General features: G+C 44.3%; 4 protein-coding genes across 4 annotated transcripts; all 4 read left to right on the forward strand.

The window, feature by feature from the left end:
- Nucleotides 1-22379: 22379 nt before the first annotated feature.
- Nucleotides 22380-24201, forward strand: LOC309702692 (tripartite motif-containing protein 16-like). The gene has a single exon (XM_082527306.1). The coding sequence runs from the start codon at nt 22403-22405 to the stop codon at nt 24077-24079; it is 1677 nt and encodes a 558-aa protein (XP_082383432.1). The 5' UTR covers nt 22380-22402; the 3' UTR covers nt 24080-24201.
- A 3350-nt stretch (nt 24202-27551) lies between these two features.
- Nucleotides 27552-29026, forward strand: LOC309702751 (uncharacterized protein). The gene is made up of 2 exons (XM_082527387.1): nt 27552-27577; nt 27703-29026. Exons 1-2 carry the CDS (start codon nt 27562-27564, stop codon nt 28092-28094), a joined length of 408 nt encoding a protein of 135 aa, XP_082383513.1. The 5' UTR covers nt 27552-27561; the 3' UTR covers nt 28095-29026.
- Nucleotides 29027-43147: 14121 nt separating this feature from the next.
- Nucleotides 43148-45180, forward strand: LOC309702693 (tripartite motif-containing protein 16-like). The gene has a single exon (XM_082527307.1). The coding sequence runs from the start codon at nt 43222-43224 to the stop codon at nt 44893-44895; it is 1674 nt and encodes a 557-aa protein (XP_082383433.1). The 5' UTR covers nt 43148-43221; the 3' UTR covers nt 44896-45180.
- A 24-nt stretch (nt 45181-45204) lies between these two features.
- LOC309698468 (uncharacterized protein) lies at nt 45205-50619 on the forward strand (the record flags this gene model as incomplete). Its single annotated transcript, XM_082520920.1, has 4 exons — nt 45205-46404; nt 46435-47706; nt 47797-48027; nt 49795-50619. The coding sequence occupies exons 1-4, from the start codon at nt 45934-45936 to the stop codon at nt 50617-50619; spliced, it is 2799 nt and encodes a 932-aa protein (XP_082377046.1). The 5' UTR covers nt 45205-45933.
- Nucleotides 50620-72089: the final 21470 nt, after the last annotated feature.

A 72089-nucleotide genomic window follows, 5' to 3' on the forward strand; every position in this document is an offset into this window, starting at 1 on the left:
ATGTTCCTGTACACTATGCCGGCCACTTGGTTATGGCGTTCCATGCATGCCTTGCCTGCTAGCATCTTGCACCCTGCTGTTATGTGCTGGATTGTCTCTGGGGCATCTTTACACAGCCTGCACCTGGGGTCTTGCCTGGTGTGATAGACCCCAGCCTCTATGGATCTTGTACTCAGAGCTTGTTCTTGTGCTGCCATGATTAGTGCCTCTGTGCTGTCTTTCAGTCCAGCTTTGTCCAGCCACTGGTAGGATTTCTGGATATCAGCCACCTCCTCTATCTGCCGGTGGTACATACCGTGCAGGGGCCTGTCCTTCCATGATGGTTCCTCGTCCTCCTCCTCTTTCTTGGGTTTCTGCTGCCTGAGGTATTCACTGAGCACTCGGTCAGTTGGGGCCGAGTGCTCATATATATATATATATATATATATATATATATATATATATATATATATATATATATATATATATATATATGCCCTCCGATGCTTTGCTACCCACGCGATGCAGATGGCAGGTCTGTCCAGCACTAGAAACGGCTGCAGGACAAGATGCCCGCTGACTACATAAGATCATTCCTTACCTCATATTCATGTGCCTTTTTGTGCTGAGGTGGTTTTTTTTTACTATCCTCAAACTGGTATCCAAGTTAGGGGCCCAGTTTGAGTAGAGCTCTTTTTCTCTCCTCTTGTCCCTGATGTGAGCACTTTCACTGTTTTCTTTTTGGCACGGCCACATCTGCAGCTTGTCCCCCTCCCTCTCTTGGACACAAGCATTTCACTGCATGTTGTACTTGTATGACTGTTTATGTGATGAATAAAAAATTGAACGTGAACTTGAACTTTTTCGTTTAAGTCACCTTTAGTAAAAACTCACCATTTGAAACTCTGACCTCAAAGTCATAGTATGCGTCTGGAGCAGATCTTCCCAAACCACACCTGTACATTCCTGAGTCAGACGTGATCATGTGTGTGAAGGTCAAAAACACAATTCCTCTTCCTGAAGCTCCATCTTTATATTCAATGCTGTATCTCCCACTCTGAGCTGTGCTTCCATCTGTTTTGATGAGGATATCTTCTGCTCGCTCACATTTTTCTTTACAGAAGAACTTTGTGCTTCCGGACAAAGTTAAGTTGCAGTTAAGTGTGCCATTTGCTCCTTCAGCTGCAGACCAAATATTGTGTTTTGCCTTGACGAGCACAGCTGTGTCTATCAGATGAAAACAGATGAAAATTTTTTAAAATTAGAAAGCAGCATTAAAGACAAAATCAGATCAACAGTTCTCACCTGACAAGAAGCAGAAGAAGAGAAAATGAAAGATTTTCATTCTGACTTTGATCCTGATGCAGAAAAGTTGTTAAACTTCAGAAGAACAGCGTCTGACTCTTCACTGTGTCTGTGTCTATCATCAGAAAACAGAAGTTACTTAGTGAGTTGTTTCCTTTTTAGCACTTCCTTCAACTTTTTTAAAGATACATTCATCACATTCTCATGAGGAGTTTCAGACCAAATTTGACCTTTAAATCCTGATGCCAGCTCAGGCAATGTCTGAGAGGAACACATGATTGCCTGAGCTTAAGAGATAGAAAAAAAATGGAAATGACATTTCCAGTGTGTCATTTCCTCTCACACTCTCAACTACACTCCTGTCTACTGTGCTATCTAAAACACACACAAAAAAACACCACATGTCAAAGCTGACTCATTTCTTAGGAATTAGAATAGAGTAATATTAATTAATTTATTATTAATATATTTATTTATATATTATTTATAAATCAACATCATTTTTTTGCTGTTGCATTTTGAGATTATTTCATATTAAATATTGAAAATAAATGGCAAAGTTGACCAAATAGCATTAAGTCTAAAATGGATTTAAAGGATTGCTTGAACATGAACCTGTTTGTAATGTCTAAAGAGGAAAACACATATCCATGTCTGTCAGTGAGGGCTGCAGTCTAAACAGAGATACCCAGAAATATTTTATTCCTCTACCTGATTGCCAATAATAATGGATTGGATTTATATAGCGCTTTTCAAGACACCCAAAGTGCTTTACAATGCCACTATTCATTCACTCTCACATTCACACACTGGTGGAGCCAAGCTACGGTTATAGCCACAGCTGCCCTGGGCTGACAGGGCTGACAGAAGCGAGGCTGCCATATCGCGCCATCGGCCCCTCTGGCCAACACCAGTAGGCAAGTAGGGTAAAGTGTCTTGCCCAAGGACACAATGACCAGGACAGAGAGCCCGGGGATCAAACCGGCGACCTTCTGGTTACAAATACACTTCCCAACCCCCTGAGCCACGGTCGCCCCAAATAGTAAAATATTTAAAATATAAAAATAAAAATATCCACATCATCCCGTGCAGGAGTTTTGCAAACAATGACCTCTGACCAGCAATAGAACACATATCATTGAAGGTAAAAATAAATAGTTGTTGTCTCCTTCACTTTGGCTTGAGAGTTGTTTTGGACTTCTTCAGAGGCCTGGTAATGAACTCATCATTTGAATTAAGTGTATTAACCCAGGGTGGTATCTAAAACCTGCAGGAAACTGGCACTTGAGGCCTGGAGATGCCTATCACTGCTCTAGTTACAGGAACAGGATTTCCTTTTTACGTGTTTCAAATCAAATCAAATCAAATCAAATCAAATCAAATCAAATATATATGTTTCTGTTAAGGTTAAAATGAGTTTGATCTAACGTGAAGAAAAAATAACTCCCCTCAAGTGTGTTAGAGCAAAAGTCTGTTTTGATAAGGTAAGAAGTAGAAATTACAGATATTTGTTTAAAAATGTAAATGTAAAAGTAAAAAAGTAGTCAGAAAAAATACTCAAGTAAAGTACATACGTGAACTGAAATTTGTACTGAAGTACAGTAACAAAGTATCTGTATTTCTACCTCTGTAAACATCCATGCACACAGTATTGAGACCACTGCACGTGCTGAGGAAATACAGAAGAAAAATCTTACAAGAAATATATTTTTTATTTTAGTGCATTCATGTGTGTGTGTCACATATCTCCGAAAATGTTTAGAGCACTTGTGCAAATATGTGATGTCTTGATGAATCGAGCAGATATTTGAAGTTTACACAGCTACATTCTCACATGAAATTATTTTAAAAGTTTATTTTGTGACCCAGAAAGAGTAATTTTTCAAACTCTGCCACTCTGTGTTCCTCCGCCACTGCCTCATTTGAGTTTTGGACGAAATGGATTCTGGGATATTGCATTTCGTCATTTCGAGCTGATTGGAGACCAGAACAGCCAATCAGATTTTTTTGCATCCAAGTCTGTGATTGGCTGGTTTGGTCTATTTGGTCAGAGTAGAAGTAGGAACCCGACACTGCAATGGTCCCTTAATCCACAGGGCAAGTAATTTACGTACAATACCCAAGCAAATTAAATGCATATAGTCTAAGGGAAAGGCTGAAACCATGCCAATGCCTATCTCATGAAGAGGTGATTTGGAGTTATGGTCATCTTCATCTAACATTTCTTCAAACTGAGAATCTGATCTGAGACTTGAATCCATATCTGGAAAGCCTGGTCCACGGCCTTCTCTGCAAGTTCCACAGCATCTAAAGCAAGGCTATTTAAATGCTGCTGAACTCTAGCTTTAATTCTCCTTCTCCTCATCTGTGATTTGGCAAGAAGGTAATCCATTTCACTAAAATACACAGAAGATTGTGTGCAGAATAGAAGTGTGAGCCATTTTCACACATATGGCAATCCAAAAAATTTATTTAGTCATTAGCACTCATCAGGCAATGTCTATGGGCAACTGACTGCACTCAGACCAAAGGGGGCTGAATAATTACGCACACCCCACTTTGCAGTTATCTATTTGTAAAAAAATGTTTGGAATCATGTGTGATTTTCATTCCACTTCTCACGTGTATGGACATGGAAAGCAGGAGGCAAAGATAGATTAAAGACACTGAGCATGAAGGTGGAAGTGGGATTGCAAAGGGGCTTGCCTGTATGCAGGTTGATGAGGCTTAAATAGCATTAATCATTTTATATTTACCATATCAGCTAATGTTGGCTGGCACTGACATCAGCTGATCTGCGGGGATTGCTGGCTGAGCTCAACTCTGCAGCTTGCATAAATTATCACTGTTGCTGGTATTTTCTCAAAGAGTTGTATGTGATAGAAATTGCTGTTTGTAGTCCTCCTGTACATCTGCATGTTGCTTCCCAATTAAAATCTATAATTGTGGAGATTCATATTCATGTGATACTTTGTTAAGAAATAGAGAGATATTTTTTAATGCGTATCTGCTCATTAGATTGTTTTATGCATAAAAGAAGGCCAGCTTTGAGACAAGGTCACAGGCTGACAGGAAACTGCAGGTTTTTGCAGAAGTATGAGCAACAGACAGAGTGAAACTAAGTTCAGACAGGTTGCCCTGGCAACAGACCTTAGGAAGGGGAAGTTATTGCAAGCTGCACAGGAAGTTTTAGTTCACAGGCATATTAATAACTCAGACACAGAAAAGAGGAACTGAATAGTGATGGGTCAGTCGCGAACGAAATGGCTCTTAGAGCCGGATCTTTGAAGTGAACGATGCGAGCCGGTGTTGTGCCAAAAAGTGATTGTCTGCCAGAAACTGATTGCCGTCCGCGGGAGCGCGCGCAGCTGCTTAAAGCTGCAGCGCCCGGATTACTTGCGTTGCCAGCTACTTCCGTGCAACTGATATAACGTGGGGGGGAAAAAACCCAAACACATTTATGCCTTTGTTATTAGGCAAAGGTATGCATTCATGGAGCTTTAACGTTTCTTGTAACCGAATTATGACGCTTATCAGAAGGTTGCTTTCAGTGTGTAGCGCAGTCACGAATGACTACACGCATCACGATGGAATAATTAATGACTACAGGTTTAGTATGTCTACTCTCGTTGTTCATATTTGTTATAAGACTGTCGAATAGTAGTTAAAACAATAAAGACCTATTGTGCCAGTATCACCATGACTCTTTCTTGTTTGTTCAGAATAACGACTGAGAACATTTTAGCGCTACCAAAATGTGATTGTGGCCTATAACTTGTCACTGAAACAATATTTCGGCTTCAAACTTGTTGGATATATTCCAGAAGGGTTACATGTGATACATTATATCCCAAACACTCTCCAAGAGCTGCTGAATAACTTTTAAAAGAACATTAATACCGATAATATGCCATTTTCGACCTGCCAAAAAGTGATTGTGGACTATATCTTGTCACTGAAACAATGTTTCTGCTTCAAACTTGGTGGATGTCATTCAGAAGGGTCCTATGTGACATATTATATCTCAAACACTCTCCAAGAACTGCTGAAAAACTTTTAAAATAACATTAATACCGATAATATGTCATTTTCAACCTGCCAAAAAGTGATTGTGGCCTATATCTTGTTAATGAAATACTATTTCTGCTTCAAACTTGCTGCATGTCATTCTGAAGGGTCCTATGTGACATATTATATCTCAAACAGTCCCTTAGAACTGCTGAATAACCATTAAGGGAACGATAAAACTGATAATATGCAATTTCCAACCTGCCAAAAAGTGATTGCCGCCTATATCTTGTCACTGAAACAATATTTCTGCTTCAAAATTGTTGGATATCCTCCAGAAGGGTTACATGTGATATATTATATCCCAAACACTCTCCAAGAACAGCTGAATAACTTTTAAAAGAACATTAATACCGATAATATGCCATTTTCGACCTGCCAAAAAGTGATTGTGGACTATATCTTGTCACTGAAACAATGTTTCTGCTTCAAACGTGTTGGGTATCATCCAAAAGGATGATATGTGGCTCATCATATCCCAAACAGTCTCTAAGAAATGCTGAATAACTTTTAAAGGATCATTAATACCCATAATATGCCATTTTAAGCCTGCCAAAAAGTGATTGCCACCTAAATCTTGTCACTGAAACAATGTTTCTGCTTCAAAATTTTTGGATATCATCCAGAAGGGTTACATGTGACATATTATATCCCAAACACTCTCCAAGAGCTGCTGAATAACTTTTAAAAGAACATTAATACCAATAATATGTCATTTTCAACCTGTGCATAAAACGTCAAATTTCAAAAATGTTGTAATTCAAAAATAATACAAAAAAAGGATAATGGCCAAATGGAAACAGGTGGAAGGAGATCTGCTTAAACACATTAGGAACACCAAGTAATAGGAAAGACAAAACAAACGGTAATAAAAATGTCATTCCAATACAGCAATTATTAATTGAAACGAAAACCAAAAACAAATAACAGAGGGTCGCTGTCAATTTTTCAATGTTTTTGAAATGTTTCTTGCTTTGTATCGTCGTCTCCTATAATATTTATTGGTTGTTTATTTGTTTATTAATTCATTAATTTATGTTCGTGTTGCTGTGTGTGTTTCTGTGTTGTTCACAACATTAGAGTTCAGCTTTGATTGCAATTTGTTTGTAGGATGATTCAATTATTTTGTGTTTCCTAACATGTTACCATAGTTACTGTATGCAAAGAATTAATATATATGTTGTTCCATGGTTTACTGGTGTTGAGCTTCCGCTATACACCCTGTTTCTGGTCTATTTGTTAGTTTATTTTAACTGGTGGTTTCTTCTTTAATTGGATGTAATTGTTATTTGTTTTTGGTTTTTGTAACCCTTCTGGATGATATCCAAAAATTTTGAAGCAGAAATATTGTTTCAGTGACAAGTTATAGTCCACAATCACTTTTTGGCAGGTCGAAAATGGCATATTATGGATATTAATGGTCCTTTAATAGTTATTCAACAGTCCTTAGAGACTGTTTGAGATATAATGTGTCACATGTAACCCTTTTGGATGATACCCAACAAGTTTGATGCAGAAATATTGTTTCAGTGACAAGATATAGGCCACAATCACTTTTTGGCAGGCTGAAAATGGCATATTATCAATGTTAATGTTCCTTTACAGGTTATCCAGCAGTTCTAAGGGACTGTTTGAGATGTAATATTTGACATATGACCCTTCTAAATGACATCCGCCAAGTTTGAAGCAGAAATATTGTTTCAGTGACAAGATATAGGCCACAATCACTTTTTGGCAGCTTGAAAATGGCATATTGTCAGTTTTTTTGTTCCTGTACAAGTTATTCAGCAGTTCTTGGAGAGTTTTTGGGATATATCACATGTAACCCTTCTGGAATATATCCAACAAGTTTGAAGCCGAAATATTGTTTCAGTGACAAGTTATAGGCCACAATCACTTTTTGGTAGCGCTAAAATGTTCTCAGTCGTTATTCTGAACAAACAAGAAAGAGTCATGGTGATACTGGCACAATAGGTCTTTATTGTTTTAACTACTATTCGACAGTCTTATAACAAATATGAACAACGAGAGTAGACATACTAAACCTGTAGGCATTAATTATTCCATCGTGATGCGTGTAGTCATTCGTGACTGCGCTACACACTGAAAGCAACCTTCTGATAAGCGTCATAATTCGGTTACAAGAAACGTTAAAGCTCCATGAATGCATACCTTTGCCTAATAACAAAGGCATAAATGTGTTTGGGTTCCCCCCCCCCCCCCACGTTATATCAGTTGCACGGAAGTAGCTGGCAACGCAAGTAATCCGGGCGCTGCAGCTTTAAGCAGCTGCGCGCGCTCCCGCGGACGGCAATCAGTTTCTGGCAGACAATCACTTTTTGGCACAACACCGGCTCCTTATTGGGAGCCGTGGTTTTTTTTTTTTTCCTTTCTCCTGCCCTCCTTTTCACTTTTTTCACTTCATGCTGCAAGTCACCCTGGTGTTTGCGCTGAGCAGAGACGGCAAACAGAGCCTTGCATTTGCGCCCCTCCCCCCTCTCCTCAGCGCTGAGCTGAGGGGGCGGGGACAGTAGTTACACTCGCAACAGCAGTAGCACACAATAGTGATGGGATTTCCGGCTCTTTTTAGAGATCCGGCTCTTTCGGTTCGGCTCACTAAAAAGAGCCAGTTCTTTCGGCTCCGAACCGGCTCTTCAGGTTGTTTTGTTGCTTTAATTAATTTATTATTAACAATAATATAAAATTATGCACAAAAAGAATTACTAACGTAAAACAAAGTGGTTTTATTTATATACCGGTATGTTTATATATAAATATATGCGGTGGCCCCTAGAGACAAAACACGTACAAACTCCGAAAAACATTTCTAGCATGAACTGAACTTCCAAAGCAGAGCTACTAGATCACTTAAATTACACAATTGAAAGCATGTGTGTATTGTTTGTGTATTTATACACAGCCACTCATATATATTCAAATAATTTTAAAAAAAGTTCATTTACCTGTTACTACCACACACCAAATCCGGTTGTTGGTACTTGCTGGCTTGTGTAGCCACAAGATACCAAAAGCTCCACACTGCGCCCAGCATCCTGGAGCACTTCTGTTGTCTTTTGTACGTGTTTTGAGTTTTTATGTGCTTCTGAGTTTTTACATGCTTCGGAGTTTGTACGTGTTTTGGAGTTTGCACATGCATCAGAGTTCGTACGTGATTTGAAGTTTGTATGTGCTTTGTCTGTAGGGGCCACCGTAAATATACTTTTATTTATTCACTCCACATAAAATGTAATAAATAAATCATATAATACAAAAATCAACTATTCACATTTCAACTTTTAACTATTTAAATTTTCAGCTTTTTCCTTTTACAAATTTAAAGTGAAAACAACACAAAACACTGCAAACCACAACCCAATTAAATATAAATTAAAATATCAAAACAAAAAGAACATGCATATTCTCTGTCATATGGGCCTGGATGAATAAACTTTCTGAATCCTTTATCATCTGCAACCGAAAATAGTTGTGGATGATTACTATACCTTTCTAATGTCACGTTTTTGTCCCTGGCTCTCTTTGTCTCTCTCTCTCTCTCCCTCTGGCTCTGTTCCTGCTACTGAGTGTAACTACCGCCCCTCCCCCCTCTGCCCAGCGTAAAGCACAAGGCTCACGTGCAGGCGAGAGAGAGAGGGTGAGAGAAAGAAAAAGAAAAAAAACCCCACGTGACGGCTCGCGATAAGGAGCCGGCTCGCGTCGTTCACGTCAAAGAGTCGGCTCTAAGAGCCATTTCGTTCGCGAACGACCCATCACTAGCACACAACAAGAGCAGGAGGGAGAGGGAAAGAAAGAGAGCCGGGAGCAACAAGAGACAACACCGTCACATTGGAAAGGTACAGTAAAGAAAATGAGTGATACCAAGAAAAGAAGCAAAGTCTGGAACCATTTCAATCTTATTGACAAAACAAAGGCAAAGTGTAGAGTCTACAAGAAAAGGATATCATATAGAGCCGGCTCCACAAACAACATGCACAGGCACCTAAGAACTGTCCACCCATCAGTGCAATGGGAAGATAAAACGCAGTCAGTTGAGTGTGAGGACTCTCTTCCAGACACTAAACCAAGGAACAATGTACATTTCAAATTCCTTTAATTTTAAACATGTTTATATTGTCTATCCTGTAAAATAGTCAGATGTCTATTCATATTAATGTACAGAATTCACCTGCTTGCTGCTACTACTGCACAATCACCCAATGTATATACTATATATATATATAATGTTCCTCCTCTACAGCCCCCCCCCCCCAATTTTTGCACATGTCGAGGAGTGTGTCAGGCTACATTTCACTGTGTGTTATACTTGTATAACTATGCATGTGACAAATAAAGAACCTTGAACCTTGATATTAATATTTCTAAATGCCAACCTTTCCCTTAATTAAAGATCTGGGCGTTCTCTCCCCCCCCCCCCCCCCCCCCCCCCCCCTCCCCCATATGTTAGTTTATATTTTATTGTGTTGTGGTTTGCAGTGTTTTGTGTTGTTTCACTTTAAATTTGTTTAAAAGGAAAAAGCTGAAAATTTAAGTAGTTAAAAGTTGAAATGTATGAAATGTAAATAGTTGGTTTTTGTATTTTATAAGTTATTTATTACATTTTATGTGGAATGAATAAATAAACGTATATTTACAGTGGCCCCTAGAGACAAAGCATGTACACACTCCAAAACACAACGGAATAGCTCCAGGATGCTAGGGGCCGTGTTGAGCTTTCGTTACCTAGTGGCTACACAAGCCAGGAAGTACCAACAATCGGATTGGGTGTGTGGTAATAACAGGTAAATGAATTTATTTATTATTTGAATATATACATATTTAAATATATATGTATATATATATATGTATGAGTGTTTGTGTATTAATACAAAAACAATAGACATATGAATTCGATTGTGTAATTTAAGTGATCTACGTAGCTCTGTTTTGGAAGTTCAGTTAACGCTAGAAATGTGTTTTGGAGTTTGTACATGCTTTGTCTCTAGGGGCCCCTATAAATATTTATATATAAACATAAATAAAGAAAACCACGTTTTTTTACATTACTAATTCCTTTTGTTCATAATTTTGTATTGTTGTTGATAATTAATTAATTAAAGCAAGAAAACAACCTGAAGAGCCGGTTCGAAGCCGAAACAGCTGGCTCTTTTTAGTGAGCCGAGCCGAAAGAGCCGGTTCTCTAAAAAGAGCCGGAAATCCCATCACTAGAACTGAATAGAAGGAGTTTTGTTTGTAATGAAACTGCGTGTGACGTGTGTGACGTCTGAAGTACAGAAATAACACCATATAAGACACATGTGGAGCTTCAAATGTTAGAGATCCTGCAACTAGCGTTTGGGCTGTGCAGGGGTCTCTCTCTTCCAGAAGATGATTGAATAAAAAGAAATATAAAATGTTTTGACCACTATGAGTCGGTTTTCTCTGTTCTATCATGGTGACAAAAGAATCGGGGTTAATAACTTATAACAACAGTTATCAAGTATACCAATTTAACTTTGCTGATGTGCTTGAAGGAAAATTGTTATTTCCATGTATTTCCCTGTTCTTTCTTTAATTTTGAGGAGTTCCATCTAGCTGTTACAGTGCACCTAAAACAAAAAATCTGATTTACATTTGTTGAATGAGCAATTTTGTAAAATAACAGTCTATTTTTGTGTGCACAGCTTACAAAACTGTACTGTAAGGTATGCTCTGATTGCATGCTAAAATGTTGTTGCTTAAAAATAAAATCTGTAATGCATGATAATTAATAACATTAGCAGAAAGACTTATTAAAAAGTAGATACACAATTTCTATAGAATGGAAAACAACTTAGTTAATTTTTGTTCCTATGAATACCAGCATCCTAAACAACTCCAACAACCATGACGAAAAGTGCTTTCCTGCTCCCCTCACCATCAGCTGATTAACACTGAGCTGCTGCTGTCAACACCATCAAACTTATTTAATGTTTAATGTTATGTTATTTTTAAATCTTTACCAAAGCTTAACGACTGTGGATCCTCACACCTGCTGTTAAAAAACTGTTAGAGATTACAGGAGTAATTTCTTTTTTTTAAAGCAGCAAGCTTGCATTTTTATTGGTTACCATGTTTATTACCACTTTTATCAGTAAAAACCTTCCTATAAAGTATAGATTTCAATTCAATTCACCTTAATGAGCTGCACTACTTACAGTCATGTGAGCTCTGGTTACTGACAGCAGGTGTGAATGTTTGGAGTCCTAAACTCAGATAGAGATTAGAATAACAAGGGAATGTAAAATGGTTTGATGCACCTGACAGCAGCAGCTCAGAGAGAACTCCAATATGAGGGGAGGAGCAAAACTGTCAGAGTTGTGGCACAAGTGAAGAGAGCACTGTTGGCATTATTGTTAGCACAAAACATTGAAATTTCAATAGATGTCTAATTATGAAATTGGTCATTGACTCCTGCAGCTAAATAAACATTTTATACCGATTACCAGAAGAAAAAAAATAGTAATGCACTTCTTTCACAGATGTCCCATTAACCATCACTTTTCAAAATAATCTGTGCAAGCTATTGAATATGGCCAATAAGTAATACAAATAATATGAAAATGACTTACATATCTTTATGTCAAAGATGGTGTTTGAGATCCCAAAGAATTTAAATGTCAGAAGGAAATAAAAGAAAGTACATGAGAAAGAAAAAGTTGCAAACATTTCCATTTTTTCCAGGATAATTCACAAAATGAACAGTGTAATTATAAGTTTGAAATGCACTGCAAGTGTTTATATGGTAAACTGATCAACTCCAGCAACAAACACTGGCAGTGCAAAAATGTACCTAACTAGCTGACAGACTTTAAAGTCACAGGAAGATATATATAAATGGTGACATATCCCAGAACAAATCTGAACATAAAAATATTTTTAATTGTCTGTCTTCAGCAACTGTGTGCTGTACAAGCAGTATAAAATTTTAACATGTTTCATTTGCAGTTGAATGACACAAAATCACTTAGAGGAGCACATATGACCTGCAGGCTGCACTTTGGACATCCTGCAGTAGACTGCTACATAGACTACTTAACTATGCATAGGGGGATATTCAGTGAAAGACTTAATTTTATTAAATAGTTAATTAAGCCATCAATGGGAGTTAGATTTAATACTAGTGTTTTACACAGCATTCAGCTATAGTAACATGTTCTGCATTTTCCTACATCACCATCTGATCTGAACAGCTGCACTTACTTATTAAATTAATAACTGCCCTGGCCAAACATTTTTCAGTAACCAATAACTAGATGGAACAGCACAGTATCTAAGGCTACGTCCACACGTACATGGGTATTTTTGGAAACGCAGATTTTTCTGTGCGTTTGCACCTTTCGTCCACACATAAATGCATTTTCGGTCACTGAAAACGAAGAATTTTTTGAAACTCATGCCAGGGTGGAGATTTTCGAAAACTCAGTTTTTGCGTTTACTGTGGACGAGGGAAACAGAGGAAACGCAGCATCAAAGGTCTGTGCCTTTTTTGACGTCACACTGTGCGCCAGGTTATTGCTTCGGTGAAATGAATTTCTACAATGGCGGACTTGGACAAAATACCATTACTGTTAATTTTACTCTATGCAGTGTTTCAATGCTTACATATACACACAGTTACTGTTCCTCCACACATAGATTGACAGACCACGTGACTTTCGCGCATTGCATGCTGGGAACTCGCGGCAAAACAATCCAAGTACCGCATCAAACGCAAGCATTTGCAGCACCGCAAAACGTTCATTCTCCGGTTCCAATACCTTCTTGCTTTTTCTTTGTCCCCCAAAAAAGTTATGTACAAAACAAAGGAGAACAATGCCGGTCTGTACAAAGACAGACTTGTTGAAAAGTCAAAGAAAAGATACGAGGAAAAAATCAAAGAGTGAAAGGGTAAGACCCTTACGAGCACACAGAGTGGACAAATGACGTTAGCGTGCCGCCCACTTTCACCACGCTCATATTTATAATTATACGGTTCTTGGAGTGAGTGCATACACTCATGAAGTTTAGTAACTTCAGGTCACTGCAACAAGCCCAGGTACAGTTTACCGACGGATGGGTGCAGGACCTTGAAATGCACCGTGTAGAATGAAAGACCATCGTACGAACAAAGGTAAGTTTACCAGTCTCACAAATCGTCTTCATAAATACACATTCGTTAACCGTTTATTAATAGGACCTTTGAGCTCAACGGTAATTAATTAGTAGTGGAAATAATTTCTGGTACGCGTTACAGAAATGTAGCAGTGACAATAATATTGTATGCTGTAATCGTACTGGGCAATTAGTGATACAAAAAACCTGTTTTATCCTGTGAATAAAAGTATATGTTTTTGTCAATGTACCATAATAACAGAAGCGAAACGCAATATTGTTTCAGGACAATTCACTATTTATGCACAATAAACAAAGGAGCATAGCGCGACAATTTCTGTTCAGCGCCAGACTTCCTTGTAACCTATATCACCAATTATGTTAAGAAAAATGACGCATTAACTACAACAGCAGACTGACCTTTGTGGGAATGCTTGGAGCAGACTAACATGTGAGCTGGAGTGTTCTGGGATGTTATATTTGGTCTTCGAATGGCTGCAATCCAGGCCATCCGTCGGCTCTTTGTTACTGGCTTAAACAATTTCTCTTCAACGACGTAATCCACAACCGATCTCTTTACCCGTCGGCTTCCTGTGGCTGTCATGCGACCGGCTATTGCAGTTAATAATACAACAGCTTCTTGCCATTTTTTGTGTTTCTTTTTATCGCTGTGTAACTGATTTCAATTGAAAGCCTGTGTGCCCTAGTACCTCTTGCCACGAGTTCCCAGAATCCTTTGCGGTTTTACCCCTGAATGACGTCACATTTTCAAGCTCTATAGGACTCAGTTCTGCTTGTCACTACCCGATCCGTACCGGAAACCCGATCGGTATCCCGCATGCGCGAAAGGTGTCTGCTTCCGGTCGTAGCGTTTTACGATAGTTATGGGTCAGAGTATCTGTTAAGATGTTAAGAATAATAAGTATATCTTAAAATGTTTGCAATAATGAAGCATTTCAGTACAATGTAGACAAAAACGAAAAATAAAAAGATAGTTTCGGATCAGGACTCTCCGATCCTTACTGCGCATGTGTAAAATTTAAAGTAAGATTTGCGCATGCGGGGTACCGATCGGGTTTTCTTTTTTTTTTTTCTTTTTTTTGCCTGTCCCATTTGGTTCTTTAGCCGTCAGAATTGTTGTCTGAAGACCAACAAGGATACCCAATGGATTTATTTTGCCAAATGGATCATCATGGCATTGCCGTATTGGTCCATTTGAGCGACCTTTGTTTTTATTATTTATTTTATTTTATTTTCAGTTGTTACAGATGGGACAGACATGAGTGAGGGATAGGAAAGGGAGAAAGAAAGAGGAAGGAAAAGAAAAACAGAAGGGGAGAGGGACAGTGAGAAAGGGTAAAAAATAAAATAAAATAAGATAAAATCTCCTGGATCACCTGTTGAGAGAGAAAGAATAGAAAACAAGCAAAAAAAAAAAACCAAAGCAACATACTAAACACAACACCATCGCATTAATCTAGCTAAGTGTAAACAGCAGTAAATACTAAATATTCAATGTTGTTGTGCAGTATGCAGGACAGACAGCGCACAATGTGCTTTGAAGTAGCAGCCAAGAAAGGTGTAATTTGGGTCTACGAACAGTGAACACCCGTGTGCACACCTGTGTGGATCAGTGTGCTTGTATTCAAATGGTTTCCACATGTAATGGTCTGCAAGAGGATGTAGAGAGCCATAGCCCCATCGCCCAGGGCATGAAGCAGGCATGGAGGAGATCCAGGCCCCAGACATCCAGAGGCCCCAGAGTGCGAGAGCCCAAGGAGGACCACCGGAGGGGCATCCGTGCCACCCTCATGGGAAGGGCTGAGGATCCCCAGACGAGGCGTCACCCAGTAGCCACCGAGCAGAAGCTAGAGGGGGCTGCACCGGCGTGCCCGCCGGCTCTGCCGGCAGCCAGCTGTGCCAGAGTGAACCGAGCCGCAGGCCCAGAGGCCAGAGGCCCCGCCAAGTAGCCACCGGGAGTGAGCTGGTACATACCTCAGCGCCCAGCCCCGGACACCAAGAACCACCAATGCACCGACCCCTGAGGGCATCAGTCACCGGCAGGGAGTGTGGTGAGGGGAGATAGGCCTCCATACTTTGGAGGGCCTGGGAGTTCCCAGAGAGGTGGAGTCTAAGACCCGACCTGAGATATAGACACAGACAAACAGGCACACACAGACACAAACATGCGTTCCCACCCTCATGCACACATATACAAACACTCAGCACTCACCCAACGTAAGGATTGACATAAATGGACATGTACACACAATCACACTCCCCAAACATACTCTATACCCCGGGTCCAGGTACCCTCGCCCCCAGAGGGGGAAACAGAACCCAGACCCAAGAGATGTTGCCCTCCCCCCCTGGGGTGGAGGCAAGCAGACCGTCCCAGGCTCCGCAGCAGCAGGGAGGCCAATCGGACAGCCAACATCTCCTCCCAGCCCCCCCGCCCCGATGGCTAGCAGAGAATGGGTGTGTGTGAAGACCCCATACCTCCCTCCTCCCGCTCATGTGTAGTGTTGCTGCGTGTTGTTCTAAAGTGCATTTAAAACAAGGGAGAGCATGGTACTGCAGCCAGAGAGCAGTAGGTGTTAGCACGGCCCCTCCTGAGAACCCTCAATGTCTACATGGATTTAAAATTGAGGGGTGGGCACCAGCGCCAGAGGTAGGTTTGAGTACACAGACTGTCCACTGGACGCCGTTAACGTGCCCACCCTCAAGGCCCTATATATATGTGTGTGTTATGAGAGTGTAAGTAATGTGGATGTCTAAGTTGTGTGTTAGGTTTTGTATTGTTGATTGTCATTTATGCTTAGAAATATTTACCCACATATGCTTAGAAGTGTATAATCATTTGTAGGTTGAAAGAACGTCTCATCCTAGGAGGTCTGTAACGGCTCTGAGTAGCATGAAGGGGGAGTGCGTTCACTCCCTCTACAGAGTGTTCTGGTATAGATCACACACCTCCTAGGAGAGGTCGTACCTTCTCTTGCTGATATATGGTATAGCAAACACACGTATATCTGTTTAAGTATAAGAGCCTTTTGTTCAGATGGACCCGCTCCTGGCACCAGCGTTTGGGGAGTCTTCACAGGGTCACATCTGGACCTCACACACACACACACACAGACACAAACACACATACACAGTATTCTTTATTCACATGTATACCTATGTAAGATGTCATATGTTAATGACCCTATGCATATTCATGTAACCACAATAAAAGGAGTGCTATGGGGAGCCTGGCTGAGAGTCTGACGGAGGCTAGGTGGTGGGACGACACTCGGCCCCAGCCAGATTTCCCTCATGCATGAGTAAACCAGCCTGCTTGTGTCTTGCTTTGCAGTGTAGTTATATTGTCTTCAACGTTCCAGCGGATAGGTACAAGCTACAAACCTATCATTGTGAGATAAAGTTGAGGCACAGGTGGCCAGAAGGGGACAGAGGGGGGGGAATGTCTCCCCTGCACCCTGGTGACACACCCGCACCCCAAGGCCCTACCTGTGTGGGTGAGTGTGGTGGAGCGGGAAGAGGGAGGTAGCCGGGGATGGGGAGGAAAAGGAGGGAGGGAAGGATGCCCCTCCCTAGGGCCAGCTCCCCCGCTGACCGATCGGGTTTCCGGTACGGATTGGGTAGTGACACTGCTTCTATGCGCCATCTTTGTTTACTCTTTCCCACCGAGGCTTCTAGACTTCTGATTGGCAAACATTTCTACACGGTTAGTAATATATCGCCACCTGCTGCTTTGGCATGTTCCTAGCAGCGTTTTCCTTCGTTTTTGGCTTTTACGCGTGGACGGAATTTTTTTTTGTTTTTTAAACGAAAACAGAAAATGTCAGTTTTCAAAATTACCCATGTGCGTGGGGACGTAGCCTAAGAGAGTGATCCAGGCAGTGTTTAAGCTGAAAAAGCTGTGTGTTTCTTCCCCCCCTTTCTTTTTGCACACCATAAATGCATATCTGGTAACATTACTGTAGACGTGACCGGTAGGTTCACGTTCAGATCATGAAACCATTTAAGCTACAGGCATCTACTGCAATAATTTAAGGATAGCAGAAGTGATAGACTGAGGTTGTGCCAAATATTTTAAAGTTAGGGTGATTTGTTAGAGAATGGTACCCCATGGGTGCCGTCTGCAGGTTATACAGGGAGTGCAGAATTATTAGGCAAATGAGTATTTTGTCCACATCACCCTCTTCATGCATGTTGTCTTACTCCAAGCTGTATAGGCTCGAAAGCCTACTACCAATTAAGCATATTAGGTAATGTGCATCTCTGTAATGAGAAGGGGTGTGGTCTAATGACATCAACACCCTATATCAGGTGTGCATAATTATTAGGCAACGTCCTTTCCTTTGGCAAAATGGGTCAAAAGAAGGACTTGACAGGCTCAGAAAAGTCAAAAAATAGTGAGATATCTTGCAGAGGGATGCAGCAGTCTCAAAATTGCAAAGCTTCTGAAGCGTGATCATCGAACAATCAAGCGTTTCATTCAAAATAGTCAACAGGGTCGCAAGAAGCGTGTGGAAAAACCAAGGCACAAAATAACTGCCCATGAACTGAGAAAAGTCAAGCGTGCAGCTGCCAAGATGCCACTTGCCACCAGTTTGGCCATATTTCAGAGCTGCAACATCACTGGAGTGCCCAAAAGCACAAGGTGTGCAATACTCAGAGACATGGCCAAGGTAAGAAAGGCTGAAAGACGACCACCACTGAACAAGACACACAAGCTGAAACGTCAAGACTGGGCCAAGAAATATCTCAAGACTGGTTTTTCTAAGGTTTTATGGACTGATGAAATGAGAGTGAGTCTTGATGGGCCAGATGGATGGGCCTGTGGCTGGATTGGTAAAGGGCAGAGAGCTCCAGTCCGACTCAGACGCCAGCAAGGTGGAGTACTGGTTTGGGCTGGTATCATCAAAGATGAGCTTGTGGGGCCTTTTCGGGTTGAGGATGGAGTCAAGCTCAACTCCCAGTCCTACTGCCAGTTTCTGGAAGACACCTTCTTCAAGCAGTGGTACAGGAAGAAGTCTGCATCCTTCAAGAAAAACATGATTTTCATGCAGGACAATGCTCCATCACACGTGTCCAAGTACTCCACAGCGTGGCTGGCAAGAAAGGGTATAAAAGAAGAAAAACTAATGACATGGCCACCTTGTTCACCTGATCTGAACCCCATTGAGAACCTGTGGTCCATCATCAAATGTGAGATTTACAAGGAGGGAAAACAGTACACCTCTCTGAACAGTGTCTGGGAGGCTGTGGTTGCTGCTGCACGCAATGTTGATGGTGAACGGATCAAAACACTGACAGAATCCATGGATGGCAGGCTTTTGAGTGTCCTTGCAAAGAAAGGTGGCTATATTGGTCGCTGATTTGTTTTTCTTTTGTTTTTGAATGTCAGAAATGTATATTTGTGAATGTGGAGATGTTATATTGGTGTCACTGGTGAAAATAAATAATTGAAATGGGTATATATTTGTTTTTTGTTAAGTTGCCTAATAATTATGCACAGTAATAGTCACCTGCACACACAGATATCCCCCTAAAATAGCTAAAACTAAAAACAAACTAAAAACTACTTCCAAAAACATTCAGCTTTGATATTAATGAGTTTTTTGGGTTCATTGAGAACATGGTTGTTGTTCAATAATAAAATTATTCTTCAAAAATACAACTTGCCTAATAATTCTGCACTCCCTGTATAAGGCTTACATGATTTACTCATGAAAGTGGCCACTTTCTCATTACTTTCATATATTGTTTTAGTAAGTATCCAAAACATACAAGTTTCATTAAATAATTTTTCAAGGGATCTTATATCTGTTCTCACTCTTATATGCTTTTCATACAAGTTTCACGCAAGACAGATACAAACTTTATAAGATTTATATATATCTTTTCCATGTGGGATGTCATGACAGTCCAAGTTGATGAACACTTCACATGCATCCACCACAGCCAAGCTGGAAGTGTCATTACAAAGTAGGGACTGGTCTCTCGGTCCGCTGCCGCTCGCTCGTGTGTGAAGCTCGAAGAGATCGATGGACAAACTGCCAATCGATCGTTTATGTCCTCCAAGGGGAGATATCTGCACATGACAAACACAGAACAACTGTGGTTTCTTTGAGGGGAAATGTGCACCAACTGCTCAGATCTCTGTGTATTTCCTTGAGGATAATGAGACACCAAGGCTGCAAGTACTCACATCTACCAGCTAACAAATTTCATATGATCAGAGTCAAAGAGCTGCAGACGATCACTGGTTCGCACAACGCCCATGAGGTGGAGCTGTTTCTGGAAAAAAAAAATAGTCCGCGTGCACAGATTACCTGTTCCCACTTGCGAGCTGGTGTGTACCCATAACTTTTCCAATCAGCACCATGAAAATGTCCATGTGACAAATACGAGTCCAACTGCTCACTGAGCCTGCTAACTGCTGTGTATTTTATTGTGAGTAGAATAAAACAACAATTAGACTAGAATGTGCTTAGATAACAGGAGGTGGCTGTAGATCAGAAGAACGGGAAATGATTCCTAAGTGTGTGTTTTGCTAGAATGACTTGGGTCAACCCTTGTTTAAAGGACAATTGTGGACCTTTATTCTCAAAGCATTTCATGTGACCTTAAAACTCTCACAAATGAGATTAAGTTGCTGAACCCTGAGGAATTTATTGACAGTGGGGGTCTGCCTGGGCAACCCCCCAGACTGAACAATAGAATTAGTGGAAAACTACTGAAGGGGGGTGACACAGGGCAGCCGCCCCACTGACTCTATATAGGTGTGTGTATCAGGAATGATCCTCGGATCTACTCGATGCTTGCTGTGACTCCATGTAGTGGGATCTCCCAACGCACATTGGTAATAAAGATGAAAAATACTCCAGCCTCATCTGACCCTTCTTCCCCAGCTGGGATATCAAACGGATCGGTGAGGTCAAGAAGAAGTGAACCTCAACAGAAAAAATTCACTCATGTGAATGTGAAGAGTGAAGGTAACAGTGGTCCAGGTGGCAATCAGATCACTCGGTATCTAAATTGCTTCAATTTGTTTGATCAACATTATCAGTGTAGACACGTATTGAGGGGAAGTTGGGGTGACGATGAACTTGGTAGATCAGTCGACTGTTGAGAAGGAGGTAGGGATTAATAACTATTAATAAGCCTTTGTACTGGCATAACAGCTCCTGAGCCAGTTACTAAGCAGACCAATCAATTCTGTGGAGAACACTATCATCCTTCCTGGACGTTCCCTCAGATCTCTGTGCATGCATCATACAGGAGGGTCTGAAGTATTTTAAGCCAATCTTATTGCTCTTGTTGTCTGGATATTACTTTTATTCTGTTTTCACACAGATTCCTGGATTCCTTTCCCCCAGTGTGTGGTGACCCTACCCTGAGTAATGAGAGAGTGTCTCTTTGGATAAATGGATGTTTGGCTTCTCCACCTCTCTGGACCTCAGAGCACCATTTCCCCTTTTGCAGTGTGTTGTTCTAATATTAACGTCACTGTAAAACAAGTGCACTGGACATCAGCTTTATTTAACAATTTCAGGGACGTAATCAGATATCAAAGGGTCAGTCCCAACCCAGGTCCCCATTTAGTGACAATTTCAAGATGATTTGTCGAGTTGATTACAGCTTCTTGTCACGGCGAGTGAGATGAGCCGTGTGGAAAATAAAGGAGGATCCAAACGCAGGCACTTGTATGGGTGTGAGGGTGGTTTATTAAACACAAAAAGGAAATGGACAAACGGCGAACGGAGCAATGACTAAACTAAACTGGGAACAAACTAACTATAGAACACGAACCTGGACATGAATGAGAGCGGGCGGAAACAGATGATGGTAGACTGCAGGGAAACACACAGATGAAGCAGGGTGGAAACACAGACGGACCAGCAACTACAATGACGGCAGACATGACTTAAATACACAGAGAATCACAGGGGAATTACACACAGGTGGTGGACACAGCTGGGAATAATCAACAAGACGAGACAAAGGTAAAACTGAACACACTCACATGACACGCAGACCATCACAATAAAACAGGAACAAGCAACCATCACACTAAGACACAAACTCGACATAGAGAGACAGACAGAAAATGGCACATGGAGCTAGACAAATACTAAGCAGACACAACTGAAGAACAAATCCTAAACACCACAGAAACATGAAACTCAAATAATAAACATCATCATAATCAACACTACAAGAGAACAAGAAAACAATCCCTGATGCAAACTAAAACCAAAACATAATAAAACTCAAACTACTGGGTCCGACGGACCCAGAACCGTGACACTTCTACATAACAAAATAAATGAAATTTAAAAAGTTGATGAGTATGTTTTCTTTGAAATTAACAGGAATTTTTCTTCATTCCTATCGAACATTTCCCTGAAATACCAACTATTCCACTTGCTGCACCCTTAAATGCAACATAAGCTTCATGTCATCATGCAGTGGCTGCCTTATCTGTATGTCTAGGGTCATTATCATCCTGCATTGAATAAAACTGAAGGATAACTTCAGTGAGAACTGTGACAAGTGAAGTTTATTATATAGAAGAAAGTGTTAACAGGCTTAAAAGGTGAGCAGTAAATAAAAAAAGGGTTAAACACACAGTATCACTCTCAAACTGCTCCTCTTCCTGGAGTGAAGCACAGCCTGATAACCCTCCCTCTTCTTCCTGCTCTTAAACACAGCACCTCCTCTCTGTCCACGTGTTTCCTCGTTCCCTCCCCTTCAGACCTGCACTTTGACAATGGGCGTAAACAACATGTGGTGACGTGTAAGAGCTGACAGGCTCCATTCACTACAGAAACACGTTGTTGAGATCAGAGCTCAGACTAGTTTCAGTTTTAAGGAAGAGACACTCACACAGTCACTGACACTGAGAGGAGAAATGGCGCAGAAAGGAGTTCAGCTGGACCGAGAAACCTTCTCTTGTTCCATCTGTTTGGATCTACTGAAGGATCCGGTGACTACAACCTGTGGACACAGCTACTGCATGAACTGTGTTGAAACCCACTTTGACAAAGAGGACAAGAAGGGAATCCACAGCTGCCCTCAGTGTAGCAAGACTTTCATACCGAGGCCTGTCCTGGAGAAAAACGTCATGTTTGCAGCTTTAGTGGAGCAGCTGAAGAAGACTGGACTCCAAGCTGCTCCAGCTGATCACTGCTATGCTGGACCTGAAGATGTGGCCTGTGATGTCTGCACTGGGAGGAAGCTGAAAGCCATCAAGTCCTGTTTGGTCTGTCTGGCCTCTTACTGTGAGAAACACCTCCAACCTCACTATGATGCAGCTCCATTAAAGAAACACAAGCTGGTGGCCCCCTCCAAGAAGCTCCAGGAGAACATCTGCTCTCGTCATGATGAGGTGATGAAGATTTTCTGTCGTACTGATCAGCAGAGTATCTGTTATCTTTGCTCAGTTGATGAACATAAAGGCCATGAAACAGTCCCAGCTGCAGCAGAAAGGACAGAGAAGCAGAAGGAGCTCGAGGTGAGACGACTAAACATCCAGCAGAGAATCCAGGAGCGAGAGAAAGATGTGAAGCTGCTTCAACAGGAGGTGGAGGCCATCAATGGCTCTGCTGATAAAGCAGTGGAGGACAGTGAGAAGATGTTCACTGAGCTGATCCGTCTCATCCAGAAAAGAAGCTCTGATGTGAAGCAGCAGGTCAGATCCCAGCAGGAAACTGAAGTGAGTCGAGTCAAAGAGCTTCAGGAGAAGCTGGAGCAGGAGATCGCTGAGCTGAAGAGGAAAGACGGCGAGCTGGAGCAGCTCTCACACACAGAGGATCACAACCAGTTTCTACACAACTACCCCTCACTGTCAGCACTCAGTGAGTCTACACACTCATCCAGCATCAATATTCGTCCTCTGAGGTACTTTGAGGATGTGACAGCAGCTGTGTCAGAGACCAGAGATAAACTACAGGACATTCTGAGAGAGGAATGGACAAACATCTCACTGACAGTCACTGAAGTGGATGTTTTACTGTCACCAGCAGAGCCAAAGACCAGAGCTGGATTCTTAAAATATTCACATGAAATCACACTGGATCCAAACACAGCAAACAGACGACTGTTATTATCTGAGGGGAACAGAAAAGTAACATTTATGAAACAACAAAAGTCTTATTTTGATCATCCAGACAGATTCACTGTATGGTGTCAGGTCCTGAGTAGAGAGAGTCTGACTGGACGTTGTTACTGGGAGGTGGAGTGGAGAGGAGGAGCAGTTTATGTCGCAGTTGCATACAAGAATATCAGCAGAGCAGGAAGGGGCAATGAATGTGGATTTGGATGGAATGACAAATCTCAGTCATTATATTGTGACACAAACGGTTATAAATTTCAATATAACAAAGTCCAAACTGTCCTCTCAGGTCCTCGGTCCTCCAGAGTAGGAGTGTACCTGGATCACAGAGCAGGTATTCTGTCTTTCTACAGCGTCTCTGAAACCATGACTCTCCTCCACAGAGTCCAGACCACATTCACTCAGCCGCTCTATGCTGGATTTCGGCTTGGGTTCTCTGATGGAGACACTGCAGAGTTGATTAAAGTCAAATAAACAGAGAAGACAGGTTCATGTTGATCCCTGACCATTATATGTACTTGTGTAGTTTCTAAATGAGGCTTTACATTTTAGAAGCTGAGAAGTTCAGTGGTCCATTGATGTGTGAAAATAATATTGCACTGTTTCAAACTGTACTTACATTTATGGGCATTTTTTATGATTATTTGATCGTGCTACTAACAATCAATTATTGTATTTAGAGTAAAATCATTTAAAGCCATTTTCAAATAAAAAGTTTGACAGATTAAAACAGATATCATGTTTCTATAGAAATTGATACAATCAGATAACTGCTTGAACTGCTTTACTTAAATTTCCGAAATTTTAGCAGAAAGTTTCCTTTTAGACATGTCTGTTCCACAATCAGGACTTTGGAGGAGAACAAATAAAAGCATGGGCGACCGTGGTTCAGGGGTTTGGGAAGCTCATCTTTTAGCCGGAAGGTTTACCGGTTTGATCCCCTGCTACATCTGTCTTGGTGGTTCTGTCCTTGGGCAAGGCACTTCACCTACCGCCTACTGGTGTTGGCCAGAGGGCCCGATGGCGCGATATGGCAGCCTCGCCTCTGTCAGTCTGCCCCAGGGCAGCTGTGGCTACAACTGTAGCTACCTCCACCAGTGTGTGAATGTAAGAGTGAATGAATAGTGGAATTGTAAAGCACTTTGAGGGTCTCGAAAAGCGCTGTATAAATGCAATCCATTATTATTAAGTAATAGTGAGCTTTAGTGAATATTGATTTTTTTCTCTCAGTAACAAAAACAGACTCATTTTTAGTACATAAGATAACCAGTCCCAGTTCAAATCTTTTGTCAGCAGACTCATTAACATCATGGTAGATAGTTATTCGGTATATGATGCTTTGACAAAACCCAGTTTAGAACAAAGACTTCTGATGTTTAGATGAAGAATACCTGGACCAGATCTAGTTTGAAAATCAGTTAAAAACAGGACATTGATGAGAGCAAACAACAGGGGCATGATATCAGCAAACAACATCATTTAACACAAAAACAAATCAAATTTATGCAGATATTTCTGCTTCTTACTCATCTGCAAACATCCAGCATGTTTTAAATATTCCTGCTGTTTTTGTTAACAGGAAGTTCATGTTGAGCTCAGTGAGTTGAATTTATATGTGAGAAAATAATTACACACAACTAAACCTGACAAAGTACATACAAACTCCAAAACATACAAACTCCAAAGCACATTATTTGTGTTTATTCTGCAAATACTTCATTATATTGCATAAATGTCAGTTACAAGCTTAACCTCCTAGGACCTGCCGTTCATATATATGGACATCCCATTTTGGGTTGTTTAAACCAAAATACTAAATTTTGCTCTACAAGAGCTGGATAACCACTTACGAGGACATTATGCTGCCACTGTTCTATCGAAATTTTAAATTAATGTCTTCATACGTGGATCTCATTTTTCTCAGAACCAAAAATCAGTTTAAAAAAAATCATGTAAGTCTTTGTTTTTACAGTCATCAGGTCCCAATGAGCCCAAATAGCAAAGAAAAATTAAAAATTTGAATGCCACGAAAGAGTTCGGGTCTTAGGAGGTTAAATATAACGTTGGGAAAAAAAAGTAATTGCAACCAGGCTATTGATCAAGTAATTGCGATTAATCAAGATTAATTACAGAAAATTGTGAGATTAATTCGTTTTTTTTTTTAAATTTATTGAAAAGCACTAATACATATATATATGTCAGGGGCGATCGTGGCTCAAGAGTTGGGAGTTCTCCTTGTAATCGGAAGGTTGCCAGCTCGAGCCCCGGCTCGGACAGTCTCGGTCGTTGTGTCCTTGGGCAAGACACTTCATCCGTTGCCTACTGGTGGTGGTCAGAGGGCCCGGTGGCGCCAGTGTCCGGCAGCCTCGCCTCTGTCAGTGCGCCCCAGGGTGGCTGTGGCTACAATGTAGCTTGCCATCACCAGTGTGTGAATGTGTGCGTGAATGGGTGGATGACTGGATATGTAAAGCGCCTTGGGGTCCTTAGGGACTAAGTAAAGCGCTATATAAATACAGGCCATTTACCATATATATAAATATATATATATATTTATTTATATATTTATTTATTTATTTATTTATTTTTTTACTATAACTGCATGTAGTGGCCTGTCATTAAAATTTCAACTGGTGTATACTTTGAGGTCCGAACACATACAAACTCCATAACACAACGGAAGTGCTCCAGGATGCTCGGCGCAGTGTTGAGCTTTTGTTACCTAGTGGCTACACAAGTCAGGAAGTACCAACGACCGGATTTGGTGTGTGGTAGTAACAGGTTAATGAACATATTTTTTTAAATTATTTGAATATATATGAGTGCTTGTGCATAAATACACAAACAATACACATATGCTTTCAATTGTGTAATTTAAGTGATCTAGGTAGCTGTTTTGGAAGTTCAGTTAACGCCAGCAGTGTGTTTTGGAGTTTGTAAGTGCTTTGTCTCTATGGGCCACCGTATATATTTATATATAAACATATATAAATAAAACCATGTTTTTTTTTTTTACATTAGTAATTCCTTTTGTGCATAATTTTATATTGTTGTTGATAATTAATTAATTAAAGCAACAAAAGAGCCGAAAGAGCCGGCTCTTTTTTTAGTGAGCCGATCTGAAAGAGCTGGTTCTGTAAAAAGAGCCGGAAATCCCATCACTAATGGGTCGCGTGTATCCTCCTATCCCAGAATTCATAGCGCGGTCCAGTCAATTCCAGTTTCCAACAATGGCAGCAGCTACTTAGTTTTAATATTACTCTTATTACTATTTCTGGGTCACAAAAAAAAACCCCGAAAAACAACAACATATTTTCAGGGGAGAATGTAGCTGTGTAAACTTTAAATATGCAAGACATCACATATTTGAAAAAGTGCTCTAACATTTTTGGAGACGTCTGTTACCCACCAAGAGCGACGGACGGAAGGAGAGGGTAAGTGACGGAAGGAGAGGTAAGTGACGGAAGTGATGTTGTAGGTGACGTCAGACGCCGGAGATTTTGGCGGAGAAAAAGCAAATGGTAGCATAGAGTTTAACAAAGGTTTTCCAAGCTTCAGTATTTCCAAATATTTTCCAAATATACTAATCAATTGTCATATAACTAACAACATCTGTTTTATCATCTCTAACACCCTGGAGGACAACGGGGAGAGTTTAGACGCTCTCCAAGATTACATCGACCGCTGTTTTCAAGATTTAGTAATGCATAAGGCCCAGAGTGCATCTTCCCCGGCCAAAATCGAGACGCCGTCATCGAAGAGAAGTCGCCAGGCAGACTCCCCCGGTACAACATCGCCTGCCGGCAAAGACATCGCAGAAATCCTGGAGTCCATCGACAAGCGATTGTCCAGTTTCGATGCGAGGCTGTCCCTGGTGGAGATCTTACACCGGGAATTTAAATCTCTGAGAGAATCCCTGGAATTTAGCCAGCGGCAGGTGGAAACGCTTGCCGCTGAAAATGCCACGCTACGGGAGTCGGTTAAATCTCTCACCGATAACGTGACCCAGCTAAACATTGAAAATAAAAAAATAAAAGAGTCCGTTATCGATTTACAAGCCCGTAGCATGAGAGATAATCTTGTGTTTTCTGGTATTCCAGAAACTGCCGGAGAGGACGCAGAGGCAACGGTGAAAAGCTTCATTAAAATCCACCTGAAGCTGCCGGAGGACACCGTAAAGAACATCGACTTCGATAGAGTACATCGCTTAGGGGGCGCGCGGTCGCGGACCGGGAGACCACGGCCTATTGTGGCCAAATTCAGCCAATTCAAACAAAAGGAACAGGTGAAGAGTCGCGGCAGAGAGCTGAAAGGAACGGACTTCAGCGTGAACGACCAGTTCCCCAAAGAGATCCTGGAACGACGCAAGGTCCTGTTCCCAGTTCGACGTAGCTTTATCCAGAAAGGCTCCCGTGCTGTCATCGCTGTGGACCGGCTCTACGTGGACGGACAGCTGTACCGCGACCCCGGCACCACACCGTGGTTATACTGACTGCACTCCAGATAAGAACCCGCTACACTCTTTTCTTATTCATTCACACTTTCTCCTTTAAAATGTGTTTAACCTAGTAATATCAGTAGGATGTCATAGCAGATATAATACCGTCACCCTCCGTCATTGCTTTAATTGGAATGTTTCCGTTTCGTTTCCTTTTTTTTGTTGTCGCTCACAGTTCATGTGGTTTCTTTCTTTCTCTTGTCTTTCACTGCTGTGGTCACCTACTTCCCCACTCACCTACAAACAACACCCTCTATTTCTCCATATTTTCACAACACGATCACGCAAACACATCAGCTCAACGGCAGCACATTCACAACAGCCTCACAGCACGCACAGACTTGCAGGACACATAAGCAAGCCACGCTTGTTCATATTAGTGAATATTCACACACATAGTCAGACTTATGGAGTCTCTCACCACACTTCTTTTTCTCTTTCTATTTACAAACAAGGGATGTTTCCATATTCTCTCCACCTGTCTAAACGAAACACCCAGCATACATCATTAAACATACACGCACAATTAAGGGCATGCTGAGGTTTGTCACATGGAATGTAAATGGAGCTGGCACCAGAGGAAAGAGGTTAAAAATATTTAACCAGCTTAAAAAACTACAGGCAGATGTTGTTTTATTACAAGAAACTCACAAACCTGTCACAGGTTTAAACGAACTTAAAACACCTGAGTTTCCTAACGTGTTTGCAGCCGGTTATAATTCTAGACAACGGGGAGTAGCAATTTTAATACATAAAAATGTTAATTTTACAGTACTCGATACAGTTATAGATCCAGAGGGTAGATTTCTAATTATTAAACTATCAATATTGAACAAAAAACTATGTATTGTTAGTATATATGGTCCAAATGTTGATGAACCCTCATTCTTCCACGGTTTTTTTAGTGCACTCTCTGAACACCTTGATTGCACACTCATTCTTGGCGGTGACCTCAACCTTGGACTAAATGAAGAAATGGATAGGCTCAACACAACAGGAACTCAGCGTAATTGGCAGTCCACAAATATAATCAAACAGTATATGAACGACTTTGGTCTTTGCGATGCATGGCGCTCTCTTCACCCCACCAGTAAGGAATATACTTTTTTCTCGCATGTTCATCACTCTTACTCTCGTCTGGATTATTTTTTGGTCAGCAGCTCACTGCTGTGTGACATTTCAGACACTGAGATTCATCCTATAGCTGTCAGCGATCATGCTCCTGTATCTTTAACACTAATGCACAAGAATAATACTACGCCAAGTAAAAACTGGAGATTTAATATATCACTACTTAAAGATGAAGACTTTATTAAATACTTTAAAAAGGAATGGACTTCATATTTAGACTTTAATGACACTCCCGGAATATCTGCTTCTGTTCTATGGGAAGCAGGGAAAGCTGTGATGAGAGGTAAAATAATTTCTTTCTCATCACACAAAAAGAAAGAAGAAAACAAAAATATTCAGGAATTAGAAAAAACCATCAAATCACTAGAAGAAGCCTACGCGTGCGACCAAGATCAGGAAACATTGAACAAAATATGCAAAACAAAACTAGAATTAAATGAAATTATTAATAAAAAAACACAATTCCTTATACAAAGACTTCGCTTGCAGAATTTTGAACACAGTAACAAATCAGGTCGATTTCTAGCTAACCAGCTAAAAATAAATAAAGAAAAAACAACTATATGTGCTGCTAAAGATTTATCGGGGAACACAATATATGATCCTGGAAGAATAAACAACATTTTTAGGGATTTCTATGAAACTTTATACTCACCACAAATAAACCCATCTAAAAATGAAATTGATCTGTTTCTTGACAACGTAACTCTTCCAAAATTACTAGACAGTCAAGCAATGGAATTGGATTCGCCACTGACGCCAAGTGAACTCCAGGAAGCCCTGATAAGTATGCCCAATAATAAGGCTCCAGGTCCAGACGGCTTCCCTGCAGAATTCTACAAAGAATTCTGGACAATTTTGGCACCAGTATTCCACAGCATGTTGCAGGAAATCGAGGAAAAGGGCAGACTACCACCAAATATGAATTCTGCCAACATTAGTCTCCTGCTAAAACCAGGCAAAGACCCTTTATTTCCCTCAAGCTATCGTCCAATTTCTCTTTTAAATGTAGACCTTAAAATAATCTGCAAAGCTCTCTCAAAGAGATTAGAGAAAATGACCCCCCTCTTAATTCATCCTGACCAAACTGGTTTCATAAAAGGTCGGCACTCCTCAACAAACACTCGTAGATTACTTAATTTAATAGACTACTCATACGATAAAAACATCGAAGCCATAATATTATCTCTAGATGCAGAAAAAGCATTTGACAGAGTTAATTGGAAATTTTTATTCGCAACTTTACACAAATTTGGTTTTGGAAACTCTTTCATAAACTGGATAAGAATATTATACAATTCCCCAACGGCTCGTATCAGAACAAATGACCAGACATCCTCCAGCTTCTGTCTCCTGAGGGGCACCAGACAGGGATGCCCACTCTCCCCCTCACTTTTTGCAATTTTTATCGAACCTCTAGCAGCAGCATTTAGACAGGCTACAACAATTAAGGGCATAAAATGTAAGAACATAGAACATAAAATCAGTCTCTATGCGGATGATGTGTTGCTTTTTCTGCAAAACACACAAACCAACCTCTCTGAGGTAATTACTTTAATAAACTGGTTTTCAAGAGTTTCAGATTATTCAATTAACTGGCCAAAATCTACAGTTCTCCCCATTAACTGCTCCTTCCATAATTCTTCCTCTGCCCCACTGCAATCCATCCATCCATCCAGCGTGTCCTGGGTCTGCCCCGGGGCCTCCTCCCGGTGGGACATGCCTGGAACACCTCGCCCAGGAGGCGCCCAGGGGGCATCCTTGCCAGATGCCCGAACCACCTCAGCTGGCTCCTTTCGATGTGGAGCAGCAGCTGCTCTACTCTAAGCCCCTCCCGGATGGCCGAACTTCTCACCCTATCTCTAAGGGAGAGGCCAGCCACCCTTCGGAGGAAGCTCATTTCCGCCGCTTGTATCCGCGATCTCGTTCTTTCGGTCACTACCCACAGCTCGTGGCCATAGGTGAGGGTAGGGACGTAGATCGACCGGTAAATTGAGAGCTTCGCTTTTACACTCAGCTCCCTCTTCACCACGACTGACCGGTGCAGCGTCCGCATTACTGCAGCCGCAGCCCCAATCCGTCTGTCGATCTCCAGCTCCCTTCTCCCATCACTCGCGAACAAGACCCCGAGATACTTGAACTCCTCCACTTGGGGCAGGAACTCATCCCCGACCCGGAGTGGGCACTCCACCCTTTTCCGGCTGAGAACCATGGCCTCAGATTTGGAGGTGCTGATCCTCATTCCCGCTGCGTTACACTCGGCTGCGAACCGCTCCAGTGCGAGCTGGAGGCCCTCACCCGATGAAGCCAACAGAACCACATCATCCGCAAAAATCAGAGATGAGATTCTGAGGCCACCAAAGCGAAAGCCCTCCGCCACTTGGCTGCGCCTAGAAATCCTGTCCATAAAAATTATGAACAGAACCGGAGACAAAGGGCAGCCCTGGCGGAGCCCATCACCCACCGGGAACGAGTCCGACTTATTGCCGGCAATGCGAACCAAGCTCTTGCAACGGTTGTATAGGGATTGAATGGCCCGTAGCAATGGGCCAGACACCCCATACTCGCGCAACACCTCCCACAGGACGCCCCGAGGGACACGGTCGAATGCCTTCTCCAGGTCCACAAAACACATGTAGACTGGTTGGGCAAACTCCCATGCACCCTCAAGTATCCTCGAGAGGACAAAGAGCTGGTCCAGTGTTCCGCGACCAGGACGAAAACCGCATTGTTCCTCCTGTATCCGAGGTTCGACTAGCGGACGAACCCTCCTCTCCAGCACCCTGGCATAGACTTTCCCGGGGAGGCTGAGGAGTGTGATCCCCCTGTAGTTGGAACACACCCTCCGGTCCCCCTTCTTGAAGATGGGGACCACCACCCCGGTCTGCCAGTCCGCAGGTACTGCCCCTGATCTCCACGCAACATTGCAATCCGGAAATATTAAATATTTAGGTATTAATGTCTCTCCTAAGCTTTCAGACTTAACTAAACTAAACCACATCCCACTTCTAAAGAAAGTAGAAGGCGATCTGACTAGATGGAAATCTTTACCCATATCACTCATGGGAAGGGTCGCCACTATAAAAATGATGATCTTGCCAAAAATAAATTACTTATTTTTGATGATCCCTAACAAACCATCACAAGATTGGTTCAGATCTCTGGATTCATATATTTCCAAATTCCTTTGGAAAGATAAACCCCCGCGTATTAGCTTAAAAACGCTACAAAGAACCAAGGATAGAGGAGGATTAGATCTGCCTAATTTTCACCAATACTTCTTAGCCAACAGGCTTCAGTTCATCTCAGAATGGTTAAAACATACCTTCTTAGTTGAGCCCTGGCTAGATGTTGAACAGGCACTATGCAAGGATCTAGAGATTTCAGACCTACCATTTATTAGCTCAAACATCAAAAGACATGAATGCTTTAAAAGTATCAACATCAGCTTTTCTCTAACAGCATGGTGGGAGTTTCTAAAAATAACGGAGTCTTCATTAATCCCATGCAAACGTACACCTATCTGGAATAACCCTGACATATTACAAAACAATAATATGATTAATTTCCCAGAATGGAGTTGTAAAGGAATTAAATACTTAGAACATATATTAGAGGGAACAGAATTTATTCCATTTGACAGACTAGTTGAACAATATGGGATCAACAAGACAAGGTTTTTAGAATATCAACAAATTAAATCCATAGTAAAAAAGAAATTTAACCTCAGTCAAGTTGAATTACAAACACCACTAAGTGCGGCACATTTTCTTACTCTTAAATCCCCCAAATTATTATCTAAAATATACAGAACACTTTCTAAATTAGATGAATCAATATCCCTTCCTACTGCAAAGTGGGAAGCAGATTTATCAGTCAACCTAGACCAAAACTTCTGGTCTCAGATTTGCTTAAAAACTTTTAAATTAATTAAAAATCCCAGTCTGCAATTAATACAATACAAAATACTTCATAGAGTGCACTATACAGGTCATCGGATGTTTAAGATGGGCTTTACATCTTCCAACAACTGCTCACACTGTCAAGGCAATACACCAGACAATTACATCCACGCTCTTTGGTTCTGTCCACCAGTGCAAAAGTTTTGGCGCGAGATATGTGAAGACTTATCAAAATGTCTGAAATGTAACATTCCAACTTCCCCCTTAGTGTGTTTGTTGGGCAGCTTAGATAATGTCACTTCAGAAAAGAATATAGCCCATATGATCTTCACTGCCCTATGCATAGCCAAGAAAACAGTCCTCATGAACTGGAAAAATAAAAATAATCTTAATTCTAACCAATATAGAAATTATCTATTAGATTACATTAGTCTTGACACAGCCTCTGCCACCACATCAGATCAATTGCTCTGGGCCCCTTTTATCAGCTCCATCACCTAGTGGGGGTGGGGGGTCATAGTTTGGTCCCGCCTTCACTGTTGTGATTGGTGAGGGGGTAGGGACAGGCTTAGGGCGTCGGGGGGTTCCCCGGAGGCATCTTCCTTGGGGGGCTCAACCCGGGGTAGCGGTCACGTCCGGTTGAGGGCTCTGTTGGCTCTCAGGTGACTGTTTCCTCGCGGCTGCGTGCAGCGGGGCTAGGGGAGGGTCTGTGCTGACGGACGTGGGTTACTGACCTGGCAACCTGGCTGCCCCTGGGTGGGTCCGGGATGGGCGTGAGGTTCTGGGGGTGCTCCGTCTCTGGGCGGGGGCCCGGGCCGGGCCTCGGGGGCTCGGGTCCTGGTTGGTGTGTTGCCGGGGTTGTGGGCGGGTGGGTGCATGGGGGCCCGGCCCTGGAGCAGGGTGCCGCCGGTGCATCGAGCCGCCTGGGGGGCTCTTCAACTGGTGGGGGGGATGGTCACATCTGGCAGGAGCTTTCTTCTCTCAGGAACTCTCTGCAGGAGGGGGAGATACAGGAGAGGTGGAGGAAGATCTCAGCCTGGGCGTTTACCGTCTTATGTAGTCTGGAAGATGTGTGGTTGGTGGGGTGGGTGCAGTTTTCTCTGTGGTGGGGTTGGGTGGACTGTCCAGGGCTCTGTGGAGCCGGGGGGCGCTACTGCACTGGGCCCCGGTCTGATGGGCCTGGGCCCCCCTTCCCTGGCGGGTCGCGGAGGGTGGGAGTGCCTACTGGGGTCAGCGGGGGAGCTGGCCCCAGGGAGGGGTTACCTGCCCCTCCCTTCCTTCCCTCCCCATCTCCAGCTGCCTCCCTCTTCCCGCTCCTCCACAACCACCCACACATGCAGGGCCTTGGAGTGGGGGTATGTCACCAGGGTGCAGAGGAGGCTACCCCCCCCCCTGTCCCCTTCTGGCTGCCTCTGCCTCAATTTTATCCCACAACTTAGACATTCACATTATTCACACTCTCATTACACATACATATAGGATCTTGGGGGTGGGCACAATCACGGAGTCCAAATCACCATCAGGGTGTATACCTCACCCCTGACGTCGTTGCCCACCTCTCAATTTTAAATACACTTAGTCATTGAGGGCTAGCAGGAGGGACCATGCGCTTACCTGCTGCTCCTTGGCAGGTAGCTCCATGCCCTCCTGGGTTTTAATTGCACCTTAGAACACATATGCATCAACACTACAATGAGCGGGTGGAGGGAGGTTTGGAGTCTTCTCCCACCCCCATTCTCTGCGGCCTGCTGGAGCGGGGGGGCTAGTAGGAGGAGTTGGCCGTCCGACTGCGGTCTGGGGTGTGGGGCCTCCCTGCTGCTGCGGAGTCGGGGTGGTCTGCCTCTCCCCACCGCAGGGAAAAGGGTAACACCACCTGGGTCTGGGTGCAATTCCCCCCTCCAGGGGCAAGGGTACCTAGACCCGGTTTGTAGAGTACGCTTGGGGAGTGTGATTGTGTGTACAGCGTCTCTTTATGTCTGTCTCCACGTTGGTTGAGTGTGGAGTGAGTGCATATGAGAGCATGAGGGTGGGAATGGATGTTTGTGTCTGTGTGTGCCTGTATGTCTGTGTCTATATGTCAGGTTGGGTATCAGACGCCACCTCTCTGGGGACACCTCAGGCCCTCCAAGGTTTGGAGGCCTATCTCCACCCACCACCACTTCCCCTGCCGGTGGCGGACTCCCTCAGGTGTCGGTGTGTTGGTGGTTCTTTGTGTCTGGGGGTGGGCGTCCGGGTACACACCGGCTCACTCCTTGGCGGCCGCTTGTCGGGGCCTGGGGCCTGGGGCTCGCTCGGGCCCCTTTGGAGGTGGGGTGCCCCCGGCCTCTCGGCCTAGGGCTCGGTCACTCAGGCGCAGCTGGGGGCCGGCGGAGCTCACGGGCGCGTCACTGCAACCCCCCCTGGCTTCTGCTCCGCGGCTGCTGAGTGAGCCCTCATCTGGGACTCTCCTCAGCTCTTACTGGAACAGTGGCGCGGCTGCCCCTCTGTTGGTCTTCCATGGTCTCTTGTGTTCTGGGGGCCTCTGGATGTCTGGAGTTTTGATCTCCTCCATACCCGCTTCACACCCTGGAGGACGGGGCTGTGGCCCCCCCACACTCCCTAGCAGATCATTACATGGAGAAACCTTTGGAATGCATGCATGCTGATCCACACAGGTATGCACACATGGGTATTCACAGACGCGGACTAAAGCTTTCTTGGCTGCTGCCTCAAAGCACACTGTGCGCTGTCTATCTTGCGTGCTGCACAATATCGTTTATTACTTAGTAAATACTGATATCTATGACTAGCTAGTTTATTGTGATGGTGCTTTGTTTTCTCTATTATTATGTTGCTCTTTGTTGTTTGCTGTCTCCTCTGTTTGTTTGTTTGTTTGTTTGTTTGTTTGTTTGTTTTTTCTCCATACAGGTGACCCAGGAGTTTTTTTTTTTTTTGTCTCTCTTCCCCCCCCTTCTCACCGTCTCTTCTCCCCTTGGGTTTTCTTTCTTTCTCTCCCCCTCTCTCTCTCATTCATTCCCCCTGTCCTATTTATTAAAAAAAAAAAAAAAAAAAAAAAAAAAAATGACAAAGGATGAACTGAAGCTCTGCCATCACGTAATGTCGCATACTGCTGTTTCTGATGTCATTTAAAAAAAAAAAAAAAAAAAAAAAAAAAAAAAAGCACTAATACATATATATATGTCAGGGGCGATCGTGGCTCAAGAGTTGGGAGTTCTCCTTGTAATCGGAAGGTTGCCAGCTCGAGCCCCGGCTCGGACAGTCTCGGTCGTTGTGTCCTTGGGCAAGACACTTCATCCGTTGCCTACTGGTGGTGGTCAGAGGGCCCGGTGGCGCCAGTGTCCGGCAGCCTCGCCTCTGTCAGTGCGCCCCAGGGTGGCTGTGGCTACAATGTAGCTTGCCATCACCAGTGTGTGAATGTGTGCGTGAATGGGTGGATGACTGGATATGTAAAGCGCCTTGGGGTCCTTAGGGACTAAGTAAAGCGCTATATAAATACAGGCCATTTACCATATATATAAATATATATATATATTTATTTATATATTTATTTATTTATTTATTTATTTTTTACTATAACTGCATGTAGTGGCCTGTCATTAAAATTTCAACTGGTGTATACTTTGAGGTCCGAACACATACAAACTCCATAACACAACGGAAGTGCTCCAGGATGCTCGGCGCAGTGTTGAGCTTTTGTTACCTAGTGGCTACACAAGTCAGGAAGTACCAACGACCGGATTTGGTGTGTGGTAGTAACAGGTTAATGAACATATTTTTTTAAATTATTTGAATATATATGAGTGCTTGTGCATAAATACACAAACAATACACATATGCTTTCAATTGTGTAATTTAAGTGATCTAGGTAGCTGTTTTGGAAGTTCAGTTAACGCCAGCAGTGTGTTTTGGAGTTTGTAAGTGCTTTGTCTCTATGGGCCACCGTATATATTTATATATAAACATATATAAATAAAACCATGTTTTTTTTTTTTACATTAGTAATTCCTTTTGTGCATAATTTTATATTGTTGTTGATAATTAATTAATTAAAGCAACAAAAGAGCCGAAAGAGCCGGCTCTTTTTTTAGTGAGCCGATCTGAAAGAGCTGGTTCTGTAAAAAGAGCCGGAAATCCCATCACTAATGGGTCGCGTGTATCCTCCTATCCCAGAATTCATAGCGCGGTCCAGTCAATTCCAGTTTCCAACAATGGCAGCAGCTACTTAGTTTTAATATTACTCTTATTACTATTTCTGGGTCACAAAAAAAACCCCCGAAAAACAACAACATATTTTCAGGGGAGAATGTAGCTGTGTAAACTTTAAATATGCAAGACATCACATATTTGAAAAAGTGCTCTAACATTTTTGGAGACGTCTGTTACCCACCAGCTCAATAGCTGACTGGGAGGTCAAGGCTCAGAGCTGGTGAGAACAGCAAACTCCCGGCACATCGTTTCCAGCCTTCCCAGTCTTCAAAGGACCCGGCACACATATACCTCAAAGGCTGGGTCCTCCGAAGGATGCAGCCTAGGTTTGGGGACACAGCTAGAGAATATGAGCTGAGGGAGACACCTGGTGGACAAACGCAGACATGACAAGAAGAAAGACTAAAGTGCAGATGGGAGACAAACAGCTGGAAATACTTGTTGGAAAGGATTGAAGCAGACCACAGAGGTGTTGTCAGATACACTGGTGGATAAAAAAATCAGTTAGTGAGGAGGCTCAAGGTATTGCTTGGTATCTATTCTGGGCCTCTGGAATGCACCAAAACTGCCTTTCTGCAGGGTACAAGGGTACTGTTGGGTCTGCGCTTCCACAGGCCCCGCTGGTTTACAGACTTATTCTCGTTAACGACAAAGACAAGACGAACAACTTTTACTTGCTAGCAAGGGAAGGCTTGGTTGGAACCAGGCTCTTGGAGCTCAACGCTCCTCACCCGTTTCCAAACCAACTTCTTCAACAAGCAGCCCTGTTATTTCCATTACAGTTACAGTTTGGAGTTTACACAAGCACCTCCCCTCGTAAAACCGGTATGCATGTGTATGCATGTGCAACAACGTGTGTGTGTGTGTGTGTGTGTGTGTGTGTGTGTGTGTGTGTGTGTGTGTGTGTGTGTGTGTGTGTGAGAGAATGTGTGTGTCATGGGTGCGTTTGTGTGACCTCCTGCTCACCAAAAGGATCATTAAAGCAGGAAGCTTACCACACAAGAAACAGATCTTTCAGATAGGTGTGCCTAATAAAACACTTTCAGCCTCCCCCAGCACCAGAGTGGCTGGAGAGGTGGTCAGAGACAAAGGAATGTCTTTGATCATATATTTTGAACCAAGACTTACAAATTTAAGAAACACAATCACAACAATTAACAATTTGACTCCAACAGGTACACGCTTTACTTAAGTACAGATAGCTACATTAAAAGCTAGTGCAGTAAAAGTACTGAAGCAACATCTTTCCTCAAGTAAAAGTGAAAAAGTAAAGGCCCTTAAATGTTCTCAAAGTAAGAAAGTAAAAAGTAACTCCTTGAAGGAAAATTCTACTAACATTTTTTTGTAAAAAGGTCACTGAAGCTTGTGCTATATTAAGATAACAATCAAATAATATTAGTTCACATGAATACAAATATACAAATCTAAATTGCAGTTCTATTGAATATACTCATAGCTGGACAGGCCATCGGTTATAGCGGGCATTTGCCCAGTGGGCCGATGGTTTTTTTTGTTGTTGTTGTTGTTGTTTTTGCATTGGTATAAACACTGAAAGGTGGTGGATTGGCCAGATGCTGGCCGATGTGTAAAAAAATCAGTGTGTCTTTACGCTGCACAGCTGCCTCTTCCTCGCTCATTCTTTCCCCTCCCTCTCCTGTTGCTACTTCAATCATGAAACTGATCAATGATCAGCTGATCGTCTTTTCAGTCCCGTCTCTCTTGTTTGTTTATTGCCCACTTAGCGCCAGAAAGAGGAAACCAGCGGATGTCGTGCTAAACAACAGCTGCACGTTTAAGCTTAATCAGCTGTTGTTAGAATTTATTGAATATTATTTTTTTGTATCAGCTGATGTTTGCTGGAACCACAGCTGTAAAAGCTGCTGGTCATGATATGGATTTGGATATGTGGTGAGCAGTACTGGGCAAGTTACTTTGAAAAAGTAATTAATTATAGTTACTAGTTACTTCTTCAAAAAAGTAACTGAGATAGTAACTGAGTTACAATATTATAAAAGTAATTAATTACTTGAAAACTAACTATTGCGTTAGTTTACCTTTAACCCTTTGGGGTCCAGGGTATAATTGGACATTTTTAACTACTTTTGATTTTCCCTCCACATTTCACCTTTAAAAACTATCTACTTCGCCTTGTTTGGTATCATTCTTTTCAGCACAATCTCACGTGTCTGAATTTACAGTTATGGTTTCATTTTGACATACTGTATTAACACAATTGATCTAAAATCAGACAAAAAACATAAAATCAGAGTAGAAAAAGTTATATTTTTTTACTGTAACAACCACAAACATGTTTAATGAATCATATTTCATAACTTTAAATGCAAATATAAATTGTCGATTTTAAAATCTTATGCACAAGTTTTGCAAACAAAGTTATTTGCAGCCATCTACCTTTTACCTTGATTTTCTAAATAACCATTTCAAACTATTTACAGAACAATCAGCTGTTCTGCATTCAATAAGATGCAACACAAATTATTTGTGCCACTCCAAAAAAATAATTTCTGTCCACTATAAAGGAGAACATCACAGCCTGATCCCTGCAGGTCTGACAGCAGCAGGTGTATCACTCCTGTTTCTATCTGGAGACAGCAGTTGCCTCATTGTTCTGACACACAACACAAAACTATCCACAACACTACACACTAACTACACAAGACAACACATTAACTACACACTCCAAACACGCTAAACGTCACAAATCTCTCACATCTCAAAACTCGCTCTGTCTCTTTTTCTGTTCTCTCTCTCTCTCTCTCTCTCTCGCCGTCACTCCTAAAACTTCCCCTGTTTTTTTTGTTTTGCTTTTTTTTTGCTCATAAGCAGAGAGTGCTTGCTAGCGCTGTCCTTAGACAGTAAACGTGATGAAACTATTGAGGAAAAAACGTAGCGTATATATTGTTTATCATGACTCTGGTTTACGTGGCCTATCAACACAATTTAAAAACTGGTAAATATCACCTTGTTGCTTTGTCTTTAAGTGGTCATGTGTTTGGCTTACCATGACTACTTTATTCTTCCTCAGTCAAACAGCAGCACTCATGCGATTGTTTTGCCCCCTTAGCTCCAGGTGCTGAGCTAGAAAGTGATCGTGATTATTGTCCGCAGGGGGCACGCGCAGCTTCTTAAAGCTTTAGCGCCCAGATTACTTACGTAGTCAGCTACTTCCGTGAAACTGATATAAGATGCGCCGCCGCCTGCAGCGCCACCGTCTCCGGCTTGCACGCCGCCGCCTGCAGCGCCGTCATCCTCATCTGGCCCAGCCTCCGAGTCTTCATCCTCATCTGGTCCAGCCTCCGAGTCTTCATCCTCGCCTGGCCCAGCTTCAGACTCATCATCCTCGCCAGCCGCAGCCTCCAAGTCTTCAGTCTCGTCTGGCCCAGCCTCCGAGTCTTCATCCTTGTCTGGCCCAGCTTCAGACTCATCATCCTCACCAGCCGCAGCCTCCGAGTCTTCAGTCTCGTCTGGCCCAGCCTCCGAGTCTTCAGTCCCGTCTGGTCCAGCCTCAGTGTCTTCAGTCCCATTGAACGACTGGCGACTCATTGAACGACTGGCGACCTGTAGCCCTGACCCCCATCGTAAGCAAATGCTTCGAGAAGCTGGTCAGGGACTTCATCTGCTCTGCACTACCCGACTCACTGGACCCTCTACAGTTCGCATACCGCCACAACAGGTCCACTGATGATGCCATAGCCCTGACACTACACACTGCCCTTTCACACCTGGAGAAGAGAGACACGTATGTGAGAATGCTGTTTGTAGATTACAGCTCAGCATTCAATACCATCGTTCCCTCAAAGCTGGACAGGAAACTGCAGGATCTAGGACTGAGCAGCTCCCTCTGCAGCTGGATCCTTAGCTTCCTGTCTGACAGACGCCAAGTGGTCAGACTGGGCAGCATCACCTCATCCCCCATCACACTGAACACTGGTGCTCCACAGGGGTGTGTACTGAGCCCTCTCCTATACTCACTCTACACCTACGACTGCACGGCCACTAACAACTCCAACATCATTGTGAAGTTTGCGGACGACACTACAGTGGTGGGTCTTATCACCAACAGTGATGAGACGGCTTACAGGGAGGAGGTCAGCACCCTGACCCACTGGTGTCAAGACAACCATCTCACCCTCAACGTCGCAAAGACAAAGGAGTTGATAGTGGACTTCCGGAGGTGCAGAGAAGTACACACCCCCATCACCATCAACGGCGCTGCTGTGGAGAGAGTGAGCAGCTTCCGGTTCCTTGGTGTACATCTGGCTGAGGATCTTACGTGGTCAGTACACATAAACAAAACAGTGAAGAAGGCGCAGCAGCGCCTCTTCTTTCTCAGGAGACTGAAAAGATTCGGCATGAGCCCCCGCATCCTCAGGACCTTCTATCACTGTGCCATTGAGAGCATCCTCACTGGATGCATCACCACCTGGTATGGCAACAGCACCACCTACAACCGCAAAGCTCTCCAGCGAGTAGTGCGGTGCTCTGAACGGATAATTGAAGGTGAGCTTCCCTCCCTCCAAGACATCTACAGGAAGCGGTGCCTGAGGAAAGCGGGGAGGATCATCAAGGACTCCAGTCACCCCAGCCATAAACTGTTCAGACTACTTCCATCAGGAAGGAGGTTCTGCAGCATCCGGTCCCGTACCAGCAGACTGAGAGACAGCTTCTTCCACCAGGCCATCAGACTGCTGAACACGTCATAGACACCTCACCTTCACTACTGGAACTTTAACATTATGCACTCCATACTGTACAGTAATGCCACTGTTTTGCACATATTCAACTCTGTATATTTTTATATATTATATTTTATTGTTTACTCTATTTAATTTGTAAAATATGTGTATACACACACACACGTAGAAAAACATTTAGTATACACATCCAGAATTTTTTTTTTTTTTGCATATACTATTATATACTGTACATATATTTATTGGTTTCAGATTTAGCCATTCATATATTTTGCCTGTTTATGTTATTGTATTTTGCACAACTCTGTTGCTTGTGAAGCTCGCACACAAGAATTTCACTCGCATGTGCTGTACCAATGTACCTGCACATGTGATGTGACAATAAAAGTGATTTGATTTGATTTGATTTGATTTGATTTGATTTGATTTGATTTGATTTGATTTGATTTGATTTGGTCCAGCCTCACTGTCTTCAGTCCCGTCTGGTCCAGCCTCCGAGCCTTCACCCTCGCCTGGTCCAGCTTCTGCCTCTGCGTTTGGAAACAATGACATTTTGTGGAGCTGAATGTGTTTGAAAACTCTTTAATATGTTTACTGCCTCATACACCAACTACTATACCTGCTGCACCCTCTCACCGTTGATAGTGTCTAATGGAGAGAAACAATTGAAATGAGCATAAACTTAAATGCAACATAAGCATCATGTCAGTGGCTGCCTTATCTGTATGTTTAGGATCATTATCCTCCTGCATTGAAAAAAAAACTGAAGGACTGTTTGATAATTTCAGTGAGAACTCTGACATTTCTAAAGTGAAGTATATTTATATAGAAGAAAGTGCTAAGAAGCTTAAAAGTTGATGTGAGCAGTAAATAAAAAGGGTTAAACACACAGTATCGCTCTCAAACTGCTCCTCTTCCTGGAGTGAAGCACAGCCTGATAACCCTCCCTCTTCTTCCTGCTCTTAAACACAGCACCTCCTCTCTGTCCACGTGTTTCCTCGTTCCCTCCCCTTCAATTCTGAACTTGGGTGTAACCAACATGTGGTGATGTGTAAGAGCTGACAGGGTCCATTCACTGCAGAAACACATGATGTTGAGGTCACAGCGTAGACTAGTTTCAGTTATAAGGAAGAGAAACTCACACAGTCACTGACACTGAGAGGAGAAATGGCACAGAAAGGAGTTCAGCTGGACCGAGAAACCTTCTCTTGTTCCATCTGTTTGGATCTACTGAAGGATCCGGTGACTACAACCTGTGGACACAGCTACTGCATGAACTGTATTAAAACCCACTTTGATGAAGAGGACAGGAAGGGAATCCACAGCTGCCCTCAGTGCAGGAAGACTTTCATACCGAGGCCTGTCCTGGAGAAAAACACCATGTTAGCAGCTTTAGTGGAGCAGCTGAAGAAGACTGGACTCCAAGCTGCTCCAGCTGATCACTGCTATGCTGGACCTGAAGATGTGGCCTGTGATTTCTGCACTGGGAGGAAGCTGAAAGCTATCAAGTCCTGTTTGGTCTGTCCGGCCTCTTACTGTGAGAAACACCTCCAACCTCACTATGATGTAGTTCAGTTTAAGAAACACAAGCTGGTGGCCCCCTCCAAGAAGCTCCAGGAGAACATCTGCTCTCATCATGATGAGGTGATGAAGATTTTCTGTCGTACTGATCAGCAGAGTATCTGTTATCTCTGCTTGATGGATGAACATAAAGGCCATGAAACAGTCCCAGCTGCAGCAGAAAGGACTGAGAAGCAGAAGGAGCTCGAGGTGAGACGACTAAACATCCAGCAGAGAATCCAGGAGCGAGAGAAAGATGTGAAGCTGCTTCAACAGGAGGTGGAGGCCATCAATGGCTCTGCTGATAAAGCAGTGGAGGACAGTGAGAAGATGTTCACTGAGCTGATCCGTCTCATCCAGAAAAGAAGCTCTGATGTGAAGCAGCAGGTCAGATCCCAGCAGGAAACTGAAGTGAGTCGAGTCAAAGAGCTTCAGGAGAAGCTGGAGCAGGAGATCGCTGAGCTGAAGAGGAAAGACGGCGAGCTGGAGCACCTCTCACACACAGAGGATCACAACCAGTTTCTACACAACTACCCCTCACTGTCAGCACTCAGTGAGTCTACACACTCATCCAGCATCAAATTCCGTCCTCTGAGGTACTTTGAGGATGTGACAGCAGCTGTGTCAAAGACCAGAGATAAACTACAGGTCATTCTGAGAGAGGAATGGACAAACATCTCACTGACAGTCACTGAAGTGGATGTTTTACTGTCACCAACAGAGCCAAAGACCAGAGCTGAATTCTTAAAATGTTCATGTGAAATCACACTGGATCCAAACACAGCAAACACACATCTGTTATTATCTGATGGGAACAGAAAAGTAACATTTATGATGTTCAAACAGTCTTATTATCATCATCCAGACAGATTCACTGAATGTTATCAGGTCCTGAGTAGAGAGAGTCTGACTGGGCGTTGTTACTGGGAGGTGGAGTGGAGAGGTGGAGCAGTTCGTGTAGCAGTCGCATACAAGAATATCAGCAGAACAGGGTTGGGCAATGAATGTTTATTTGGAAACAATGACAGATCTTGGACATTGTATTGTGACACAAACAGATATATATTTGTGCACAACGATGTCCAAACTGTCCTCTCAGGTCCTCGGTCCACCAGAGTAGGAGTGTACCTGGATCACAGAGCAGGTATTCTGTCTTTCTACAGAGTCTCTGAAACCATGACTCTCCTCCACAGAGTCCAGACCACATTCACTCAGCCGCTCTATGCTGGACTTTGGACTTGGAAAGATGGAGCCACTGCAGAGTTGATTAAAGTCAAATAGAGAAGACAGGTTCATGTTGATCCCTGACCATTATATGTACTTGTGTAGTTTCTAAATGAGGCTTTAAATTTTAGAAGCTGAGAAGTTCAGTGGTCCATTGATGTGTGAAAATAATATTGCACTGATTCAAACTGTACTTACATTTATATACCTTACATCAATATAAATCTGAATTTGTTCTTATAGCTGATAATCATGTGAGTTTAAATGATACTACTCTTCATATTCAGCATGTTTGAAATCTGTCATCAGTCTGGTTAGTGGTTTTATTCTGTAGTTGCTGTAGTGGGTTGTGTTATGACCCAGTGATGTGTTTGGTGGTATTTTCCCTTTTCTTTCTTTTTCCCTCTCCTAGAAGGTGGACACCTAGGCGTGGCTGCTAAGTATCCGGGTGGAGTCTTTACCTATCCTCGGATTGGATAATTGATGGACCACCTCCAGTACTTAACGTCCGGATGACAGACACCTGGCAGTGTTTTTTTGGGAACCCCGTTGACTCGATCACGGAGTTGTGTGTGTGATTATTGTAGTGCAGGCTGGAGTATTCACGTGTACCTCCAGCCTTGCCATGTAAATAATTGTAAATAAGTTAACCAGTGGCGGTCACTTTTTTGTTCCTTTATTGTATAACTTTCACTGTCGCAGCCTAGTAGGCGTGAGAAGCCGTTTTCTTTTGTTGAACAAGTTTTCTCCTGTTTTTCGTTAGATAGATAGGTAAGTGACTTGTCTTTTGTTTTGGCTTCTTTTTATTTTGGTGTAGGGAAGACTAGGGATTGTTTTATAGGGAGTTTTGTTTATTGTTTTGGCATTGCTCACTGCTGAGGAAAATAAATGGCTGCTTAAATACTTAAAAAAGGTGTCGTTGTTGGGGTTTTTGCGTGGGTGGGAAGTGAGTGGGGCAAACTATTTGTTACGTTTATTTACTTGCCGGGACCAGAACGTAACATATTGGGGGCTCGTCTCTTTTGTGTTCTTTTTTTTGGTTTTTTTTTTCTTGGTTGGCGGTTTTTTCTTGTGTGGGGGGGTGTGTGTGTTAGGATGGAGTTTAAGTTGGAGGACTTCACTCTGAGCCCGTCTGCGGAGAAGTTGGACAGGTGTAAAAAGGCTGACCTCTTGCTTGTTGCTGAATTCTTTGATGTGACTGTGCCGTTGACTGCGAAGAAGAAAGAGCTTAGGGAGCTCCTGTGTGTCCAGTTGACGGACAGGGGGTTGTTTGGTGAGCCGGGTCCTGCAGGGGGGGTTGAGCTGGGGGCTGTTGCTGGTGTTTCTGCCCCACTGAAAAATCTCCCTGTTCCGCCTAGCCCTTCTGTGGAGGAGCTGCAGTTAACGCTGCGCATTAAGGAGGTGGAGCTAAAGAAACAGCAGTTGGAGGTGGACGCTATGCACTTGAGGATCAGGGCTCTGGAGGTAGAGAGGGGAGCCTCTGTGTCTGCCAGCCCTCCTGTACCTCGGTTAGCCCCGCAGTCACCATCCCCGCAGGTACCCTCCCCGGAGTCATCATCCCCGCAGGTACCCTCCCCGGGGTCATCATCCCCGCAGTCGCCATCTCCGCAGCCACCGGCCCCGATGCCAGGTGGTGGCTTTGATGTGAGTAAACACATCAAAATGGTGCCGGCGTTTCGGGAAACTGAGGTGGACTCGTATTTCACAGTGTTTGAACGTATCGCAGGTGCGCTGCACTGGCCAAAGGATGTGTGGTCTCTTTTACTCCAATGTAGATTGGTGGGGAAAGCTCAAGAGGTATGCACCGCTCTTTCTCTGGAGGACAGTTTTGACTATGATACGGTGAAGGCTGCTGTCCTACGCGCTTACGAGCTTGTGCCAGAGGCTTACAGGCAGAGATTTAGGGATGGGAAAAAATCCGCCAACCAGACCTATGTGGAGTTTGCCAGAGAAAAGAAAACTCTGTTTGATAAGTGGTGTCATGCTACAGAAGTAAAAACCTTGGAAGACCTGCGTGAGTTGGTGACGTTAGAAGAGTTTAAAAATCAACTACCAGACACTGTGGTAACCTACTTAAACGAACAGAAGGTTACGACTCTCGCCGCTGCTGCTATACGGGCTGATGAGTTTGTGTTGACACATAAAGTGATGTTTTCGGCTCCTGCTCACAGTTTTTCGTCTTCCGGTGGCCCGCCCCGATGGTCTCCAAGGGGCACCCGCCGTGCCATCCCCTCATCCGTTGAGAACCGCGTGTGTTTTTTTTGCCATGAGCAGGGACACCTTATTGCGGTTTGCCCTGCTCTGAAAAGAAAAGAAATGACCAGGAAGGGTGCATCTCCTTCCCCAATAAACCTTCTACAGATAAACCCTCCTCCTTTGGGGGAGGTGATGGTACCCGAAAATGATAAGGTAGATGAGGAGTTTAAGCCATTTGTGTCACACGGTTTTGTTTCCTTGATAGGGGAAGATCGGCGGGCTCCTGTCAGTATTTTGCGAGACACTGGTGCGAAACAGTCGCTCATTCGTGAGGGGGTTTTACCGTTTTCAGCTCAATCCTATTGTGGGGCTGATGTGTTAGCCTGGGGAGTTAGGATGTGTGTAATACGGGTTCCTTTACATTTGGTGCAGCTTTCGTCTCAGTTTTTGTCTGGTGAGGTTAAGCTTGGGGTGCGACCCCAGTTACCGGTGGCAGGTATTGACATCATTTTGGGAAACGATCTAGCTGGCTGCACAGTTTTTCCGTCGCCAGAAGTAGTTGATATACCACTTACAGATAATAGTGGTTTCGCTTGTGCTACATCAAATGCTGTTCCTTTGTTTCCCGTGTGTGCTGTGACACGTGCGCAGGCACGCAAACAGGGTGACGTGGTGGGTCTTAGCGACTGTTTCTTAAGCGCTTCAGACACACTGAGTTTGCAACCCGCCTGTGAAGGTACCCCTGTCTCTGTATCACTTCAGCCGGATGAGGAGACTATGACTCTGTCAGTAGATAAAGACAAGCTTATAGAACTTCAAAAAAATGATGAGAGCTTGTCATCTTGTTGGGCGTATGTGACCGAGCCTAAGAGTGGGAGATCTGCGTCCTACCTTATTGAGGATGGGGTGCTGATGCGCTACTGGACTCCCAGTTCTGGCTGCACCCATGAGGGAGTGCAGCAGATTGTTGTTCCGCAGTCGCTTCGTCCCCAGGTCCTAAGCTTGGCACATGACCACATTATGTCCGGTCATTTGGGAATCACAAAAACATATAACCGTGTCCTCCGTTATTTCTTTTGGCCTGGTCTCAAATCTGATGTGGTAAGATTCTGCCGCTCGTGTCACACGTGTCAGCTTGCCGGTAAACCAAATCAGGCGATTCCCGCTGCTCCGCTACAACCCATCCCGGTTGTTGGGGAACCTTTTGAACATGTCATTGTTGACTGTGTGGGTCCTCTTCCTAAAACACAGTCCGGAAATCAATACCTACTTACCATGATGTGTATTACCACTCGTTATCCGGAGGCCATTCCACTACGCTCATTAAAAACCCGTGGGATTGTGAAAGCATTAGTTAAGTTTTTTTCCACTTTCGGGTTGCCTAAACGCATCCAAACTGATCAGGGCACAAACTTTATGTCTAAAATCTTTGCCCAGGTCATGACAGAGCTCGGAGTCACTCATCACACTTCAAGCGCATACCACCCGGAGAGTCAGGGTGCATTAGAAAGGTTCCATCAAACCCTAAAAAACATGCTCCGCAAATTTTGCACGGAGTCTGGCCGTGAGTGGGATGAGGGGGTGCCACTACTGTTGTTTGCCGTCAGGGAGACATGTCAGGAGTCTTTGGGGTTCAGTCCAGCTGATTTGGTTTTTGGCCACACGGTGCGCGGTCCGTTACGTCTCCTGAAAGAGAAATTTCTCTCAGATAGTCATCGGCCGAAAGAAAATATACTGGACTATGTTAGTTTGTTTAAGGAGAGGCTACATAATGCCTGTGCTTTGGCTCGTGACATGCTGGCAAAGGCTCAGGTTAGAATGAAAACACATTTTGATAAGAAGTCTGTAGTACGGATGTTCCAGTCAGGTGACCGTGTGTTGGCTTTCTTGCCGGTTGTTGGTTCTTCCCTGCAAGCAAAGTTTTCCGGTCCGTATGTCATTGAGTGCAAACTAAGTGAGACGGACTATGTGGTGTTAACCCCTGATCGTAAGAGGAAAAGTCGCGTCTGTCACATCAACATGCTAAAGGAATACATTGATCGTGACCGCTCTAGTTTGGCACCTGTTGTGTCACCTATTGTGTCGGTATCCGTTTCTCCACCCTTGTATAGTCCCGGCGATGACGGGTTGGATGACAGGCACACCTCTGTTTCGGGTGCGCGTCTTGGGAACTCTGAAATCTTGGCTGACTTGGATGCCTATTTGGCGCCCCTGTCTGATCCCGCTAAGTCTGATGTCCGTGAGCTCATTACAAACTACTCTGCTCTTTTCGGTGACATCCCCACTCAAACGCATGTATTAAGTCATGATATTGATGTGGGTGACCATAAGCCCATAAAGCAGCATGCATACCGGGTAAATCCCACTAAGCGGGCCATTATGCAGCAAGAAGTCCAGTATCTTCTTGACCACGGTTTTGCTTTCCCCAGTAATAGCTCTTGGAGCTCACCATCACTTCTCGTTCCAAAATCCGATCAAACTCCCCGTTTCTGTAATGATTTCCGAAAAGTAAATGCTGTTACGAAACCCGATTCGTTTCCTCTCCCACGTATGGATGATCTGGTCGATCGTGTGGGTTCGGCAAACTTTGTAACCAAACTTGACCTCTTAAAAGGGTACTGGCAGGTCCCCTTAACTCAACGCGCATCAGAAATCAGTGCCTTTGTTACACCCGATCATTTTTTGCAATATACCGTCATGCCGTTCGGGTTGAGAAATGCCCCCGCCACATTTCAACGACTGATGAACACTGTGTTACAGGGAGTCGTAAATTGCGAAGTGTATCTGGATGATATAGTGGCCTATTCCTCCACCTGGACTGAACACCTCAAGATTCTCAGGGAAATATTTGACCGGTTGCATGATGCCTCTCTGACACTGAATCTGGCTAAGTGTGAATTTGGAAAGGCGGTTGTAACTTATCTAGGGAAACAAGTAGGACAAGGTAGAGTCCTCCCTGTTGCTGTGAAAGTGCAGGCAATAGTAGACTTTCCAGTTCCACAGACTCGCCGGGAGCTGCGGCGTTTTTTGGGCATGGTAGGTTATTACCGTGGGTTCTGCAAAAACTTCTCTGAGGTAGTAGCCCCGTTAACCAGTCTTGCCAGTCCAAAATCGCCATTTGTGTGGACAGAGAAATGTCAGTTCGCTTTCGAAGCTGCTAAAGCTCTCCTTTGTAGTGCTCCGGTGTTGGCCGCCCCTGATTTTACACATCCGTTCAAGCTTGAGGTGGACGCCAGTGTTTTGGGGGCAGGTGCAGTGCTCGTGCAGGAGGATGACAATGGCATTGACCACCCAGTCTGCTTCTTTTCTAGAAAATTTCTAAAACACCAACTGCATTACAGCACGATTGAAAAGGAAGCCTTAGCCTTGCTATTGGCCTTGCAGCACTTTGAAGTGTACCTGGGATCTAGTCCTGTTCCAACCATTGTGTTCTCTGACCATAACCCTCTCCAGTTTCTATCTCGGATGCAAAACAGTAACCAGCGCCTTATGCGTTGGTCCCTACTCCTTCAGGACTTCAACATTGAGATCCGATATAAAAAGGGCTTAGAGAACGTTATGGCTGATGCCCTCTCTAGGGCTTAAATCAAACATCTTTGTGTGGGGTTGGATGTTTGATTTTTTTTGGGTGGGGGAAACTGTTATGACCCAGTGATGTGTTTGGTGGTATTTTCCCTTTTCTTTCTTTTTCCCTCTCCTAGAAGGTGGACACCTAGGCGTGGCTGCTAAGTATCCGGGTGGAGTCTTTACCTATCCTCGGATTGGATAATTGATGGACCACCTCCAGTACTTAACGTCCGGATGACAGACACCTGGCAGTGTTTTTTTGGGAACCCCGTTGACTCGATCACGGAGTTGTGTGTGTGATTATTGTAGTGCAGGCTGGAGTATTCACGTGTACCTCCAGCCTTGCCATGTAAATAATTGTAAATAAGTTAACCAGTGGCGGTCACTTTTTTGTTCCTTTATTGTATAACTTTCACTGTCGCAGCCTAGTAGGCGTGAGAAGCCGTTTTCTTTTGTTGAACAAGTTTTCTCCTGTTTTTCGTTAGATAGATAGGTAAGTGACTTGTCTTTTGTTTTGGCTTCTTTTTATTTTGGTGTAGGGAAGACTAGGGATTGTTTTATAGGGAGTTTTGTTTATTGTTTTGGCATTGCTCACTGCTGAGGAAAATAAATGGCTGCTTAAATACTTAAAAAAGGTGTCGTTGTTGGGGTTTTTGCGTGGGTGGGAAGTGAGTGGGGCAAACTATTTGTTACGTTTATTTACTTGCCGGGACCAGAACGTAACAGTTGTCAAATGCAAAAATATATTGGAGCTGCAGTGATTCATCAGTTAGTCAATGATTAGAGAATTTATTGTTTTATAATTATTTTAATCACATTTAAAGTTGGTTCCAATTTCTGAAATGTGAAACCTGATCATATATGACTGTAAACTTAATGTCTTTGAGTTTTGAACTTTTACAATTTAATAAAACTTTGAATCCTTGAGGTTTTTGATATTATATTATTGTATCTAGAGTGACCACACTCAATGTCATTTTTCATATGAAAAGTTTGATCACACTCGATCATTTATATTATTATTATTATTTAAATCCATTCACTCACTTCTGCTCATCCTTTTCAGAGTCACTGCAGCCTATTCCAGCTGTCTTGGGGAGAGAGGCAGGGTACACCTTGGACAGTCTGTCGCAGGGCTAACACATAGACAACCATTCGCACTCCCATTCACTCCCTGTCCTCCTCTCTCCCCACCTTCACCCAGTACGCCACTGTGGTGTTATCTGTTTAAGTATATCCGGTTTTATGGTGGAAGTGTGTTGGGTACCGGAAGTGAGAAAATAAAGGTTGAAGTTGTTTGCTCTACAAGGTGTCGTCTCTTTCCCTACCAAAAACCACGACATGGTGTCAGAAGTGGGATCGTTGTAAGTGCCTTATCATCGGGGAGGACAGCAAGCGACTTTGGGAGTGGTAAAGAGTTTTCTCGAGACGAAAGATGTCGGACGAAGAAGCGGGAGCTAGCGCAACAGTTACGCGGCCTCGCACGCCACCGCCCCACCAGCGAGCTAACGGCGGCTACAATGCTAACGCTAACCTACCCCCGAATGCCACTTTCACCATCCAGCCCCCCGAGCTGTTCGATTTCTCGAAGCCACAGCATTGGGAAAAATGGATACGGAGGTTTGAAAGGTTTCGACTCGCAAGCAACCTACACCTTAGCTCCGAGGCTAACCAGGTGAACACTCTCATCTACTGCATGGGGGATGAAGCAGATGATATCCTCCGAGGACAAGCGTTATCTGACATACAGAGACAGCAGTATCAAGCAGTAAGAGACACTTTGGAGATGTACTTTGTTCCCAGGAAAAACATTATCTATGAGAGAGCCCGCTTTAATCAGAGAACACAGCAAGCTAATGAGACTGTAGACTCGTTTGTCACTGCACTTTACGCTTTAGCTGAAAACTGCAGTTATGGTGCGCTGCACGAGTTAATAAAAGATCGCCTCGTCGTGGGTCTGAAGGACATCAGCCTAGCGGAGAGACTTCAAATGGACAAAGATTTGACGTTAGAGAAAGCGGTTAACCAAGCCAGGCAGTCAGAAGCCATCAAGAAGCAGCATTCGGACATCAGAGGGGAAAATAAAATGGAAATAGATGCTGTGTCAGCTAAGCACAAGGAACAAAGGCATTCAACGTTCAAACCCCGTGGAGATCGCAAATACACATCAAAGGACAAAACATCTAATGGGAGATCATGCTACAGGTGTGGGAAAACCCCTGCACATGGTAAAGATCAATGCCGAGCGAAAGATGTATCTTGTCACTCATGTGGTAAAAGAGGTCATTTCAGTAAAGTGTGTAAATCTGTTAAGTCTGTGCATGTGATAGAAGCCGAAGAAAGCGATGTTACACCCGTGTTTCTTGGTTCTGTAGACGTAGGCTCAGATCCTTGGTATGCAGATCTCACTATCAGAAACCACAAGGTCAGATTTAAGATAGACACAGGAGCTGACGTATCTGTTATCCCTGCCCAGACGTTTTACAGCATAAACCAGAACGAGACAGGGTTATGCAAACCAGATAGACCGTTGTTTGGTCCGAGTGGTTCCCCACTTGACGTGTTGGGTATGAGCAGAGAAACACTTTGCAAAGGTGAACAGGGAATACAGGAAAATGTGTACATTATCAAAGATTTGCACGTAGCACTGTTAAGCAGGCCGGCAAGCATCAAGCTGAACCTAGTGTGTAGAGCCGACAGCATCGACATGAATGTGCTGCACGGAAAATACCCGAAACTGTGTCAGGGTTTAGGCTTAATGCAACAACCTTATTCAATTAAGTTGAAGCCTGAGGCTGTGCCTTTTTCCCTCGCCACACCAAGACGGGTCCCCATCCCTTTGTTAGGAAAGGTGAAACGGGAACTGGAAAGAATGGAGTCCATGGGAGTAATCAGCAGAGTTGAAGAACCAACAGAATGGTGTGCAGGTATGGTCCCAGTGCCAACAAAAAACGACTCTGTGCGTATTTGTGTTGACCTCACTCACCTCAATGAAGCAGTGTGCAGAGAAAAGTACATCCTGCCTTCGGTTGAACAGACTCTAGGTTCTCTGGCGGGAGCTAAAGTCTTCAGCAAGTTGGATGCAAACAGAGGCTTCTGGCAGGTCCCATTGTCACCAGAGTCAGCACACTACACGACATTCATTACACCCTTTGGGCGCTTCTACTTCAACAGACTTCCTTTTGGAATAGCGTCTGCCCCAGAACATTTTCAGCAATCCTTAATGGGAACAATGTCAGTAATCCTTAATGGGCTGCCAGGCGTGGTCTGTCACATGGATGATATTCTCATTTGGGGACAGGATCAGCAGGAGCACAACACCAGACTGCACACAGTGCTCAATAAACTACAAGAGGCCGGTGTCACACTAAACCTGGAGAAATGTGACCTGAGCAAACAGGAAGTGAAGTTTCTTGGACACATCTTGTCTGCGGAAGGAGTACAGCCAGACCCAGACAAAATTAGAGCAATCCCAGAAATGAAAGAGCCATCAAACGTCAGTGAAATGCGCAGCTTTCTTGGGATGGTAAACCAATTAGGCAAATTTATCCCAGGACTTGCTGAAAAAGATAAGCCCCTAAGAGACCTGCTCTCGAAGAAAAATCAGTGGGTTTGGAAGCAAAAAGCATTCAGGCAGCTGAAAGGCGATCTGACGTCAACTCCCATTCTTGCACTCTATGACCCAAACAAAGAGTTAAAACTGTCTGCAGATGCTTCCTCCTATGGACTGGGAGCAGTCCTATTTCAAAAAGAGGGAGAGCAATGGAGACCTGTTGCATATGCGTCTCGTTCTTTAACGGAAACAGAACAGAGGTATGCACAGGTGGAGAAGGAGGCGCTTGGACTAACATGGGGTTGTGAAAGATTCAAAGATTTCCTCATCGGGAGACACTCTATAGAGACTGACCACAAGCCACTCATCAGCCTGTTAGGCCAGCAAGCCCTAACCGAGCTTCCACCCAGGATCCAACGATTCCGCCTAAGGCTTATGAGGTACAGCTACACCATCTCACACACTCCTGGTAAAGCACTCCATACGGCAGATGCGTTGTCACGTGCACCTGTTAACCAAGACCCTGATTCAAAAGCTACAGCTGAATTTCTGGAAGACACAAATATTTATGTGGATGAAATTGTCAAATGCATGCCTGCTACCTCGACATACATCACACAGGTAAAAGAACAGCTAAAAACCGACAGCATATGTTCAGAGGTCATGACTTTTTGTCAGAGCAGCTGGCCAGAATACAGCCATATTGGCCACACAGAGAGACCTTAACTGTACATGACAATCTGCTACTGAAAGGCACCAGACTAGTAATCCCCACTGCTATGTGCCACTCTGTCCTAAGTGCCCTACATGAGGGGCACCAGGGAATGTCTAGATGCAGAGAGAGAGCCAGAGAGGCAGTGTGGTGGCCTGGTCTGAGTGGGCAAATAAACGAACTTGTGAAAAACTGCACCATTTGCATCAAAGAGCGTACTAACCCAGTACAACCTTTAATGCCAAGCCAACTCCCGGAGAGGCCATGGCAAAAAGTTGGTGCAGACCTTTTTACACTCAATGACAGCAACTATGTGCTTTTGGTGGACTACTACTCGAAATTTGTGGAAGTAGCATAACTTACCCCCACCAGATCGGAAGATGTTATAGTACACCTAAAATCTGTCTTTTCCAGACATGGAATTCCAGAGCTTTTCTACACAGACAACGGACCTCAGTTTTCAGGACAACAGTTCAAAGACTTTGCAGCAACGTATGGGTTCAGACATGTAACAAGCAGTCCTAGATTTGCACAGAGCAATGGCGAGGCTGAGCGTCATGTCCAAACTGTGAAAAACCTGCTAAAGAAGGCAAAAGACCCATATCTTGCACTTCTAGCTTACAGAGTGTTGAAATCTCCCAATTCTTTGAATCTTTGGGCTGAAGGAAGGACAATACTCGGTGTATTTATGCTCAATCAACAATCATTTATTTCCATACAATTCAACACTTAAGAGCATAAGGACCATCATGATGGGGAGACATGCCTGAAGAGGGTCACAGCAAGTCTCAAAATGGTGACGGGTTGCTCAGCTTTTTATAGTCTCTAGTGGCCCCCACCTAGTCGTAAAAGACCAAACATTAACATTCTTTCTCTCTTACGGCGCCTAAGTTATGACCTCGGCAGTTGTTCCTCTGCTTTCTGTAAGGTGGGGGTGTGGAATGTGGTCTGTCTATCTCCCCTGTCTTCGACACAGAGTCTCCTGCTTACAACCTTCTCTTCATGATTCAACAATTAAGCATGTAATACATTCACAGCAGATCAAGGATACAGAGTGATGCACACTTATCTAATAAACTAATCAGTGAATATGTTCTTTCAACTCAAAAGTATAATGAGAACTAAACTACATACAGATCACACACTCTATATTAAAGGGTATAATATGATCTACAGCAGTATCATCCTTCAACTACTTTGATTACATATATAAGGTAACATATAATAACAGAATAATATCGCAATTCCCCCTTTTGTCACGGTCTAGCTGGCAGACCATGGGGATGTGTGGGGAAGGAGGACCCAGGCGCGGTACTCTGTGTATAAACAGTGCGTTTATTTACAGTGATGGAAACAATAACAGTAAATCCCCGTGCTCTCCCGTGACTCCCGTGTCGTGTCTTCCCAAAAAGTCCGTGCTCCGTGTTCTCCACTGCCGTGTGTCCACACACACCCGTGCCTGCTGCCCTCCGATGTTCCACGCTCCTCCTGAGGGGAAAATGACAGAGGCAGCCGTCAAGACACTTAATTCCAGTAGGCATACACTCAGACTTTAGCTAAGCAGAAGACTAACGTGGAGTCTCATGGAATGATCCCGCGTCGGTGGGAGCTCCAAGACTCTCCTAAGTAGCTCCCCCGACGAGCCCTGATCAGCGGCAGGTGTGTGGCTTCGGGTGTGGCCAGTCCTTCCGCAGGGCCACACCCCTCAGGCCTGCAGGTGGCTGAGCTCCATCCTCCAAGCATCCCCGCAGACATAAACACACACACTCACATCTACAATCATGGAGGAGAGCAGCAGCAATACCAAAATACATATAATAATAATAATAATAATAATAATAATAATATAATACATGACTGCTCAGGGATCCTGGGTCGCCCAGTCCCAGGACCCTGACAGTACCCCCCCTCTAAGGGTCGGCTCCCGACGACCCCAAAACAAAAACAAAAAACAGCACAACCAACCCAGGGCGGGCAGCGGGGGGAACCAGGACGGAGGGCCAGAACCAAAACAAGCAAAAACAACAAAACAACAAACCGACCCAGTCCACAGTCTCAGAGTCAAACCGCGCATCCCGCAGCGGTGCAAAAAGAAAACGAAAAGACGCCACAAACAGTCACAGGTGGCCCATCAACACAACAAGAGAGTTCAGGGGGCCTACCTCGAGCCCAACGGCGGCGACGTAACAGCTCCGGCGGACGGCCCCTGGTCCGGCAGCAGCAGCAAAACAGTTCAGGGGGCCTGCCACGGGTCCGGTGGCGGCGGCGCTGCTCCTCCGGCGGCCTGCCACGGGTCTGGTGGCGGCGGAACGGTTCTGGCGGCCTGCCACGGGTCCGGTGGCGGCGGAACGGTTCTGGTGGCCTGCCACGGGTCCGATGGCAACGTCGCTGCTCCGGTGAGCAACAGCGAGGCGTGGCACCAGGTCCATGACGCGCCGATCGCCGACGTGGACGCACCGGACGTGGACGGCGAGGAGGCCGCGCTAGACGTGGAGGTCCCTCCGGTCCGCTGACCTCCGGCCGAGCGGGACCCTCCTCGGCCGGCAGCGAGAGCTCCTCCTCTGCACGTAGCGAGAACTCCTCCTCCGGCTCGCTGAGCTCCTCAGCTGGCAGAGCGGGTCCCTCCGGCTCGCTGAGCTCCTGCTCGGGCATGCTGAGCTGCTCGGGCATGCTGAGCTCCTCCGGCTCGCTGAGCTCCTCAGCTAGCGGTGCGGGCTCCTCCGGCTCGCCGAGCTCCTCAGCTAGCGGTGCGGGCTCCTCCGGCTCGCCGAGCTCCTGCTCGGGCATGCTGAGCTCCTCTGGCTCGCTGAGCTCCTCAGCTGGCGGTGCGGGCGCCTCCGGCTCGCCGAGCTCCTGCTCGGGCATGCTGGGCTCCACAGCTGGCGGTGCGGGCTCCTCCGGCTCGCTGAGCTCCTGCTCGGGCATGCCGAGCTCCTCCGGCTCGCTGAGCACCTCAGCTAGCGGTGCGGGCTCCTCCAGCTCGCCGAGCTCCTCAGCTGGCGGTGCGGGCTCCTCCGGCTCGCTGAGCACCTGCTCGGGCATGCTGAGCTCCTCCGGCTCGCCGAGCTCCTCCGGCTCGCCGAGCTCCTGCGGCAGCTGGACGAAGTCTGAGGTTTCCCGAGCTTGCACTACCCCGCGGGCTTTATGCAGGGTGCAAAGGCAGGCGGAAACTCCCTTGAGCTGGCCGAGGTAGGGGTTTCCCTCCAGGATTGCCTCGATGGCGTTTAACCCCACCACTCTTGCCCGTGTGTTGGTGGTGTGAGCTACCCAGTCCATCAGGCGTTGGACGCGGGTGAGGTCGCTCTCTCCGGACAAGGCTGCTGGAGTGGGTAGTGGAATGGAGGCCGCTGCTGGTGGAGAAGACGGCTGAGGGGTGACTGCATGCGGATGAGATGACGACGGTGTTACAGCTGCAGATGGTGAAGCAGTGGGTGGTGTAGCGACCTCCGACCAAGGTGATGGTACCTGCACCGTCAGCTCGTCCACTGCAGACACAAACAGAGATGATGAGGAAAATGAAAAACTGTCCGTACTACTCACCACAGCCGGCTCTTGAGATGTCTGTGGCTTAGGCTGCGGTGAGGAACGCCGGCGGCGCGAACGTTGTTTCCATGTAGATGTCGGGGCCGGCGTCTCAGGCTGTGAATCCACCAGCTGACCGGGCCGGTGAGCAGCCTGAGGAGGAGAGTGGAGGGTGGAAAGCAGGAAGTCCAGGACTACAGAATTAAGGGAGTCCACCAGCCAGGGGAATTTCAACAGCATCTCCTGCAGCCGCCTCTCCACGGCGCGACGCAACCCCTCCGTGGGCTTCTCCCACCACGACTCACAGAGTCTGTAAACCCTATCCATAACCTCCCTCCTGAGCCTCCCCTCAGAGACCGCTGGGTCCATGCGTGGCGGGATCATTCTGTCACGGTCTGGCTGGCAGACCGTGGGGATGTGTGGGGAAGGAGGACCCAGGCGCAGTACTCTGTGTATAAACAGTGCGTTTATTTACAGTGATGGAAACAATAACAGTAAATCCCCGTGCTCTCCCGTGACTCCCGTGTCGTGTCTTCCCAAAAAGTCCGTGCTCCGTGTTCTCCACTGCCGTGTGTCCACACACACCCGTGCCTGCTGCCCTCCGATGTTCCACGCTCCTCCTGAGGGGAAAATGACAGAGGCAGCCGTCAAGACACTTAATTCCAGTAGGCATACACTCAGACTTTAGCTAAGCAGAAGACTAACGTGGAGTCTCATGGAATGATCCCGCGTCGGTGGGAGCTCCAAGACTCTCCTAAGTAGCTCCCCCGATGAGCCCTGATCAGCGGCAGGTGTGTGGCTTCGGGTGTGGCCAGTCCTTCCGCAGGGCCACACCCCTCAGGCCTGCAGGTGGCTGAGCTCCATCCTCCAAGCATCCCCGCAGACATAAACACACACACTCACATCTACAATCATGGAGGAGAGCAGCAGCAATACCAAAATACATATAATAATAATAATAATAATAATATAATACATGACTGCTCAGGGATCCTGGGTCGCCCAGTCCCAGGACCCTGACACCTTTGATCTCTTTTCTTCAAAGAGATCACTTACAACATACACTCCAGCATTGCAAGGTCCAGTTCTTCTTGGTCCTGAGGCCCTCTGGCCCCCTTTAACGGGTGGACCATATGTGGGATGACCTCTGTGTTCACGCAGTTCAGATGCAAGCAAAGTTAGATTTACAACCATAACAGCAGTTACAGATGACTCTCCCATCACTCCCCAATTCTCCCACAGCTTTATTTTGGTGCTCCAGTTTTCCAACCCCTTTTTAATGCCCCCTTATACCTTTCAAATGTACTTAGACTAGAACCTCTGTCTAAGGAGCTTTTAACCTTTATTTTTATTGCTGCAGCTACCAGTGTCTTCCAGTTGGGTAATTCTCAGCTTCTTTCTTCGACCTCCGGGGTTAGACCACCCTTTAGTCATTGCACAGTTCTGGGGATTATTCTGCCCCGATTTCAAACAAAGATCTGTGTGTTTTGGGGTCACCTCTGTGTCCCCCTTTTTGCCAAGAGCCTCTTGAACCTCGTTGGTCTGGTGTTCCTGGTTTTCGCCAACCCCTTCATGGTTATTGCTGTGTTTGTGGGATCCATCTTCTCCAGGAGCCCAAACGCCATGACACTTGACCTCAGTTGCTGTCTCGGCAGTCCCTACATCTGTCTCTGCTGTGAAGGGCCCTCACATCTCCGTGTCCCCGTCTGGTGTCTGTTCCTTTCTCTGCAAGAGACAGAAAACCAAAACACCTCTCTCCCTAGCCTTGATAATCTAATATTGTTATCCATTGTTCTTCTAATGATTCAAATTTGGTTTAAAATATTATGTTCAGGACTCTTTGACCCAGGGACTTATTCTAATCATAATCTATGTGTGTGTAAAAGAAATCAAAAATTAGTGAACCCTTTCTAAGTCTAACACATTATAAGCTTAAGTTTTACCATAGCTAAATTATTAAACACAGAAATAACGTCATAAGATGTTCATAAAACCATTGTTTGATGTTCGGACTCAACTCCCCCCTTTTTGACACACTCCCATGTGTCAATTCATTGGAGCTAGACAATTAAAAGAGAAGGTTAGTGACATCATATCTCAGAAAGTATCAGAAATTCTTCTCTCGAGTACCGTTGCTCCAGCCTTGTCATCCCAGAGGATCCTCAATCCCGGAAATTTCCCTTCTCCTCATGTAATAAAGTCTATCATCCTTCCATGCCCTGGTAACTGGTCCATCCAGAGCTGTAACATTTTGAAATGTACATACAACAAGCCAAACCACACCTTGGTCACAGCAACCCTTTTCTGCCCTGAAGATGTCCAACGCCATCTTAGTCTGGACCAGGGTTGTAATAGTTTTGCAATTTTCATTAGTTTTTATTTTTATTTAGCTTCGATTTCAGATTTTCAATTTTATATCAGTTTTGATCAGTTTTTACCAATTGTTTGCTAGTTTAGTTTAGTTTTGATTAGTTTCAGTTATAGTTTTAGTTGTGTCTGCAATAATTAAGTGTAGCAAAATCCCAGTCCCATCATATCAGTCATGCTCTTGTGCTTATCCTTGGGTATTGTGACTATTAACTCTTGCAGCACCGGGTGCTCCTAATTTTGGTTCAAGTGAATTTATAAACTTTGTGAAGGGAATTGACTCCTCTGCACACTGGCATAAACATAATCAACATGATCCACATTTTACTGCGTGTTATTTCATCATCTTATTGATTCAAATGCTCCATCCTTATGTGGTTTGCGACATTATGTTTATCCACTCTGTCTCTAAATGTTTGAAGAATTTTCAAGTTTGGGGTCAAATTTTAAGAATTTGACCATAAGTGAAAGTTATGGTGTCATCACCCCCTTCGGGGCTTACCTTTCCCAGTTTTGATGATATTCCTCCCTATTCTTTGCAAATACCCCCTGTTGGTGGCGAGAAACTGTTGGTGTGGTCAAGTGGGTGCTATAGAAACAAAAACTCAGGACAGAACAGTTATCAGTCATGTGCTTCATACAAAATTAGCATATATTGAATTTCATATTGATCCTCTGAGTGTAATGGTACATTTTAATTTGAATTTATCCAAACTAAACACAATAGGTTTTTCTTTCTCTAATTTGCTCTTGTTCTTTTGCAGTACCACATCCTATCAAATGTCCCTGTCGATTATATTCTACATTTAATAACTTACTATTTCAAGTGAGAACCTAAATCACGTGGCCCAATGTTCATTAGGTCAAGTCAAGTCAACTTTATTTGTCAATTCTGCCACATGTACAGGACATACACAGAATAGAAATTGCGTTACTCTCAAACCCTAGTGATTAGAAAAATGCAAATAAAATAATTAAAAAGTAAAAATTTAAATAAATACAATACAATTTTACGTATAACAAAAAAAGCTATGCAATATACAATATACAATATTCAAGTAAGAAGGCATAGTGGTGCAAAATAGGCAAATAGTGCAAATGGGGATTTAGTAGTGTACGGTAAGAGATAGTGTAACAACAAAGTCTTATGAGGTCCAATGCTTAAGCAGTCCAATGCTCCACAAAGTGACTGGAGCAGGCCAGTGAGTGCGTCAGAGAGTGAGTGTGTGTGTGTGTGTGACAGAGTTCAGTGAGACCGTGGTGGAGAAGAGGGGAGAGGGGGGCAGAATCGGGAGGGAGTTTAGCTTCCTGACAGCCTGATGGATGAAGCTGTCCTTCAGCCTGCTGGTCCTGGCCTGGAGACTCCGCAGTCTCCTCCCTGACGGCAGCAGCTTGAAGAAGCTTTGCATTGGGTGCGTGGGATCAGCCGCTATGCAAAGGGCTTTTTTAGTGAGACGGGTGCTGTAAATGTCCTGGAGGGAGGGGAGAGAGACACCAATGATCCTCTCTGCAGCTCTCACTATGCGTTGGAGGGTTCTATGGCAGGACGCATTGCAGGCTCCAAACCACACAGTGATGCAGCTCGACAGGATGCTCTCGATGGTGCCTCTGTAGAAAGTGTACATGATGGGGGCTGGAGCTCCTGCTCTTCTTAGTTTGCGGAGAAAGAAGAGACGCTGCTGTGATTTCTTGGCCAGTGCTGTGGTGTTGTACGTCCAGGAGAGATCCTCTGTGATGTGCACACCCAAGAACTTGGTGCTGCTCACTCTCTCCACAGACGCTCCGTCAATGGTCAGAGGAGCATGTTGGGTGTGCATTCTCCTGAAGTCCACAACAATCTCCTTCGTCTTCTCCACATTCAGAGAGAGATTGTTGTCAGCACACCACGTGGCCAGGCGTCTCACCTCACTTCTGTAGTCGGTCTCATCCCTGTTGCTAATGAGACCCACCACCGTTGTGTCGTCCGCAAACTTGATGAAGAGGTTGGAGCTGTGTGATGGAGTGCAGTCATGGGTCAGCAGAGTGAAGAGGAGGGGGCTCAGCACACATCCCTGCGGGGCCCCCGTGTTTAAAATGATGGTGCTGGATGTATTACTGCCGACCCGTACTGCTTGAGGTCTTCCGGTGAGGAAATCCAACAGCCAGTTGCACAGTGAGGTGTTGAGCCCCAGCTGGACCAGTTTTTGAGTGAGCTGTTGGGGGATTATAGTGTTGAATGCTGAACTGAAGTCTATGAACAGCATTCGAACATATGAATCTTTTTTGTCCAGGTGTGTGAGTGCTGAGTGGAGTGCAGTGGAGATGGCATCATTGGTTGAGCGATTGGGCCGATACGCAAACTGGAAGGGGTCCAGGGAGGGGGGCAGGACAGTCTTGATGTGCTGCATGACTAGTCGTTCGAAGCACTTCATCAGGATGGGAGTAAGTGCAACAGGACGGTAGTCATTAAAGCAGGAGGGAGATGACTTTTTTGGAACCGGAATGATTGTGGTGGCTTTAAAACATGTGGGGACGACAGCCTGGATGAGTGATATGTTGAAGATGTCTGTGAAGACATCAGTGAGTTCCACTGCACAGTCTCTCAGTGCACGACCAGGAATGTTGTCAGGACCCGGAGCTTTACGTGCATTGATCCTGCTGAGGGATCTCCTCACGCTGTCCGGGGACAGAGTCATCACCTGGTCACCAGGAGGGGGTGGGGTCTTCTGTGCAGTGGTGCTGTTTCGGACTTCAAAGCGAGCAAAGAAAGTGTTCAGCTCGTTCAGCAGGGGGATAGTACTGTCACAAGTCTGTGGTGGGGGCTTGTAATCTGTGATGGTCTGAATGCCCCGCCACAGGCTCCGTGAGTCTCTGCTGTCTTTGAAGTGATGGGATATTTTCCTGGAGTACTGTCTCTTAGCCTCTCTGATGCCACGGGAAAGGTTGGCCCTAGCTGTCCTCAGGCTCGCCTCGTCTCCATCTCTGAAGGCAATTATTGCATATCTCTATTCTGAACGTGGCAAGCCATTCATAGGTATTGTTAAAGTTTTGGCGATTTTCCCCTATAAAATTTAATTGACTTTTTTCAGTGGCCTGCTGTGGTTAATAATAACATATTCCCGTCATGAGTGATATCAATAGTTTTTCTCCACTGTAGCATTTGGCATTCCCAATAATATCACATGATACCTTAATCAAAACACAGCTAATATAGCACAGTTTTCTTAATGCAAACATCAGTAACTCAAAATCAGCAACCAAAGTGTTAAGTCTACAGTTCATACTTATGTGAAGCTACAGTCTCCTCCTCCAGTCTCTCTTATCCTCCTGCTTCTGAAAAAACAAAACAAACAAAACGAAGCATCCACCCTTCTCTTGTCCGCTGGGTGAATTGTTTATTGGCATTTACTAATCCTAAAGTGGGTGCAGTCATTGTCTCAGTATCAAGTCAGTTAAAACTTTTAGTCGTCAGTCCATCACAGTCCAGTCACATGCATACCTCCACACACATTCATACCAGATGTTGCTGATAATGGAGTCTCACGCGCAACCTATTCGAGCCTCCATCACCAGCAAGATGACGTCATCATTTCAAAAGGAAAACAATTCCTTGTTGTTTTTTTTTTCGTTTTTTTTTTTTTGTCCGGATTGACTCGGTGCAATCCTTGTAGATCAGTGTTCCCTATAAGTGAATTTCTCCCAAGCCAATTACAATCATGGAGAAGCACACTTTGCAACTGTTTTTGTAAGAATATTTCATAGCGCTTTAAATTTCAATCTTTCAGGCCTGGTTTAAAGAGCTGATTGTTAAATCATGGACTCACAAAATATCAACATATCACCACCGGTGGATCACACCTCTCAGATTTTCTTCAGTGCACTGTAACAAAAACGAAAACAGACGTAACCAACAAAACACTAATAACAATAACACAAACTAGGGCCCGTTGCAGACATGTCCAAGCATAAACTATCCCTCTCTCGCTTACGAGAAAGAACACAAGCCAAAGCTCACTGATAACATCAAGCTAGCGCTAAGCAAAGCCACAAAATCAACCAGAAATTCACAGGAACGTTTTGCTTCCTGCCGGGACAATATTGTGTGGGAATGAGAAGCTCAGGTGCCGTAACCAGAGATGGGCAGTAACGCGTTACTGTAATCTGATTACTTTTTTCGAGTAACGAGTAAAGTAAGGGATTACTATTGCAAAATCGGTAATTAGATTACCGTTACTTTCCCGTAGGAACGCTGCGTTACTGCGTTACTAAAACCGTGATTTTTTGCGAGAATGTCTCACGACAGTGACGTAAGCGAGTGCGCCGTTAGTGACAACAGCTGTGTGCAGATCAACAATGGATCACATATCGAGTGCGGGAGAGAGTATGAGCATGCAGCGTTTAAAGCGTGGAAGTACTGACCTTACTTTGAGTTTGATTCCATAAAAAGTGACAAAAACATTAGCGTCCATCGTGCGTGGGAAGAAAACTTCTTTTTACAGCGAAAAAAACCCCTAAACTTCCAAGGAAGCACCAAGAGCGCAACGACGTAATGGGAAGCTCACAGAGACACTGCCGTATCCTTCCACTGACCGCTGCACACCTGCACCAGGGTAAACCTCCGCCTACTGCAGTCCTGCTTTACAGGTGAAAATAGAGCAACAGGACCGCTGAGTCTTTGACTTTATTTATGTTCTGCTGTGTTTTACTTGCATCTATTTGAAAGAGTGAGTGTAAACACAAAAAATTATTTTATTTTATGTGCTGGAATGTGTAGAAAATAGGTTTAAATGTTAAACTAATTTATTCAACTCAGAGAATGTTGCATATAATTAAATTTTTGCTTGATGCATAAAGTTAAAAGATTAAAAATGATAGAACAAGTTAAAAAAAAAGAGACTTTTCCATTTGATTACATTTTGTATGATGGATTATGTAGAAAAAGTAGAATTGGGCTGAAAGATCTATCGCTTTATCACCTCTTCAGGTTGTAAATCGTGTTTATAAAAAGTAACTAAGTAACTAAGTAATTAATTACTTTTGAAAATAAGTAATCAGTAAAGTAACGGGATTACTTTTTTGGGGAAGTAATCAGTAATTAGTTACTGATAACTTGACCAACACTGGCCGTAACACCTTTTGTTCCTCCTTGAATTAAATCTCAATCACAGAAAATGCCGCACTCCAACCTAACCTTACACTATTAATTCATCATTTTCACTCTGTGCCACTGTTCCTCCTCAGGGCTGTGTGAAGCACAGCAAAGAATTCAGTCGAGGCCTTGAGCCATAAACAGACATCACGCACAGACATTGTTTTCATAACCAAACCGTTTTAGACCTTATTCCTAAAACCTACATAAATGCCCTCTGTGTGACATATAACACATTCTAAGTAATCAATGGTAATCAATGGCTCCTCATAAAAATTATGTATTGGGATGTTTGTGTGCAGCATTTTGCATATCAGCATAAGCAAAGCATTCTTCATTGCATCAGCGTGTATGTGTGTGTGTGTCATTTCTCACTCACTCAACGAGTACACATGTTCATGTGTGTATTTCACTTCATTCTGAATCTGTGTGTTTGTAGACGTGTGTGTGTGTGTGTGTGTGTGTGTGTGTGTGTGTGTGTGTGTGTGTGTGTGTGTGTTCATCACTTTCCTGTTCTGGTGTTCTGGGTAAACCATGGCCTGAAGCGTGCCCTGGGGTCCCGCCCTCCTCCTTTTCAGTTTGTTTGCAACCATTGCTGCTGCTGCTGCTCAAAGTTCAGTCCGCCCTGGTTCTGACCCCAATTGGGGCAGTCCTCTCTCCAGTGTCCATGCTCACCGCAGGTGAAACCTGCATCTTCTCCTGTGTTTTTTGTCCATTCTGAGGTGCCTTCTGTCCTCAGTTACTCCTCCTGTCTCGGTCACGCCCTTTTTGCTGCCCGATCATTCGTGTTGGTCCATCACTGTCCTGCACAGTGTAAATGCAGAGTTATCAAGGTCAGCATTCTTTTGCTCAGCCTTACTTTTCATTCGGGCTTGGCGGGCGTCTCGTCACAGCTCTGTCAGCTGACGCAGTCTGGGAATTTTCCCCCGTGTAGTGAAACGGGCCTTAGTTTTAACGCTCTCCGTCTCTGCTGCATGAGATCGCATTCCTGCAGCACTGTTGACATTTTCAGGTCGTTGTTGTGGGTCCAGCTGTTGCAGCATTTGGTCAGGGTCACGTATGGGGGAGAGCAGGAGTCCAGTCAGCCTCGGCTTTCAGGGCCGGCAAAGCAGCCTGTAATTAAACATATATAGAGAAAAACAAAAAACAAAAACAGACAAAAACAAAAGCAAACAAACAGGAAAATGATGTTGTGTTGGCTGTATTACAACGAGAGGGGAGAAACACCGGGACCAGGCCCTGTGTCAGCCTTCTCTCCCCCTTTTTTTGTTTTTTCTCTCCCGATATAATCAACTCCTAACCCACCAAGCTGACAGGACAACATGCACCTTGCTAAAATTCTTAAGATCATGTTTAAAAGCCCAAAAAGAAACTTTCTTTCATTCAGTAATCACTTGTATCAATCAATCAGCAGAAAACATGTCACAATTTGAATCTTTTAACCCCTAAATTTGTCATGTCTTCACTGGTTGGTCAGACCAGTGTCTTTTTCTTTGAAGTTAAATTGTTGAGTTTATTTGTCAGTAATGTATTTATCCTTTAACAACAGATGTATGTTAAGTTTCGCTGCTTTAGCCTTGCTGGAAAATCTTCACGTGTTCATGAGTGTAAGCTGTTTCTTCATTGCGTGTGTGTGCATTTGTAGGCAGGCAGGTTAATTTTATCTTTTTCTCAAACTGGGCGTTACCTTAAAAGGAACCTTTCTCTCAGATTTCTCTGCTTGTGTTTTTGTTTCACCTTTTTGTTGTGATGCTCCGGACGCCTTCCCAACCTCCACAAGTCCGTTGGCCCTTTTTTATGTGTTAACACTTCTCTTAATTTTTCTCTTCTAAGCATCCAGACGCCGCTGGTCCTGGCCATGCGTCCACGACCAGGAGGGTCGCCACACCTTGAACAAAATTTCCACAGGTACACTAGGCATCAACCTTTGATCCTAAAATGTGTCTTTGCTCTAATGTCCTCCTATTCAAACACATCAACCGTCACTGTCACTGTGTTCACGCTTCACACTCACAAAAAACACACTCAGAGCGCGCCTCACTTACACTCAAAACAACACCTAGAGCGCGCTTTACACACAAGACAGCACCCAGAGCGCCCTTCGCAGCTTCGCAGCTTCGCAGCTTCGCACACACTCACTCAGAGCGTGCCTTCACACACACACAACACTTTTCTTCAGCGGGAATTTTACACAGAAACCTCTGAGCTCAACTATTAGATTCTTCTTAAAGCACACTGCACCATAGACTAAAATACCCCTTTCTCTGCGCTTATGACCGCCACAACGGGGCAAAGTCGCATCATAAAAGTGATGCTTGCATCCCCGAAGTTATACCTGACATCATAAACCAGGTTTTGCTCTATGTACTTCTTGGCAAGTAAAATTTTACTTTGTTTTATGACCGCAGCCCTTAAAACTCGACTGACGCCACAAACCACCGTCAAACCTCTATCCAATGTACTAAAACTAGCACCAACCACTACTGCACTTCACGGCTGCACCACCGGAACACGGCCGTATCATAAACCAAACCTACGGACGTGTTTCGCTCTCGCGTTGCCAGCGTTCAACTGCACCGTGAGCCAGCATCTGCTTTTCCTTAAATCAACTTCTATTTCATAGCCGGCAAGAGCCAGGACGTAACCGACACCATAAACAAACTTCAAACCTCGACTTCAATGTACTGAACTTATGGCCGCGTCTTCAGAAGAAATTCTAATGTATTATTGCTACAGAGGCCAGTATTAGACAAAATTAAATGTGGAAGGTAAAGTGGCTGCAACTAGCTCGACATAGTATCTTATTAGTTTCTCGGTAGAAGCAGTTTATTTAACACACTGGAATTCAGCCTCAACTTATGTTGTTAGTATCTCGCGCCAAAAACCAGACACCGACAAATTTAATGTGAAAATACATGTGACTCAGCGAACAGATTAAGTTGGAAAGCCCAATATGCACATTTGGTATTTGTAATACAACAGGCTGTGCTTACCTTTCTGTTTTAGGCCGGCCTTCTGTTCACCTTGCCCCACGATCTCACCAAAGGCCAAATCTGCCCCTCCTCAGCACACCAAAGATCCGGGTCACACGGCACCAAGTTGTTGAAATCTCCCAATTCTTTGAATCTTTGGGCTGAAGGAAGGACAATACTCGGTGTATTTATGCTCAATCAACAATCATTTATTTCCATACAATTCAACACTTAAGAGCATAAGGACCATCATGATGGGGAGACATGCCTGAAGAGGGTCACAGCAAGTCTCAAAATGGTGACGGGTTGCTCAGCTTTTTATAGTCTCTAGTGGCCCCCACCTAGTCATAAAAGACCAAACATTAACATTCTTTCTCTCTTACGGCGCCTAAGTTATGACCTCGGCAGTTGTTCCTCTGCTTTCTGTAAGGTGGGGGTGTGGAATGTGGTCTGTCTATCTCCCCTGTCTTCGACACAGAGTCTCCTGCTTACAACCTTCTCTTCATGATTCAACAATTAAGCATGTAATACATTCACAGCAGATCAAGGATACAGAGTGATGCACACTTATCTAATAAACTAATCAGTGAATATGTTCTTTCAACTCAAAAGTATAATGAGAACTAAACTACATACAGATCACACACTCTATATTAAAGGGTATAATATGATCTACAGCAGTATCATCCTTCAACTACTTTGATTACATATATAAGGTAACATATAATAACAGAATAATATCACAAGAGCAACACCATTGGCTAACGGATATAGCCCGGCGCAACTACTGATGGGACGGAGACTGCGCACGCCAGTTCCCCAGCTTCCTTCCCTGCTCAATCCCAGCCTGCCCAATAAGAATACAGTGTTGGCAAAAGCGAGAGAGAGAAGGGCAAGGGACAGTGATGCGTACAACAGGAGACATCGGGCGACTGAACTTCCTCCACTCGCACCGGGGCAACCAGTGTGGATTACAGACACTAGGCGTGAAGGGACTGTCATCTCCTCTCACTCCACACCCCGCTCCTATATGGTTGAGACTCCTTCAGGAGCCATCAGGAGAAATAGACGTCACCTCCAGCCATTGCCAGAGTCCACACCAAAGTTACAGACCCCATCTACCCCCGTCAGTCCCAGAGAAAATACCCTGCCAGCTCCCAACCTATTGACGTCTACAACTCTGACTCCGAAGACAGAAGTCCCAGGTCTTGTCAGAACTAGAGCTGGCAGAGTTGTCATAAAACCACAAAGATTGAACTTGTGAGATTAAATAAAGCAAAGCATCTCGAGTTAAATATAGAGTAGCTATGTTTCTGCAGTAGGTTCTAAGAAGTAACGAAAGTACAGTTTCCCATATGCAGTAAATGTTTCAATAAGTTGTTGTTTTCTGCGAAAGGAGGATGTGGTGTTATCTGTTTAAGTATATCCGGTTTTATGGTGGAAGTGTGTTGGGTACCGGAAGTGAGAAAATAAAGGTTGAAGTTGTTTGCTCTACAAGGTGTTGTCTCTTTCCCTACCGAAAACCACGACAGCCACCTGCCTCACCAGAGACAATAAAACATTGGACTTATTGTATGCTAACACCAAGGAGGCATACAGCTCATCATCTCTTCCTCCCCTGGGGGGCTCAGATCACAACCTTGTTCATCTCCAGCCTGTGTATAAACCTCTAGTACACAGACCACCAGTTGTGAAACGCACAGTAAGGAAATGGTCGGCAGAGACTGAAGAGGCCCCGAGGGACTGTTTCCTTTCCACTGTGTGGGACAACCTACCAAATTTCCCCTTGTGTTACAATTAAAGGATTATTTTATTCTATTCTATTCTAACCTCTGCAGCCTTTTGGAGGATGACCTCAACAGCATCACAGACTGCATTACAAATTACATGAACTTCTGTGTGGACAACACCGTACCCATCATAAAGGAATGATGTTTTTCTAACAACAAGCCATTGATAAATCCTGAAATAAAGGCTCTCTCATCAAGGAGAAGAAGAGAGTCTTTAGATCTGAAGACAAACAGGAGCTAAGAGTTGTCCAGAAGAAGCTGAAATGGAAGATAAGGCAAGGGAAGGAAAACTACAGGAGGAAGATTGAAGAACAGCTGTAACAGGACAACATCAGAGGGGTTTGGAACAGCGTGAAGACAATCTCAGGACAAATACCAACCACCCAGGCTTCAGGAGACTTGGGGTGGGTAAATTACTTACTTACTTACTTACCATGCCTTATGTTGACATATCGGGTGGCAAACGAATGCCACCAGGCTTGATCTTGTGCCCGGGCTTCAGCTTCTTCCAACAATATATTTGATGTGTTTAGGTCTTGATGGAATGACCTTTGCCAGGTGTTACAGGGACATCCTCATGGGCTTTTAATGCCCAGAGGTTGCAAGCGCATCTCTGTTTTTGGAATCCGTCCGTCATCCATGCAGAGGATATAGCCAGCCAGTCGGAGTCTTTGGCCTGCAACGATATTGTGAAGTTTGACCGTGCCACTCCTTCGCAAGACCTCCTCGTTGGTGATGTGCTTGGTGTAGTGGATCTACAGAATCCAGCGAAGGCATCGCTGCTGAAAGACGTCGAGCTTGGTGTTAATGCAGGCCGACACCTTCCAAGTCTCGTTGGCATAAATGGCGGTTGGGATCAAGATCGAATTAAGCAAGTGGAGTTTGATCTTGAGGGAGGTGATCGGGGAGGACCAGACCTTGTTCATCCTTCGAAATACCGCAGCCACCTTTCCAGTGCAGCATTTGACATCCACCTCCGCATCGCTGTCATGGGAAATCACGCTACCGAGGTAGGGGAATTTCTTCACTTCTTCTAGCTGCTGTGTCCTGATGTAGATCCCCCGTCATGGGTCCTTGGAACTGACGTGCATGATCTGCGACTTTTCAGAGCTCCTCAGGCCAATCTTGCCGGCTTCTTGTCTTAGATTGGTCGTTCCTTGCTGTAGCTTCAGCTCATCTTCCTCGAGTAGGGCGATATCGTCAGCGAAATCGAGGTCGCCAAGACGGTCTTGATCAGACCAATGGATGCCAGCTCCTATACGGGCACCAGCTCGCCGCAAGACGTAGTCGAGGGCAACGAGAAAAAGCTGTGGTGACAGGATGCAGCCCTGCCTGATGCCGGTGGTGTCCTTGAAGAAGTCGGTGTGGCCATTTCCGGTCTTAACGCAATAGCACGATCGCAAGTACAGGTCCTTGAAGATGTTGAGGAAGATTGTAGGGACAC

This window comes from Aulonocara stuartgranti, assembly GCF_965226115.1.
Source record: "Aulonocara stuartgranti genome assembly, chromosome: 3".
Classification (NCBI taxonomy): domain Eukaryota; kingdom Metazoa; phylum Chordata; class Actinopteri; order Cichliformes; family Cichlidae; genus Aulonocara; species Aulonocara stuartgranti.

Excerpts from the sequence above, each read along its gene's own strand:
- LOC309702692 (XM_082527306.1), top strand. The coding sequence starts at position 22,403 with ATGGCGCAGAAAGGAGTTCAGCTGGACCGAGAAACCTTCTCTTGTTCC.
- LOC309702693 (XM_082527307.1), top strand. The coding sequence starts at position 43,222 with ATGGCACAGAAAGGAGTTCAGCTGGACCGAGAAACCTTCTCTTGTTCC.